General features: G+C 47.1%; 3 protein-coding genes across 4 annotated transcripts; 1 reads left to right on the top strand and 2 right to left on the bottom strand.

Moving 5' to 3' along the window:
- Positions 1–6413: 6413 nt before the first annotated feature.
- crispld2 (cysteine-rich secretory protein LCCL domain containing 2) lies at positions 6414–18024 on the bottom strand (the record flags this gene model as incomplete). Its single annotated transcript, XM_080526171.1, has 14 exons — positions 6414–6565; positions 7785–7915; positions 9567–9642; positions 10133–10205; positions 10320–10363; positions 10546–10676; positions 10769–10835; positions 10927–10987; positions 11098–11304; positions 11415–11515; positions 12545–12660; positions 14519–14651; positions 15399–15517; positions 17698–18024. The coding sequence occupies 14 exons, from the start codon at positions 18022–18024 to the stop codon at positions 6514–6516; spliced, it is 1638 nt and encodes a 545-aa protein (XP_080382297.1). The 3' UTR covers positions 6414–6513.
- A 12954-nt stretch (positions 18025–30978) lies between these two features.
- Positions 30979–60500, bottom strand: usp10 (ubiquitin specific peptidase 10). 2 transcript variants are annotated; one of them, XM_080540119.1, is made up of 15 exons: positions 60266–60500; positions 53342–53410; positions 52781–52826; positions 52265–52324; positions 49720–51162; positions 47004–47095; positions 46763–46872; positions 46462–46520; positions 46219–46322; positions 45487–45586; positions 45015–45198; positions 39337–39502; positions 37597–37741; positions 34048–34113; positions 30979–31569 (listed from the first exon to the last, which is right to left on the bottom strand). In XM_080540119.1, the coding sequence occupies exons 1-15, from the start codon at positions 60287–60289 to the stop codon at positions 31382–31384; spliced, it is 2856 nt and encodes a 951-aa protein (XP_080396245.1). In that variant the 5' UTR covers positions 60290–60500; the 3' UTR covers positions 30979–31381. The 2 variants fall into 2 exon arrangements, with proteins under 2 accessions (XP_080396245.1, XP_080396246.1); XM_080540120.1 differs by lacking the exon at positions 52265–52324.
- Positions 60501–61743: 1243 nt separating this feature from the next.
- marveld3 (MARVEL domain containing 3) lies at positions 61744–63453 on the top strand (the record flags this gene model as incomplete). Its single annotated transcript, XM_080526159.1, has 3 exons — positions 61744–62045; positions 62264–62361; positions 62846–63453. 3 exons carry the CDS (start codon positions 61744–61746, stop codon positions 63451–63453), a joined length of 1008 nt encoding a protein of 335 aa, XP_080382285.1.
- Positions 63454–70681: the final 7228 nt, after the last annotated feature.

Raw genomic sequence — 70681 nt, 5'->3', positions numbered from 1 at the left:
TAATATTACGTGGAAGAGGCTTCTCTGGCATCATGGTGTTGCCCAGAACAGGAGGATGGACTGTTTGAGAAGTTAATCCTGCAATAATATCACATGGCACTCTACTAAGCCCTTTCTCAGTACTCTACTGTGCGTCACACTTGAAGGAGATGAAGCGAGTATCTTCAACTTGGAGATCCTTTGAATGATACAGGACAGCTGTGAGTCCTTATTTCCAATCCGGGCCTCAGTTTGACTGATCATATTAAGAAAGGAATGAATGAGTGTGGAAAGACAAACCAAAACAGAAGAGTAAGATGGAAACTGGGATAAATGGGAATAATCTGCTGTCGTACGAATTAACACCGACGAGGTGCATGCTTGAATCCTTCAGTCACCGTGTCCTAGAAAGCGGGCAGCCCTATCAGCAGCATACCTCCAATGTGTTTCCTGAGGATACGCGGTTGTTTACACTTCGTTGGGAATCTGTTCCACCCCATTCCTGCATGTTTCTACCCACCAGGCAGACCAAGGCCAGTCCACACGGTGTCTGTGGTCAGTCGAGTTGATCCAAAGATAACGGGCCGAGTCTGGGTATCGCCTGGGTGGCCTGGGTCTCCATTTCATTCATGCATGCTGTTGGACCTCAGCTCAGCATAGCTCTCTAGTCATAATGACTACTCCACTCAGACCTGCCGTGGCACCATGTGCTCTGACAGAGTATGTGTTACTTTACTTAGTAATAGTAGTACTACTAGTAGTACTACTAGTAGTACTACTAGTAGTAGTAGTAGTAGTAGTAGTAGTAGTAGTAGTAGTAGTAGTAGTAGTAGTAGTAGTAGTAGTAGTAGTAGTAGTAGTAATAGTAGTAGTAGTAGTAACAGTCATTGTAGTTGTTGTTCAGTCGTATTTCCATCATGTGGGGAATCTAAATCTTGATCTAAGTAATGTGCCCCAGTGTAGAGGAACTCAGTAAGTAATCAGTGAAGCAATGTTTCTTCTTTTGGCTGTATACTCCAAAAGTTACTACGGTTAAGGCATGGATATATGATGGTATTTGTGTACAGGTTGGTTTCACTATTTAAAGACAACAACACTTTTTATACATAGTCCCCCTATTTCAGGGCACCAAAAGTAATGGGACTTGGCTTGACAGGTGTTTCTGGTAAGTTGGGTGTGTTCACATTATTTGTGCAGGCATAAGAGAGCTGTCATTTTTTAAAATTGATTCAAGGCTTTGAGTTTGCCTTGGGGGTATGCTAAAATGAGGACCAAAGAGAGGTCAATGAAAGTCAAGCAGCCATTATTGGGGAGAAACAATTGGTACAGTTTGGAACATCATTTAAAAAGACAGAAAAGCTTCTTTTTTTTTTAAAGCTTTTTTTTTTTAAAAGAAAAGCTTGGTGAGCTCAACAATCACAAACAGAAGAAGGAAGACTTCTACAGTGGATGAGTGAATAATTCTCATCAGAAACCCCCCAAAACAACTGTCCTACAGATGAGGAACACTCTCCAGAAGGTAGGCTTGAATGTATCAGAGACTACCATCCCCAGAACACAGTGCCCTCTAGGCTTTGCATTTGCCTTTGGAGTCTACTATTGGTGTCTGTCAACATGAAGTTTAACACTCTCCAGGAAGAAGGCATGAAAGTGACTATTATCCACAACATACATCACCAGCCACACTACAGAGGATTCACTGAATTAGACATTAGTCATTTAGCAGACGCTTTTAATCCTAAACGATTTACAGTTGAGGCCAAAATTATTAGCCCCCCAGGAATTATGGAACATTTTCCTAAAATTCTTCCCAATGTTTGCAGCATTGATAAAACTTTATATAATCAAACATTCACCAGTGCTATTTATTAGCTTTTGGTACATTTTGGAATATAAAATAAGTTTTTAGGCTTGCTTTATATCAAATATAGTGAAAAATGGGGTGGTCAAAAATATTAGCCATCATGTGAATATTTGCTTTAAAAACATACCTAAGCAACCAATCAGATTTCAAACCACACCTGTACAGTCAATTGGCTTCCTAACAACACCTGAGCATTCAATTATCATAAAAGGACTCCAAGAAACAGGGCACTTGAACACATTATTGAGAGGGACTATACTACTACTCTTACTCACCATGCCAAAGACAAAGGAAATCAGTCTTGAGCTCAGAAAGAATATAGTGGAGGCTCATGATAAGGCGGAAGGCTACACTGCCATTTCCAAGCGTCTCAGTGTCTAGAACCGCTGTACGTTGCATCACTGCTAAGTACAAGGAGACAAATTCTGTAAGAAACAAACCTGGGGCGTGGTCGAAAGCTCAAGATTTCAAGAACTCTGGAGAGGAAAATAGTCAGAGATGTCAGCAAGACACCAAGGACATCTGCCAAGATGATTGTTGCTGACCTGGCCTCTTCTGGAGTTGATGTTTCAAGGAACACAGTTGTGAGGGCTCTTCATCGTGGTGAGCTTCAGGGCCATCGTCCCAGAAGAACCCCTTTACTCAAAGAGCGGCACATCAGAGCCAGACTGAGGTTTGCCCGTGAACATTTGAAAGGTAAAGATGAGTTTTGGAAATCTGTGCTTTGGTCTGATGAGACTAAACTGGAACTGATTGGGCACATGGATGTTGCTTATGTCTGGCGAAGAAAGGGAGAGGCCTTCAACCCTAAGAACACAGCAACCACAGTTAAACATGGTGGTGGGAGCATCATGCTGTGGGGCTGTTTTGCAGCCTCAGGCACAGGAAGCCTTGTTCAGGTGCATGGCATCATGAAAAAAGAAAACTATGTTGACATTTTGAGGGATAATATGAAGAAACCTGCTCTTAGTCTAGGCTTAGGTCGTCACTGGGTCTTCCAACAAGACAATGACCCAAAGCATACATCAATACATTGGTCCAACAGTTCCTAAAGGACACCAAAAACAAGGTCCTGGAGCGGCCCGCACAGAGCCCAGATCTCAATCCTATTGAGAATCTGTGACGGGTGCTTAAAGTGAATGTCCATGCTCGGAAACCGACGCAGTTTGGACCAGCTGGAACCATTTGCAATGGAAGAATGGGCCAAAATCCCTTGAGAGACCTGTGCCAACCTAGTAAAGAACTACGCTAAAAGGTTTTTGTCAGTTGTGGCTCAGAAAGGGTACACTATTGACTATTAATGGCCAGGGGGCTAATAATTTTGGACGTGTCATTTTTGCTGTTTCTTGTTTTAACTCAGTGCATCAATAAAATATCCTAATCAAACTTAGTGGACATTTTGTCTTTATTATTTTGGAAACAAATACACTATAAACACGTGTTGTTAATGGTCATTTCCATGGAGAAATCATGGGTTTTGTCTGATTTCACAAGGGGGGCTAATAAGTTTGGCCTCAACTGTACAATTACAGATTACAGGGACATTCCCCCTGGAGTAATTGAGGGTTAAGTGCCTTACTCAAGGGCACACTAGTAGTGGTTTTTCAGGTGGGATTTGAACTCACAACCTTCCAATCACTGCAAGGTGCAAACCACTAGTTATACTCAAAAAAGTATATGGTTCAGAGGTCTGAAAAACAGTTCTGTGGACAGAAGAGAAAAATACACTGAACAAAAATATAAACGCACCAAAGAATTTCTGCACAAACTGAAACCATTTCAGGGAAGCTCATCTGCATGCTTGTCTTCCTCACCGGGGTTTTGACCTGACTGCAGTTCGTCATGTACATGTACTTGAACTGTACTGTACTTGTATTCACAAATAAGCAGCTTTCAACTTCACATTCGGACTTGCCAGCTTGTACTGACATTCATTGTATTTTCATGTTTGTTTATAAAGGGCTCATTATGACTTCCTGGCTGAAATGCGGACGAGAGGGAACCACGTAACGACGCTCCATTACTTTCAACTTGTGTATAAAAGTAGGTCCACTGGTATAAAACAGCTATGGCGTTTGTTATTGCTTTGGCCCGGACTGAATTGTTAGCGAGTGGTTGCTTAAATGCCATGTCTCAAATGATTGAGCAAGTTTGATGTATTGCCAGCAGGCAGCAGTATACCTGATCGCAGTTGAACATTGCCGGCATATAGCTTTGGTCTGATCCACCTGTCTTAATCCATCATCACATTGTAGGTAACTGAGTAAACCGTAATGTTCCCAAACAGATGTTCTTCAACTCCAAGCTCTAGTTTAACTTCGTTCGCCATAACGACTGGTGAAGAATTACTGACTAGCTCTCTGTGTGCGCATGCGTACTGGTCCCAGCGTGCGTTCGTAAATACGCAAAAAAAAATCTGTTCAGCGCTCATGGAATGCCTCTAATCAAATGACTTGCTCTATCTATGACGTTGAACCCAGTGTGTGCTCCGAGGCTCTCAGAGCAAATTTACGAACGCACCACCAGAGATTACTTCCAAAAGGTTTTGCACGTGCAGTACTACACTGCATTCGTTCGGTTCACACGCGCACAGCCATTGAAGAGGAGTGGACCAACATTCCACAGGCCACAGTCAACAACCTGATCAACTCTATGGGAAGGAGATGTGTTGCACTGCGTGAGGCAAATTAATGTAGAGATTGTATTGAATGTATTCTGAATTGTACAGAAATATTTGTTTGCCTGAGTACAAGCAAATGTCTCCAAATGAATTGGATACAGTAAGACAATGACCCCAAACATACTGTCATACATGGAAACTCAAATCTGTTATTTCATACTTTATTTATTTTCAAATTGTGCAAAAAATACAAAACCCATCCAGCCTGTATAAAAACCATACAAACAAGACAAACAAGCAAAACAAATAGAAACATCACACTTGATACTTTTACAACATACAGGACAATTCAGAAAAAAACAAATCAAAGTATTTACACACAATTGTCATAGCTGTACAAACCATTGATATATTTCCCTTAAGATTTCCCACAACCTAGCGCAGCGATAAGACTGAGGTAGCCTAAACATAAGAAAGGAAGATGAAACATAAACCCAGAGAGAGAGAGAGAGAAATAGATGAGAAAGAAGAGGTCTGCACTGATGAGGGCCGCGCTGCTGTCCTGCCTAGTGATTAAAGGACACGTAGCTCCTTTCTAAAACCAGAACATCTAGTATCTACGCGTTTGTATCCTCCTCGCACAGCTATCGAGTCAGAAACAAAAGCGTCAGCCGTTAAAAGGAGACTCCCCAGCTGAAGTCCACCTCTGCGTGCCTTCTGGATAAGTAACTTTTGATTACATCCCTGTGTATGAGTGGTTTAAACGGATCCGTGTTCTGCATGCACTGTGTATTTTACAAATCATTCCCAAGTGCATGAACTGTAACTGAGGCTAAGATGGGAACCCCTTGGCACAAACACTTCTCACACGGCACTACATATGACCCACGGGTCCATGCAGAACCAACTAAGGACATTTTACACATTCAACTGTCTTAGGTGGGGTTAACTTTAACCTAGAATAGATGATTTAGCTCATCCAATCAAACACATGATTTCACGAGAGGAAGAGGGCAGTCGAGCAGTGAGCACCAACATAGACAGACACATCATGGAAATCAAACAAAAATATTGTTCATCTGTGGTCCTTGGTTGGATCCAGATTCGCCGCCATTTTGAAGGCCCCGCCCACATATGCACCCATTTGCCTCTCAGCGTACAGAGGAGAGAACATTGTTAGAGTGTTTTTGCACCTTTACTAGATCGTCTGCACATTATTGACACTGGAAGGCGTACCAGCTTTATTCAGGAAAGGCTTCTTTTCTTTGGAGGTATGCCTTCCTCTCCTCCCCTCTTCCCTTTCCCTTCCCTTCCTACCCAACCCGTCTGTCTCTCTGTCTGTCTGCCTCTGTCTGTCTGTCCACTGTGAGCTCCAAAATGGTCTACACAGATCCTCTTCTAACTCAAGTACCATGGCCTATCCTCTACTTCAGCAAAGGTATGTAGCCAAGCATAGAATGGCCAGAGAAGCCGAGACAAGCAAAATACACATTATAAGAACAAATAGAAAACTGTCAATAAAAGCACATTTAGAAAAATTACAAAAGATTAAATCTGTACAGAATGATTAAATACAAATTAGATCAATATACATTCCTGTGTATGGAGACCAATGATTTGATTTGGTAATATGAACATGAAATATAAACATGAGAATTTTCTAGAAAATATGACATATTCTATTCGAAACTGTCAAGACGCATACATCCAGCACCAGCTGTTGTACTCGTCTGTGATATAACATTTTGCATTTATTGCTTGTATATCTTTACAAAAATATCCACATCTGGAGTTTAAAGGTGAGGGACACAGAAGAGTCCATTGTGATGATGTTTAGTAGCAGGCTACTGTTTATTAGCTAAGAGGGTGAAGTGTCTGTTGGTCCAATGGGAAGTCCTGCTTCCTCCCAGGGCGGAGGACAGAGACAGAGACAGATGTGTTGCCATGGCATCGAACCTGTGGGCACTTCCTGCCCTTGAAGAGCTGATGGGGGGGGACCCCGTTAGTCCCTGGACCAGTGGGTGGGAGGCCCTGCGATCCCGACGCTGATTCACTCTCTCACAGCGAAGAGGCGGAACGAGCCTCCTTCTGTATTGCTCTTACTGAAAGACAGAGATGAGAGAGACAGTTAGATAGGGGAGAAAAAAAACACAAACCATACTGCTGTCAAGTCAATGACATTATTCTGTGGACCAATTCTCTTCATTGTTAGGGTGAGTGGCTCCAATTCAAGGCAGCCCTGTGAGGGAGTGGATGCCAGTAACCACCAGTTGCCAGTAGTAATACTAGAGTATTGGTACAGTCAGAGTAGGGGAATCACAGTGGACGTATCTGGAAACATGAGCTCTGGCCACTGTGATTCCCCTACTCAAACACTGGCTCCTTGTTGCCCAATGCCGCAGTGATAGACCGACCTTTCCAGCGACCACTGTGGACTATTGTGCTGAGCTCGATGGCTTTGTTATTAATTCATTAGTGGAGAGAGGCCTTGAAGGCCTGCCATGCCCAGTAATGTCAGGATGAGGTCCAGTCCCATTGGCATCACATCGCTGGCTGTAATTATCTGCCTAGGGAACCACTGAGTCAGCCGCCGACAGCTTTTCCATCCACGGGTAACTAGATAGGCTGTGATTATTTCCTCCTTAATAAAGGCAGCCCGTGCTGCCCGCTGTCCGCTGCCCGCTTACCCCCAGCCCCCCCCCCCACCCCCCCCCCCCCCCCCCCACCCCCCCACCCCACACACACACGCGCGCCTCCCTCCCCCCTTACTTCCTGAGCATGTCATCGCTTTGACAGTGCCCAACGCTAAGGTCAGTGTGTCACACCAGAAGGCTGCAGCAGGGTTTTTAATTCCTGGTTGTCCTCTACTACAGCTCTCTTCTTGCTGTCTGTCTCCTTTTACTAGTTGGAAGCCTCCGATCCTCACTCATACTCAAGGTTAAGGCGAAGAGGGGCCTTGTGATTTCAGCATTAGATTTCCACAGTACTCCTCCTCAGCTCCCGGCTGATTTTGGCCACGCAGCACTTTGCACACTCCGTTGGACGGAGGGGCTAAAGTAAGCAAAGAGTCCATGTGTGGTCCGTCCGCACGCCGAAACCACACCATTACTCTTACACCCCGACACGGCAAAAAAAACTGACTTGGCCTTCAGGGGCCTTCCGTGCCTGAGCTTTCAGACTCACTCTGGGACCTGGCTACTGGCTGACAGGTGAGGAGGAGGGGGGGGTGAGGAGGAGATGGGGGGGGGGTGATGCAGGGGGAGGAGGTAGAGTAGGAGGAAAGAGGAGGGAGGGTAGAGCGCGCGTGGGGGGGAGGGTTACCTTTCTGACTGGATGCCGTTCTTCAGGACTCCCACATAGCTCTTCTTCTTGTCCAGCGGCAGCACGTCGACCCAGCCTCCGCCCGCCTTGATCACCCCGGCGTGGATGGCTGCTCTGCAGACACTGGAGCTCTGGGGGAACAGGAGACAGGAGGAGAGAGGAGGGCGAGCAGGGGTTATTACATGCTACTCAACTGTACACTATCAGTAATGTACTGTATGTATTGTGTTGCAGACTTTATAAGGCTTTACAGTATCCCAGTCTCATTTTACATGACTTCTTTGTCCCGTGTCCCAACAAAATACTGTACATACTGTATACATGACATCATCAAGGGGGGGACACAGGCAGATGACATCACCTATCAGGATGTAAAGGCCTGCCGCTCTCTGGATAAACACATGACAGGCAGCAGCTGGGTTGGGGCCGGGGCCTGGGAGCTGCCCCCCCAGTCTGAGGCCCTGAGCCTGGCTCCAGAGTGTGTCAGACCCTGGGTCCTTATCACCAGGCTGGAAGGCTCATTCATCTCTCTATGTCTCTAGGCCAACACAGTGACAGGCCACATTCCCTCTGCACACCACCCTCCTCAGAAACACTGGAGCTGTGCCTCCTCTGCTGCTTGGACCCCATCCAGCTTAGTACACGACAGGCTAGCTACGTCTGGTGGAGGTCTGGAGTCTGGGTACTTAGGGAATATCACTCCACTGAAGGTATCTTGCTGCCTGCTAATGCTAGTCTACAGTATAAGTGTGTGTGTGTGTGTGTGTGTGTGTGTGTGTGTGTGTGTGTGTGTGTGTGTGTGTGTGTGTGTGTGTGTGGGTGTGTGTGGGTGTGGGTGTGTGTGTGTGTGTGTGTGTGTGTGTGTGTTGCATCAGCTCTGAACAACATGGTTCTTTAGCTACAGTGTTGTGAGACTGGTTTATGGGCCAGTTGGACTACATCTAAGTGAAATGGCTCTTGAAAAAAGCCAAGTCAACAGGTTCATCCAAGGCAAGGCACTATTAAAACATCAGCTTCATGTCACTGCGCCAACAACTCCAAAAATGGGCTGCAAGGGACCGCAATTATTTCTTCACTGTTGCTTTTATCTGCTACACTCTCATGTCAACTGAAGTACATCCCTCGTGTTTTTCTATTAACCCTGAGGTGATTTTTAGAAGGACGTAGGTTAGGTAGAGAGAGACAGAGGTCTTTGACAATAGTTGTGAAGCGGGAGTGAGAGTGTTTAGTGTGTGGTGTCTCTGGGGCCGCTCCTGAGGCCTCCCTCCCTCCCCCTGCCTCAGTCCCAGGCCCCAGGGCCCTTGTCTCAGACCTCAGGCACGCCACCACTGGGCCAGTTCTGAGTCAGCCAAGGCCAAGCAGCCCCAGCATCTGTGTGTGGTGTGGTCAGGCCCCAGCGCGGGGAGACACATTACTGGCGACCGTGTTGCCTGCCTGCCTGCCTTTTTACCAGCACTCTCCATTCTTTAACCATGTTACCACTTTTGTTCGGAGGCCGCTCGCGGTCGTCTCCACACCGCAAAAACTGCAGGCTCTCTTAAAAAGTGCTCCACGGGGCTAAAACCGCACTCTCCTCCTGCTGTCCAACAGAAATCAGGTCAAAGTCCCAGATAGCCACAGTAGCACTCCGCAGGGAGGGAGATGATGCCACACTGAGGTCTGTCAGTCTGAACAGGGCCCGGCCCCACTAGGGGAGGGTCACTGAGGACGTCCATGGCGGGGTTGGGTTGTATGTCCAGTTGACCCAGTGAGGACTACTGTAAGTACAGCAACAGTACTAACCTCTGTGTAGATGTTGTTACCGACCACAGGCGCCCAGTAGGAAGGCTCGTTCTTGCAGTTGGCTGGACAGAACATTCTAGAAGAGGAATACATCGAGAATTCATTAGCACAGAGGGACACACAATGGAGATCCAGAAGTTGAACAGTCTTTGATTTTATAAAACAATGGACAATGTTGAGACATCCCTGCGATTCATTACTGTCCTCTTACGGGGGTATCGGCTGTCATCTAGGCAATCCATCATAATTCATGAGTGTAGTTAATACCATGTCATATTATGAACATGAGAACATTTCCGGTTTGACTGCTGTGTGTCAAAGGGAGGATTGGGGCGTGTCTTCCTTCCATTAGTCTCTGCATGTTTCCAGCGGTTGAGATTCCAGTGGTTTGGTTTACAGTAATTGAGGTTTACACATTTGGCTCAGAGCAAAGAAGCTGACTCTCATTTGACACACTGTTGTGCTTACAAAGCAAAGCCCTTCTTTTACAAGTCATTTGTGCCTGTGGAGCATGTGTGTGTGTGTGGGGTGGGGGTGGGGGGGGTGGGGGGGGGTAGGTTAGGCACCTTGGGCAGTTGGAGGAAGGTTTCTTGAAGGAGCAGATCTCAGCGACGGTGGCATAGCAGTCTACAGACAGTCCTAGGGTGGAGAGGAGACACACACGTCATAAACATCTGTCCAAGACATCAGGTGGAAAGACACCTCAAATACTGACATGCTCTGATTATTCGGAATAAACTCGGTTTGACTTACGTTCCACTTTGGCCACCACAAATGCATTGCCAGCTTTGAATTTGCTGTGAAGGGATCAACATGAAGAATTAGGAAATCGACATTGACATTGACATTCAGGAAAATCGGAAACTTTTCAGGATATGGCCAAATCAAGGCAATCAATAGAAAGTTGCATCATAGAACGTTTGAAGAAGTTGGGTAAACTGGGGAAGTGATGAGGAGGAACAGGAAATATCTCCAGTACCTGAATGACTCCACTCCGTTCTTTGTGGCCTTGATGAAGAACGGTAGCTTGTCTTTCCTTCCAGTGTCGACCAGACCGCCGGTGTTATCGATGACCCCGTAGTGCAAAGCAGCACGGCAGATACTAGATTGCTAAAAAAAAACAATAGCGAAAGGGCCATTCAAAACCATCACCGTCATCACCATCATTGTGTGAATGCAGCGCGTCAATATCAATAACTCACCACGTCATAAAAGAGTGTCCCCCACACTTTCCCCTTCTTGTTCTGGCAGTTGGCAGGACAGTTATATCTGTGGAGAGACATGGAGGCTGAGTGAGTGGGCGCTGGGCAGTAGGAACTGAATGGGACTTCAATAAGAGTGTCCAAAAACACACACTGACCTGTTGCAGGTGGATCCCTTGCACTTGTCTCGCATTCTAGTTTCACACTTGATGTTCTGAGCTGCAAGACAAACCAAAAATAAATCAAATCACCTCACAAGATCAGCCAGTGATCTTGGTGATATTTCACCCCAAATCAGTCCATTGTTCCCCATCCGTTCCTAAACCTACCCAGGAAGGTGCTGCCTGCGGGCTTGGGAGAGGCTGGCTTGGGGCCGGAAGGTTTGGGAGAGGAAGGCTTGGTGGCAGGCTTCTTGGGAGCAGCGGGCTTGGGTTTGGGTCTGGGGGCAGGTCTGGCGGTGGTGGTCCGGGGTGGCATGGGAATCTGGGGCTTCTCCACCTCGTTCATGTCCTCTGTCTCTGACCGCTGAGAGTCTCCTGGAGAGGGGGTGGAGGGCATGATAAGACTACAGTAAGGTCACACACACACACACACACACACACACACACACACCGTCACACCGACAAAACCATGCAGGTCTGCTCACCCTTGTAGCAGAGGTTGTCCCTGCAGCCTCCTCCATAGCTGGGCGGGCACTGGGAACAGGGGCGGCCATGTTGGTAAGGGGCCTCTCCGATCCAGTTTCCCCTGAAGGAGAGGAGCACAGTGGTCAGGATGACCTGCATTCCTGCCCCTTCAAAGGAATCCAGGTCACAGTAAACTGATTGGCCTCGTCAGGGACCGGCTTCCAGATGCCAGTGACTTGGTTTCAGTGTGAACGAAAAAGTGCCCAGTTCCCCCTTCTCTGTCCCCCTGCTTTCCTCTTTCCTCCTCTGTGGCGGCTGTGGCGCAGGAGGTAGAGCCGCCGTCTAATGATCGCAAGGTTGGCAGATCGGCGGTTCGAGCCCCGGCTGGCCACATGTCGAAGTGTCCTTGGGCAAGACACTGAACCCCAAATTGCTCCCAGTGAGCGGGCCGGCTCCTTGCATGGTAGCTTGCCGCCATTGGTGTGTGAGTGTGTGAGTGAATGGGTGAATGAGAGGCCGTTGTAAAGCGCTTTGGATAAAGGCGCTATATAAGTCAGTCCATTTACCATTTGACTCGGTGTGGAAACGAGTGTCTCACTGGGTACCTGCTGGCCTCGCAATTATTCCAGCACATTATCACACACACTCTTAAAAAAGTGGAGAGCCCAGCGAGCTAATGAAAACACTCCACTCTGTCCCTCTGGCAATTAAATCATTAGAGGCCGTCTGGAACACATGAGTCTGGTCAGGCCCTGTTTTTCTTTCCTTCAATTCTTTTTCTTTTTCAACCTCGGGTGGAATTTGTTCATGGCCTCGTGGTGTGTCATGACATACTTTCTTAGAGTGATACTTCAACTCAGTCACAGTACGCAGACAAATTAATACACTGTATTTCTATTCGCTATTTTTCTTCAGGTCTTATATTCTATGTTACTGTTGTTTGACCTAATAAACGTTTTTCTTTTGTTTTTTTTATTGTTGTAAGTCGCTTTGGACAAAGGCGTCTGCTAAATGCCATGAATGTAAATGTGTTCCCTCACTAGCATTAGGGGCGTTGGGGACACATCGTGAGCCATGTAGGGGGAAGGAGAGTCCATCCACAAAACCAGACACCAGAGACAAAAAAAGATGTTGAGAGTGTCGGTCTTACTTGGGGGAGTAGTTGCACACAAGGTAAATGGCATTCTCCCAGACCTCCCCCCAAACGTTCATCCTGGGACACACGTGCACGGCACAGCCCACTCGACTAGTGGTGGCCCAGACCAGCTGCAAGGAAGAGAATTCATCCATTAGAACTGGTACACAAACGCAAAGACACTGATATATACAACAAGCACAAAGACAGTCTAACATGTCTTAACTTCTCTATCATCCATCTCCAGCGGTTCAGCACCACAGCACTGTCTATGTAAAGCAGACAAGTTTTAGGCGCTGAATTGAACTGGAGCTCGGCAAGACTCATGGGTGGTTATGCAGGTCTGAGAGGTGAGTGCCTCACACACACACACACACACACACACACACACACACACACACACACACACACACACCGGTAGGAAGCACTAAAAGTGACTGTAGACCAGAACTCCCCCATCCCCACCCATCCCCCCACACCCTTCTTTCTTTCACACACTCTTTTTCTCTCCATCCCTCATAGATCTGTCATTCCTGCCCCAGGAAGTGTCTCTCCTGTGCTGGGATGTCGAGGACAGATTGATGGGGCCACGGGGGGCTGGGGGGGGGGGCCGGGGGGGGCTGCTCTTTCATTGGGTGCCAGTCAGAGGAAGGAGACGGCCCTGGAGTGTGACCGCCGTTGAGTTTCCTGTTCCCGTTCTGTGATCATTCTCATAATAATCCCGTTAAGAAATATAAATAAATTATTCTGCCGGTTCGTTCGGAGGAAACACAGAGCACTCTGGGATTGGAGCCGGCGTCCTCTGTCCGTAGGAAGAGCCATGACAGCGTCCTGAGAACCTGGAGGTGGTTCTACAGACATAGAGGTGAGGCTTACTTTCTCTTACGATAAAGAATGTTCTGTGAGTCTCCTCCTACCACTCTTTCTATCACTATTCATAACTCTGTCACTCAGATAGGAGAAAGTGTTCCAACCTCTGTGTCATCCCTAGAGACTGTGACGGACAGTGGGACTGGCCTATCAGAGAGAGGCAGGGAGCAGGGATGGGGATGAGGACGGGACCCCAACTATGCTAGCTAGCATTCAGAGGAAATGAAAGACCAAAACAACACTTGGCATTGTTTCCTGCATTCCTGCCCCTTCAAAGGAATCCAGGTCACAGTAAACTGATTGGCCTCGTCAGGGACCGGCTTCCAGATGCCAGTGACTTGGTTTCAGTGTGAACGAAAAAGTGCCCAGTTCCCCCTTTCTCTGTCCCCCTGCTTTCCTCTTTCCTCCTCTCCATCCCCTTCTCTCTCCCTCTGCCCCCCCCCCTCTGTCCCTCTCTCTGTGTGCATTTCCCCCTCCCTGTCCCCCTATCTCTCTTTCTGCGTTCCATCCATCCATCTCTCTCTCTCTCTCTCTCTCTCTCTCTCTCTCTCTCTCTCTCTCTCTCTCTCTCTCTCCCTCTGTTTTCATGGAGTAACGGTTCTAACAGAGCCTCTCCACCCCTCTCCTGTCTCAACATCCATGTGTGTCCATGTGGTCCTCTGATCACCACACCGCCCCAGAGACTCCCACTGTTAGATGATGGACACCAACCGAGAAAGCTGCGTGCCACATGTTGTTTTTTAAACCGGGTCTGCATAGACTGCAGCATCACTTACAGAGGTCACATGTGCTCTCTAACAGACGCCGAAGGTACAGCGAAGAGAAAACATCTGATCGTAAAAATCACACCCGGAGATAAAACGCTATTAGTTCAAAGGGAAATCTTTTTATTCTTTTTTTAAAGGGAAACCATCGAAGATAAAATGAGACCCGCAGAGAGCATGGGAAACACATGCATCCTGCTTTTTACCTGAGGAAGTGTTGAGGACGCTATTCATCCCATGAACTCAACAGGCTCAACATCAGGCTTGCTCCGATCCAGTGTTTGTGTACCAGCCTGTTCCGCGCCCCTCCCTCTGCCACCCCCCCCCCCCCCCCCCCCCCTTTGCTGTGACTCACCTGGGTGTAGTGGGTGCACATGGGGCCAGAGCAGCGGTCGGGACACCAAGGGTTGCACTCCTGGGGGTAGGGGTAGGTGTAGTCCTTCACCTCGTCATACCAGGCCTGGACGTGGTATGCAGGGGAGCGGTACCTGAGGGCAGAGCGGACAGACAGACAGACACAGCGGCGGCGTCAGCCTCAGCAGCCACAGAGAGCTCATACACTGGGTGAACCAGCTGGCAGCCCAGGAGGGGCACACAGGGAGCCTCTGAGGGGGTCGCCAGGTGCTTTGGCTGGGCTCGAGAAGCACTGCATCAGTCCCCCCCCTCCCCCCTGGACCTCCACTGATTAGCCTGGTTCTGACCCAGCACACAGACCCACAGTGTTCCCCTACCAACACTGGGGGAAACTCGAGCCACGATACAACATTTATTTGCTAAAATAAAACTAAACACGGCTCCGCTGGCCTGACGAATCAATTATGGCCCTTTATTGTAAACATCTCTTTTTACGGTAGTGAAAAAGTGCTGAGGCAGAAGAGAGGAGACAGAACAGGCCGCGTCAGTGCTGGCATCAGAAGAGAGGGAGGAGAGGGAGGGGCGGGGGGGGGGGGCTGTGAGAACGAGAGTGGATTCCTGGAATGGCACCTGCTGAGGGAGCCGTCCGCTGTCATACACAAAGAGCCCTACTGTCAGAACACACACACACACACGCACACACACACACACACAGTCTCAGCACGTACTCTCAAACTTGCACACAACACATAACACTGTTACTGCATACAGCACACTCTCACTCTCACAGACATAGACAAACACACATACTACACTCACGCATATCAAGTGTGTGTGTGTGTGTGTGTGTGTGTGTGTGTGTGTGTGTGACATTGTCTCACCTGCCCCAGTGGACAGCCAGGTTCTGACCGATGGACATGAGCAGGTCCTGAGGCCCGTGTTCCCACTGACACTGCTCAGCCCAGCGAGTGGAAGACCGCTCCAACTCATCATCCCACACCTGGAGAGAGAGAGAGAGAGACACACACACACACACACACACACACACACACACACAGAGAAAAACACACTCCTATCAACTCAACATCCATGACAACATAGGGACTACAATTCTGGAACATACATCTCAACACACCTTCATCACTGACAACATGTCGTCAACACAGCTAACATCAACACCGCTAGTAACAGCCCACTAGCGTAGCTACATTCTCCTCAGTCATAATACTAGCCCTGTCTCATCCCATACCTAACTCTCCGCTACCTTTTCAGCCCCCCACCCTCCCCCTCTCCCCCTCTCCTTTCCTAGGGAGCCGACATTGAGCTGGATACAAGTAAAACATTAACTTTAGCCCGGGACATCTGAGTGGACCAGCGCCTGGCCCGGATCCACTACAAATGCTCAGCAATCACAGATGAATTAGCCACATTTCCTGAGCGGGTTTCTCCTCTACCTGTGGAAACGAGGATGAACTCTCACCACCACCGAGGGATGGGGGGGCAGGCAGGGGGGAGGCAGGGGGGAGGCAGGGGGAGGCGGGGGGGAGGCGGGGGGCAGGCAGGGGGAGGCGGGGGGGAGGCGGGGGGCAGGCAGGGGGAGGCGGGGGGGAGGCAGGGGGAGGCAGGGGGAGGCAGGGGGGAGGCAGGGGGCAGGCAGGGGGAGGCGGGGGGAGGCAGGGGGGAGGCGGGGGGGAGGCAGGGGGGAGGCAGGGGGAGGCAGGGGGAGGCGGGGGAGGCAGGGGGAGGCAGGGGGCAGGCAGGGGGGAGGCAGGGGGGAGGCAGGGGGGAGGCAGGGGGAGGCAGGGGGAGGCAGGGGGCAGGCAGGGGGGAGGCAGGGGGGAGGCAGGGGGAGGCGGGGGGAGGCAGGGGGGCAGGCAGGGGGCAGGCAGGGGGAGGCGGGGGAGGACGAGGCCTGTACAGTGTGGCTCCTCACAGTGTGTCTGCTCAGTACATTTCCAGGCTTTCGGTGGTCACCGCACGCACGCACGCATGTACCCACACACACACATGCATGCACACGCGCACGCACGCACACACACACACACACACACACACACACACAGACAGGCATACACATATACACACACACACACACACACACACATATATAAATACAAACAAACACACACACACACACACACACACATATAGACACACAGACACACACACATACAGTATATATATAAATACAAACACACTCACACACACACACACACACACACACACACATATATATATATATATATATAAATACACACACACACACACACACACACACACACAAACACACTCCTCAGATGCCTCGCGGCCTGGCAGAGAGGAAGGCTGAAGGGGACTCCAAGCTCCTTCCTCTCTACTGACCACACAGACGGCCATAACATCAGCCCTACAGCCGCGCTACGTTAACCACCATCCCCTGAGCCGGTCCATCTAAACGCCATAAACCGCCGTCCACCCTCTTACTCAATCACAAACATTCCATAAACACAGTCCGTCTCAATAACGTCCAGGGCTCTCTGTAAACAAACGGCCATTCCCTCACTTTATTTCTCTCTTTCCTACTCAGTTCCATCTCCGTTTTCCATGGAACACACTATTTTCTCCTCTCTTGGTCTCGCTGGCCTCCTTCATTCGCTCTGTCCTCCCTGGCCCACCCTGACCTACACCCCCCCACCCCCCACCCCCCACCCCCCACCCCTCCTCTCTGTCTCTCTCTCTCTCTCTCTCTCTCTCTCTCTCTCTCTCTCCTGTCTGGTTCCCAGCAGGTAGTGCAGAGTCAGGGAGGCCTGCCCTGTAAAAAGACTGTCTCAGTAGACTGGCAGTAGCTCCACACCATGACTTCATCTTTTCCAGGAGGAGAGTGAGGGAGAGTGAGAGAGAGAGAGAGAAAGAGAGAGAGAGAGAGAGAGAGAGGAGGAGATTGTTGTGGTAAAAAAAACAACACCCTCTCATCATGGCGGAGCATCAAACAGTGGCCCATAAACCCCCCGTCACCTCCAGTTAAGACCCCGATGTTGCTGACACGTTGGAACAATAAACCCCAGGCCTTGTTTCTCACCCTGACGTGTGTTACAGAGATGGAGGTTTGCCTGGTTCTCTCAAAGCGGGTTGAATAGTTGTGAGAGCAGTCAGTGGTGATGGGGAGTGAGGGGGGGGAGGACAGGGGGGGGGGCGTCTCACCATGTACTCCATGTTGGACGATGTAGGATAGACTCCTCCCCTCAGCTTGTTGTGGAGGTGGAGGATCTCCTCCCGGTCCGCCCACTGGATGGCCCTCCGGGTCCTAGAGCCCGCGCCGTTGGTGCCGTTGCCGTTCTGGTCCGCCTCGTCCTGGTACCGGCTCAGCAGCTGCCGCAGCTCCTGGGAGTCAGGCAGCGTGAGGGCGACCCCGTCCCTGGCACACAGCAGCAGCAGCAGGAGGGTGAGGGAGAGGGCGAGGGAGAGGGTGAGGGTGGAGAGCCAGGGCCTGGGCCTGGGCATGATAGCAGAGGTGGTGGTGGTGGTCATCTTCCAGCCTCTTCTGGGTCTCTTCTGGGGTGTCTGGGGGTGTGTGTGTGTGTGTGTGTGTGTCGGGCGCTGGGGCGGGGCAGACTACAGTGGACAGCCTTGTGTGGAGCTGAGCTCTGGAGCGGCGCTGCAGACACGACCTGTGGGGAGGGAGAGAACACACTCTGTGTGAGCCTGGCAGCCCCGAGCCAACGAGGCAGAGTACAGACCAGAGCACATGGCCAGACAGTTTACTGAGTGAACACAGGAGGCGTACGCTCACACACACACACGCACGCACACACACACACACACGCACACACGCACACGCACGCACACACACACACACACACACACACACAAACACAGTTCTGGCAGCGGTGGACAGCAAACATCTCCCTGAATAACTGTCGCTCTCTCTTTCGTATTTCCAAGAGGAGTGAATGGAGACATATAAATAACACCACAGAGTACAGCGAAAGTGTTATTACCATGAAAACTATGGGAAGCGTTCATGCATTCGCCAAGACAAGAGCAAGGAAACCCATTGAGCAGGCAACATCGATATGAGGCAACGGCATCACCACAGGTTGCAAAACATCAGTCCGGGAAATGTGCAGATGTGCCAAAGCACCGCATATCTCACTGCATATCTCACTGCATATCTCACCGCATATCTCACTGCATATCTCACTGCATATCTCACTGCTTTGCGAAACAAGCAGTTTCCTAAATAAAAGCACAACATCTAATATGGGGAAAGATATTATAGAGATGCCATCCTTGCCAGGCCTGCTGTCTGCAGCAATTAACCACACCACTGCACCGTGCTGGAGCCTTCCACTGCTGAGGCAATTAAAGCAGCATGGTTTAACTCCACATCAAAGGATAGCCTGTGTCTCAGAGGATTTCAGCAATCAGACAACAGCTCATGAGTTTAAATCACCACATTGTACCTGATCATCTTCAGCTTAGCCCAAATCCTACAAAAGCCCCTTTCAGCACTTCAGTGATAATACAGCGATTGTCAAGGGGAGAGCCTGTTTGATCCATAACAATGACTAATTATAATCTTCTACAGATTGCTCAACTCGTGGGCACCGGATCACAGGGAAGTTCAAGTTTGTTAATTAGTTGCTTCTTTTGTCTTAGGAGTCTTACTCAGCCCCCTCTGGAATTGGGACCTATCAGTAAACACGACCGCAGATTACAGCACGTTATTAAACCTATTCATTCTCCTTTACTGCGATGAATTCTGAAGTGATGTATCATTGGACAAGAGACAACGCAGTCAAGTCACTCAGGTTCAACACTCCTCGGAGCCCTAATTTACTGAGACAATCCTACTCATTAGAGCCATCATCATCGTCATCATCATCATCATCATCTCCTCTCCTCTCCTGGTTGACCGACAAAATCACTGTCCCAAAATATTCCAGGAGTGAAAAGAGTCAGCGAATGAGAGAGAGAGAGAGAGAGAGAGAGAGAGAGAGAGAGAGAGAGAGAGAGAGAGAGAGAGAGAGGGGTGAAAGGTGAACAGAAAGACACTGAGAGAGAGGAGAGAGGATTCTAGAAGGACAGGGAGCAGTAACGTGTGACTGAGAGGTAGTCTGTGCCCTCTCTCAGCCTCACAGGGCAGTCAGGACACACAGGGCACAAGCCAGGCTCCCCGCCACAGCCAGGAGAAGACAAACAGCACCACTACTAAATCAGCCTGCATGAGAGGGCATGGCAGATGGAGAGAGAGAGAGAGAGGGAGAGAAGGAGAATGGATCCAGTCATAATACTGCTCCCTGCTCGCTCCATCCTTCCAACCCTCTCTCTCTCTCTCTCACTCTCCAGAGAGGCGGCTTGAGGTCTGACACCGGGTCTGTGTCAACACACTGTCACAGAGTCTGCCTGCCGCCTGGCCACCACCACATAGTGCTGTGCACTCTCCTCACACCAAACCTCCACCAGCCTTTATTCCACAGCCCTTTCTCATCACTCTCATGAATGTTATACTGGAGTGGCAGACAGGGCAGGCAGGCAGGCACACACACAGGACAGCCTGCCCACATCAACAGAAACCTCATTGGTGCAGGGAGTCTCACCTGGTGGCTCTGAAACTGCCCTCCACTGCCCCCAGCGTCAAACTCACTATGGACAACCACATGCTCTGGGGGTAAGCTGGACACAAACAGCTGTATAGTTGATACATGTGTTGTATACACACACACGTTTCATTATTGCTGCTTTGCTCTCTAGGAAATTGCCGCATGAAATTCACATTACAGCACAGAAGCAGGAAATGTAGGCTGTGTGATCATAGCTGGAGCATATCAACAGCTGCATATGTTGTGGCGTGAAAGTGGCGTGAAAGCCAGCAGTGAAACGTTTTAGTGTTTCATTATATGACCACATGAGGATTTACTAGCTTGTAGCTTGTGAATAAATCTAGATAGCACTCAACTCTCGTGCAAACTCCCCCCCTCTCTCTCCATCTCTCCATCTCTTACTCCCTCATTTCCTCTGCTTCATTTGGCTCACTCTATGTTCCCACCGCCAGCCAAAGATACCAAACTCATCCTGAGGTCAATCATTCATCCAATATCCACACTGTTTTTGAAGATAACACCATGTGCATGCATATACATATAATATGTATTATATTTTTATATTAACGGTTTGGAAGAAGGAAGAAGAATATTACATATCCAAGTAAACATTTACTTAGGCTTCAAAACGATGCATATTTAAATAATCAGCTAATTTGAAAACGAGTATTGATGAAGAGGTTCTCATCAGCATGAATTCATGCAACATAAATGTAAGAAAATAAAAATAAAAATATATATATTTTACCACGATCACTGGTTTATCCGGCAATTATCCAACAGCTTCTGTGATATTCGGGAAATATCAAGCGATGTCTTCTCTGTGACCGATACTTTCCCTGGTGAGAAGTTCTGAGCTGCTGTGAGAAGTTGGCAGTGTTCCTTGGCCGCAGTAACGTTCTGACTTGTGACTGACTTCTCCGCGGCTCCAGTGCTTATATAGAGAAGGAGACCCCAGTGAAGGAGAGAGGAGGAAGAATCTGAACTCATCCTTCTCACTCCCCCACCGGCCTCCCCTCCTCAAGAAGGAGATGTTCTTGGCAAGCATCCCTGCGGCTCTGACGAGTGATGTCGAAAGGAAAACGCAAAGTATGTAAATCACTACCAACCACAGTCATTCGACTGCGTCGTCGGATCGTCTCTGAATCATTCTCTTATTGTTCTTTTACAACTTCAAACACGCAACAATCTATCATGACTAGGGTTGGGTACCGTTTGGGTTTTATCCGGTACCGGTACCTAACCGATACTTTAAAAACGGTACCGGTACCAAAACGGTACTTAATTCGGTACTTTTGATTTTTTAAAATGACATATAATAACACGGTCGACAACATTAAACAGCTTTTCACTTTTTTATTGCTGAGGCACAATATATATTAGTTAAATATACACTCAAATTAAAATAAATGAAAATAAAACTCCTGAGCCTTGGGGACTCCATTAAGCTGGGGGTGCCTATCGTTGGTACTGATGTCGAATACGAGTACACACTTGTTCGGCAGCCCCTCAAGGACATCAGAATATTCTTAGAAAAGGGATCTAGTGAAGAGGCCTGCATAGCCCCCAGAACCAAGAAGACCAAGAGGAAATATAACTCTGATGAACTGGAGCCCTCCACCTCGTCAAAATCCAAACTATGTTGCCGCTCAGCTACTACAACTCCCCTCCCCCTCTCTGGTCCATGACACATGACGATTCATTTTTCAGACACAGTAGTAGGATAAGGACAGTACCCGAATATCAAGAGATCCCCGATCATGTTGCCCACCTCGCAGAGACGCAGCCACACATCCGCACTACGTCATCAACAGACGCGTCGAATCCTGGAGTGCACTGTCCAATCAAAGGCTTGCGTTCGTAAACTCGCTCTGAGAGCGTCGCAGCGGACACTGGGCCCGACGTCATAAGGGGAGCAAGTCATTTGATTGGACAGAAGGCATTCCACGAGTGGTGATCAGAATTCCAGAACGAGTTTACAAACGCACCCATAAGTCGAGCGTCGCGTTACGCCAACCCGCTAGCGGAAGTTGCTATTAGCAACCTTCTCGTTATCCTTCCGTACTCGCTGCTTTCACTGAGTGGAAATTTAACAGGCGATGTGACGTCGAGTCACCAGTTGACAGTGAAAAGTACCGAAATGAGGCACCGAAATCTCCTTTGCGATTCGGTACGGGTACATACCGAATGTAAAGTAACCGGTACCTACCGGTACCGATTTTCGGTACCCAACCCTAATCATGACCATGTTAATAATAATAATACATTAACAGTCATAACATTGTGATGATTCCCGGTCGGTAATAATGTATCATACTTAAACTCAGATAAACCAGACCAGAGATAAATAATTTAAATATACCCAGTCATGGTTATAATAATAATTTACAACTTTATTTTGCTGATCATTATGTTAATCTCAGTGGGCATACTTTATTATGTAACTGTTCAACCCATTACACTTGTTGCAGATCAAACTGATTTTGAATTTGTATGCATTCCTATGATACCATTCAAGGTATACCACCCCAAATCTAAGGGATACCCTTAGCTTTGACAATTTCCCAAAAAACCACAGAACTCTTGTAAATCAAACAGACAAAGAATAGGGATTTCTCCAGTCCTCTTCTCTCTTGTCTACCCAAGGCTGCATGTGCAAACAGCTCATCCACATCTGCACCAAATAGCCAATTGGTCAGAACACTATTTATTTTCTTCTTCTTTTGTTCTCTTTCTATCTATCTCTTGCACAGCACACTATTGTGTCTGAGGATGACAAAATCTGTGGGGAATTCGCACTAGTGTTTACACCCCAGGTATGGACACTCCCATCAGAGTGGGAATCCAAGATGGAATTTTACAGAAATACACACACACACACACACACAGCGCTGGCATACTATCTCCTGCACCGAGACGCTGCCAGACACATTGCCTGTGCAAAGATACACTGAATGACTCTGTACAGAATGGACGTACACTACGACTCACCACTCCTGTGTGTACAACCCAAGAACGCACGGCGATGGCCCACGACATGACGTGCAGCAGGAGAGAGAGCCCACTTTCTGTATTGACACAGTCTTGAGAAAGTAGAAGGCGAAGCAGTGGGTCAAGATCAGACTGTAACGTCAACACACAACCACAGGGGACCACAGAGGGAGCCATGTCAGGATTGTTTGTGAAAGACAGACATGACACAGTCAGCTTGGCCTCATTTGAGTCAACCATCACATGAAAGGCCAATAACAAATAGTGTACATTTAAAATACACTCCATAACAAGATATGACGCTTGGCACAGGGAGGATGGAGGGGGGAGGGGTTGAACCGCCAGACATGGATTAGACTTGGCAAGGTTACAGAGAACGCGAGAAATTCATGTGCTGAAAAGATGGTTCATCATGTTGTCACTATCATGTCCTCTTATTTATTTACTCTCTAGCAGAAAGCCAGCTGCAGGTTGACCTAAATAACTTACATTTCTACTCCTCATTCCTTCATAAAGCTTGATATTTTCTCTGAATCATTTATGTTATGTGCATTTTTTAGTAAGGAAACTTATTTTCTCACAGGGGGGATTTGAACAGGAATGTTTGAGTGTATACCTCCATCTAACTAGCCACTGCACCCCTACCACTGCCCAAAGACACATGGATATCTGTCAGGTCAACAAACAGAATGAGGAGATGAAAGTTGACAACACAGACCACACAGCCCCGCTGACAGAGGGAAAAAAGGCTCGGGTTGTTTCTTAACACCTTCACCACCATTTACAAATGGCCTCAATGATTGAGAAACGGTTGGTCCAAAAGGCTTGCACCTGCAACACCATGTTGTTTTATAGTGGACAGGTATACCAGTATGAGACATCACAAGACTCTTGCGGTCGCTTTGAATGATGGGCATCGGAGCTTGTCCGTCTTTGCACACACACACACACACACACACACACACACACACACACACACACACACACACACACACACACACACACACACACACACACACACACACACACACACACACACACACACACACACACACACACACACACACACACACACACACACACACACACACACACACACACACACACACACACACACACACACACACACACACACACACACACACACACACACACACACACACACACACACACACACACACACACACACACACACACACACACACACACACACACACACACACACACACACACACACACACACACACACACACACGTGAGAGTCTCAGTATTCGGCCATAACATTAACACGTCTCCGCCCCCAATCGTTATTCCTGAACGTGCTATAGCTCTGGGACGCTTGCCTAAATAAGTCTGGTCGTGGATTTCAGGTGTTGCATGTTTGATGTATGTGGAGTAATGTACTGTGTGGGGATGGACCCTGGTTTCATTTCCTCTTGATGGTTTGCTCGTAGGGACACAAAATCATTCCAAACCCAGTCCTAAAGGAAATCCCTAAAACGTATGCATGATCCACCACCCCCACCCCCGCCTCTCCCCCTCACAGTGCCCTTTTGAGGGAAGCCTTGACATCCAGCCTACCGTGTCAGGCCCTGGGTGATGTGTGAGGTGCTTCAAAGCTGGAAATATCTACATCCTCTACCACCCTCTCGCTAAGAACCCAGCACATATTTACGTTGCCCCTCAATCATTAAAAACATGAGCTTCAGAGCTTAGGTGACGCCAAGCATAACAACGCCACGGTCACCACAGTAATATTACCGGTCGGCAGTGAGGAAAGGGGGATCGCTTAATCCTGTGATTTACCTTGTTCGGTGTGAAACCCCTCTGTTGGGTTTTCAATGTGGGAGTTTAAAAAAAGGCCACTGTGTGTGTGTGTGTGTAGCCGGCGAAAGGATTCTTCTTTTTTACTCCAATCACCCGAGAAACCCTCAATGCAGTTTAAACACTCCGGCCCTATGCCCAGATGCCCAGGCCCCACAGACCGTGTGTCAACAGACAGCTAATGGACGGAGGATGAGAAAAACCTTTTTTCTCTCTCTCTCTCAGGTCCAAAGCTTGGTAAAGATAGGAAAACGCTGCAGGAAAATACTGTTAGGAATAAGATTAGGGTTTCTAACGTGTCATGTGTTGTGGAAGACCAAACAACCTTTTACAATCACAATCACTGTTGCTGAGTTCTTCTTTCTGTCATGAATAGTGGGATAAAAAAAAGAAAAGTTACAACCGGTTAAGCTTCATGAAATAATCTTTCAGCTTCATGGTAGTTTGTCCGGTGTCCACAAGAGGGTGCTGTTTCCTGAGACCTGCATACGGAGGAGAGAGGGAGAGAATGGTATGATTTTTCCAATCAGCATCAAACATGTCGATATAATTGAGTCCCTGATGATTTGATATAGAGGGATCACTCTCAACCTTTAGATGTACATCTGGGTTATAACAAAACAGGGGGAGAAAGATTAGACAACACAAACATCCTCCCCACTTTCAGTCCCGGCGGTGCCTTCCATTATGTAATGGTCCACCGTGGAGCCGCGGGGGAGATCCTCTGCGTTTCCTAAGCCTCTGGTCACAGGACGCCAACCGTGACCTTGACTGAGTGGAGCCCTTGTCCAAACGCCGCGCTCCAGTGAGCAGTGGGGTAGTGGGGGATGGTCACATTGAGCTCAGCACTATTTCAGAACCTGCCCGCCCCCTCTCCGCCCCTGCACCGGGGTTTATTTGGAGAGGGGATGCTGGGGAGAGCCCCGGTCACCTCCGTGTTTGTTGCCCTTAGCGACTGAGGGGGGTACTATGTGGAACCCCTCAACAGGAAGTAATGAGATGGCCAGAGGACGAGGGAGGGAGGAGAGCCGGTGGATGGGAAATATGGGGGCACACAACAGAGTGAGTCCTAACTGAATGAGACAGGGTGGGGGTGAGAGTTACCCTAACAGAGGACTTGGAAAAGGTTCCAAATTACATCAGGAGAGAGACCAATACTACAGGGTGGGGGGTGAAACATTGAAACAGAGACCAGAGAAACCCCAGACTGCATACAAGTGAATGGGAGGATGGATGGAGGGCTGAAGGGAGAGAGGGAGGGCCTCAGAGAGAATCTTGGGCCTCAGCCACGGTAAAGAGCCGAGGGAGGGAGAGGTGTACGTCGCCGGAGGACACCGGGACCGTCGACGGGCACAGAGGAGGGAGCGCATGCTTAGGATTCCAGCCTCGAGGCCTGCTGCTGGCGTCTTGTTTGACCGTTGAGCCGGAATGGTCGTCAGCCAACAGCGGAGGGGGTGGGAGTAACTGTAACTGCTCTGAGCCATTCAGACGCAAATGACTGAAACGTGTAGGCTAGAACCGCAGCGAAGTGTTGTTGGAGGGAAGTTCAACTTCTACTTCAACTATGTTCTGCATTTCCCGCCCTCCCCCCCCTCCCCTCCCCCTTGTTTTACTGACCTTGTTGCTGACTAAAACCCAGTTACTACAGACAGGAAATGGAAGGCTTACGTTGTGTTTCCTCGAGCCAAGAAAAATGATTGGGAGAATAAGGAACGAGTGGTTAGGGGACGAGTCTGGAGGGGAGATGATGTGGATGAGGTCGTACCTGTGGCGGCTGGTGGAGGTGGGTGTAATGAGGACGGGATCATTCAATGCATGGAATGGAATGATGTATGATGTATGATTGTCACTCCCATCCCCTGGGGTTGGAGTAGGTGGTTTCTGTCCTCCACTGCATCTCTCCGTCTGTCTGTCTGTCTGTCTGTGTCCTGTGAGACAAGGGGAGGCTCTCCTCCCTCATGTAGTTCAGAACATCATGTTCTCAGAAGTCCCCCGGAACGTTCTGGGTGATTCAGCCATCTTTCACCGGGCCATCCCTCTGATCACTGATGCTTCAAACCTCTGATCCTCACAACACCAAGGGCTCAGTATGGAGGAAGTGGCAGGTACAGCAGTAATGAAATAAAAATCACCTTACCGTATCTGATGAGCACTCCTACAGGTTCCTTGCAGAGAATTTCTAGTGCACCCTCCCCTCTCCACCCCGCAGTGTGAATCAACACCAGTCCCCACTGCAACATGCTCATTAGGAATGACCAGTTTATTTTTTAAATCTGCTCTGGCTATAAACATGCACTCAAGTCTTAAATGGGCAAGAGGTAAAAAAACAACAAAAAAACAAGCAGCCTTACAGGGTATCATTTTCTCTCTGAAAGAGACACTTCTGAGTATAGGTGGTCCGTCAGTGGGTGCCCAGCGCTGTAATTTTCCCCCCCAGGCCACGGGCCTATAAAGAGGTGATCTTGTGCTGTGCCGTGACATTAACAAGGAAAATACCGCGCTTAATTGCATGTTCTGAGTCTGAGAGCGAAACCGCGCCTCGCATCTCAGCACAAGGCCAAACTACGGGGAGAAAGCCAAACAGCAGGGGGAAAATCCTTCCCTGGCAGATTTTGAAATGATGGGCCTGCCTCTATAAAACCAAACCGAGGTGGGCTCACCGCCTGGGCCCCCCCGTCTGGGCCCCCCCGTCCACAGCAGCAGTCAGGACACAGAGGCAGCCAGCTAGGCCACAACCAGGGGGGTCGACAGCTACAGCATACTAGAAATACCCCACATACTGGAGGTCTCACACACTGCAGGTCAAGTGAAAGCTATATGAGGAATGTGGATGGAACTGTGGGTATTTCTAGAAAAGGCCACACTACATGCAAATATAGACTGTGAGGATCAGTTTCTCCTTTATTTCATGTTTTTGTTTTGGTTCACTGTTCACATTGTTTTGTAGGGCAGTCCCAAGATGGAGACGGCAGACGTTGGAATATCATAAGAAAAGCTAAGCAGTCCTCTTGACTACACTTCATTAGCAAACTGCCTTTTTTCCCACAATCTTTTATTTAAACAATAAACAAACAAAAAAGAGTAGAATGCTGGAGGCTTGAGATGAAGACAGCATATAGTTTGTTTTCAGGTGGATATCCCGACACACGCTCTCAGTGAACAATAGTGTTAGGAAGCACAAACTGAACAAAACGACATCATTGAAGCGCTTCGCCAGCAACATCTCCTGACCGTAGTCATAGAAAATACAGACTCGAGGGGATAGAACGCGTACAACAAAAAGCCTTTTCCCCACAGCTTTAGTGTCTTGTTTCAAAACCACCATCTCCTTCAAAACATTCGTCAGAGGGGAAAGAGAGAAAGAAAAGAAAAGAAAGAATCAAACCAACATTGTCACAATGAGTGGATCAGATATGACCGCATAGCCATCATCAGCACAATTGAACTAACACTTAGGTTTATAAGGAGTATCATAGTAATCTCAAAGGATCGGCTCAATTTCCTATATGAAATGAGTCACGCTGATTGAATCGGGGTGCAGAGGGTGAAACCAAAGTTAGACTCGGATGCATTGGCGCAAGAACGAAAGGCAACAGGGTCAATATGACGTATCCTTTGGTTTCACTTGGGGAAAGTTTTAAACTTTACATACCCAGAAAGTAATGCAAATGACTCGAGGGAACCCAGCCTGCACAGTTTAAGACTACAAAAATGGCAGTAGCTTTAACACAGTATACATTTTTCATGTTAAAACATCATACAACTCAAATTCATGGAAAGGAATAATCTGGGAAATTTCACTGATGCTACCCAAATTCAATTCAATTCAACACACAAAATGTAGATAAACTAATTCCATGGGTCAGCTTGAAGACGACCAAACTTTCCATTCACTTAAAATAAAAAGGGGAGACAAGTCTCTGCTACCATCAGTAAGTGAGCTACTAAGTGAGGGATGGGATAAAATAAAAGCTCTTCCCATTGGATCTAAAATGCATGCACTGCTATTCCAATGTGGGAAAATTATTTCACACTGCATCAACGCTCCAGTGAGCAGAAACAGGAAAGTGTGAGAGCCGCCTTATAAATGACCCGTTCCCACGTGTACCTCGCTTTACTTGATGGCTGTGTGTGTGCGTGTGTCTCTCAGAGAGCAAGTGGCTTCATGTGAGGGAGTGTGTGTGTGTGTGTCAGAGAGCAAGAGGAGTGTGTCTTCATGTGAGGGAGTGTGTGTGTGTGTGTGTGTGTGTGTATGAAAGATCTTTGGAAAATGGTCTGCTTTGGGGACACAGGGTATACAAGAGTAATCCACAACCCACCAGACCTTCTGCAGAGTAATGCAAGTTCTGTAAAAGGTTAAATACTGATTCTGACACTGTTGGAATGTCCCTTAAGAATATGGGTCTGAATAAAGAAAAAGAAAAATGATGAAAAAGAAATATGATCAAGCAAAGAACTTTTACAATTTTATTCATTGTTGTGCTTTACCTTGGGTAATTTATCTCATACCAATTCAGATGCAAGTATAATTCTGGGGAAAAGGTCATGGAAATATCGAACAAATGAAAAATAACATTACATTGTTTTCCTCTTTTTTACTGAAACTCAAATCAACACAATCAATGAATAATAAATGATGCGAAAGCATTGTCTTGAAAACAAAAGCAAACATGATTTCCTTTTGTGCGCATTTATTGTGGGGGGACAATTTCAGAGCCAAGCACAGATGTGATCCCACTACCCCCTCAACACGGACAGTCTCTCTCTCTCCTTCCCTCTTTCTCTCTCTCCCTCTCTGGAGAGGAACTGCTCTCGGCCACAAAGGAGGAAATGCAGAGGTCAGGTAACATTCCCGCTTTAACACTTGACAGACATTAGACTTACAGTTGTCACCCTGACTGGGCTGGACTCGTACATCCGAGTGGAGGTTTGGATTAGAAAGCCTCGTATAGTGAACCTAAGGCAGCCCCCTCTATCTGGTGAGTCTGGGGGGGGGGGGGGGGGGGTAACGGCTGATGTGGCTCTTGTTTGTAACTCTACACAGACAGACAAGGCCACCTATACACACAGGTGGAACCTTTAGACCAGTACAGGAAAAAGGAGAAATGAATGATGGATGGATGGGGAAGAAAGGAGAAGGAGAGGTAATTAAGTAAACAAGGGCAGATGTTTGCAATGGGATCTCATCTTCATTGGCAGCCATCTCTCCAGCACAAACACTCAGAAAGCCTCAGAAGTAGCACAGCCCCCCAGGGAGTCATGGTGACCGTCACCCAGACTCTTCAGAATTATCTTTTTTGTTCTTCTTCTTTTTTACATTTTAATCCTTAAATATCTGCAAAAATGTGCATTTGCACGTCCACATCTTTTATTGATCAGTTATATTTTTTTTACGTGCACAGAAGCTTAATTTTTAATTATCATTTAAATCCTAAAGCGCATTAAAATTGTTTTTAGACAGTCATTCTAATCCTACACCCAGAAACCACACCAGGTTCTCCTCAAACAAAGAAGCTGTTTAGTTTCAGCACACGGTAGCACCTCCGCTCCACTCCTTTTTTTCTCTTTTTTTTTTTTTTTTTTGGATGGCTCAAGTGTTACCTAGATTTAAAAGCATCAGGAAAGTGAGGAAGTTCGAGAAGGAGGGAGGAGAAGAAGAAGAAGAGGTGGTGGCGGTTAAGAGTATCTCGCCTTGGGAGTATAGAGACTGGTATGACAACGGTGTGTCATTTGCTGGTGCTGGGCCTTATTAGATGCACGAGGCAAATTTCAACAGCCTTTTAAAACTGCTGATTAGGCCAACAACTCCCTTTGCTAAAAGGCAAAACACAGATTTTTCTATGCCATTTTCTTAAAAAAAGAAAAAAAAAGTAGATAAACAAAACCAAAAAAACAACAACTTCTCTCCCGCAGTCCAACAGTTCACCTGCAGCGTCATGTGGTAGATCAAAGTTCGTCCAGTGGATGAATCCACGTGTCCCTGTCCCAACCAGGCTCTCGGTTCAGAGGTGAGTCCCAACCCCCAACCCCCATCCCCCACCCCCCATCCCCCACCCCCCGGCCCTCAGTCCAATCAACAGTCTCTCCTCTCAGCATCTCATAAAAACAGCAGTGGCGCACAGAGAAGAGGAAGCTATCACAGGGAAATTCTTTTAGAACGTGTCCTTTTTTTTCTTTTCTTCTCTTCTTCCAAAAAAAGATAAAAGGAAAAAAGGCGTTGTTGGAAAAGCTGGCTCTCTGGAAAAGCAGGGACAAGGGGGGGGGGGGGGGGGGGGGGTAGAGGAAAATCTTGCAAGAGAAGAAGTTGGGCAGTGTTCCTGTTCATTAGTTTATGTGCGGATGCGTTTGTTTGTATGCACGTCGTGTATGCATGTATGTATGCACGTGTGTGAGTGTATCTGGCGTGTGTACGCACTTGATGAATATGAATGTGTGTGTGTGTGTGTGTGTGTGTGTGTGTGTGGTGTCTACAGCAGGTCGACGCGGCGGTAGTACAGCAGGTAGGCAGTGCGCTCCTGGGTCTGCTTCACCACCTGGTACTGGGAGATGACCTTCACTGCCTGGTCGTCAATGCGCAGCCAGCCGTTCAGACCGATGTGGAAGACATCTGTGGTGTAATGGCCGCCCGTGGCGCTGTTCCCATGGTGATAGACCACTGTGGGGGAAGAAGGGGAAGAGGAACGTTAAGAGGAGCTCATAAACACAAAGGGCATTTCTGTTATCTGGCTTGCAGAACAAAGGCAGGGGAAGTCCCCCCCCAGATCTGGGCATCCCTAACACGTGAACCAGCAGCCTCCAGGGGTGAGGGATAGTAGGGGCCAGTAGGGGTTTCACAGGCGAGTCTAGTCCTGGACCTAAGCCACACTTTCAATGTAAAATCTCCATTGAAGATGCTGACACACACGCCCCTCCCCTAGTCATGAACAGTAGGTATGTCATCCAGGACACACGTCTCCCCCTCCCAGCCTTGAATAGAGAGGAACAGCAGGTATGTCAACCAGGACACACGGGCCCCCCTCCCCCTCAGCCTTGCCGTGGCGCCTCCAGAGCACTGTAGTGTTGATGTAGGCATTCAATATCACCATGTCAGCACATACTTAACATAAAAACTTCCTATACACTGTTTTCACATGTCCGATCAAATGTCACGAGAATTCCTCGCGATACATTAATCATGACCGAATGAGGGCGGGGGGGGGGGAGCAATGGCTAAAGAAGAATGTGGAGAAAATACGTTTTTTTTTTTACAAGCCGAGGTGAAACGCCACTGGCCTGGCCACATGTAGCCCACATCGCCTTGACGCTTTTAATCTGAAGTACTACCATTAGACGGAGACCACCTTCAGAACTTGGCTGGGGATTTAAACCACCGTGACAGTTGCTACCATGCAGCCATAAATCATTAGTTTGTGTAAACACGGGACTCCCTGGGAGAGACGTTTGACTTGGACAGAAGGCTTGCTTTGGAACTTTATTCCAGCTTTTTTATTTTTTATTAACTAACCTACTAAAGATGTTCTAAGGTCATTCCAGCTCCTCTGACCATGCAGCCCGCGGACCGGATGATTGGCTCAATTAGGAGGAACAAAGTAGGAGCGGTGTGTGCTGATTGGTGCTTGATTGCACCAGGTTCAACCTTTCCACTGGCCCAAGACTTCAAATGACATGACTGAAGTTTTCCAAAGAGGTCGACACGACATATCTATATTAACAATCCGGTGATGCTATTAGTTAGCGGCTGTGTGGTATGGAGACCTTTTCATAACGTCTTTCTAAGTTCCCTGGGCCAGGTGGTCAGAGAAGGTTAAACACACACACGACCTTACTGTACAAGTGTACCGCACTGCTATAGCAACGGTTGCCTGGGGTTACTCCACTAACACCTTTCTGACAAGCCAGAAGCGTCTTTTTTCCCCTCTGGAAGGAAAATAAACGTCGGGTGATAATTTACTCCCAAACGATGGCGGTGATGAACACAGAGACCCCCACAGTGGAGTTGTGTCTGTTTGCACTGGTCAGTGAGGCGTGAAGGGAAGAGAGAGAGAGAGAGGGGGGGGGGGGGCAGGATATCTGCATGCTGAACGAGCTTCTGGGAATAACAAGAGCTGGACACTAGCCACCCCTGATACCTCCAACAAGCAGCAGCACAGAGGAGAGGAGAGGAGGGGTGGGGCTTCCTAATGAGGCCCACATCTAACCCCTATGTCTCTGACAGGGCTTTGGGGGGGGAGTTCAGGTCTGGGTAAAGGCTTAAGCAAGTGCCCCCACCCCCATATATCACAGGGCTCTGGGGAAGGGAAGAGGTAGAGGCACAGAAGAGACAGTGTGGTCAGAGTGGTCTGACTGACGCAGAGTTACCGCAGAGTGAGAAACTCTTGCATCATTCTTCACAGCTGAGATCAGCACCTTCTGTCTCCGGGTTCATTCCACACCGACCGTGGCTGCTTCTTCACTGTACTTTTCCACTGTACTTTCCCCTTCAGTCCAACACTTTGAAGTACTGTACATCACACTACGACACGTTTGACGGGGCGTACTTTATCGTGTGCAGAAAACACTTCACGTGACCACAAAATAAAAATACTTTGGGTATTAATCTACAGGTTCAAATATGATTTTTGTGTCGGACCCCAGGAAGACTAGCTAATGTCATGGCATTAGCTAATGGGGATCCTAATAAACAAACAAACAAGAGCAGTGTACTCCCATGAAAAAGAATTAACATGAGGTGAACGCTATCGACCTTAAATCTTCCAAGTGATATGCTGTTTGTACAACATACAAACTGCTCGGAGAGCAAAAGGAATTGCTCCTTAAGAACCCCAAAAATATGAATGTGGCTCATGCATAGCCAGCCAACTCAGGTTGAATTATGTCCCCTAAATGCAAGATGCTTAAAATTGAATCCAGCGCTGGGACAAGCCAGACACCGAGTCAGACAGCGGCTTGAAGGTCATCACCTGCTGGTCCCTGGCAGCTACGTTGTTTGGACGGGCAGAATCACAGGAACACAGAGTACTGCTAATACCAACGCTGCTAGCATCAGCACTAAATAACTTTAAATAACGCATATCTATTTAAAAAATTTCTTTTAAATAGATGGTCATATAATATCATTATATACGGTACATACCTGCAAAGAGCCTGTAGGTTCTTTGGCCTTTGAAGATTTTGCTCCGCACCCCTTGAGAGAGGATATCTGAAAGGAGAGCAACATGAATACATAAAGAGAAACACGAGAGGTGTAAAATAGCACTCAATAGGCAACAAGTACTATTAATTGGGTCTGTATGCCACGAGCGTGAGCCCATCTAAATAGAGTGGGACAGTAATAATTAGGGGTGTAACGGATCACCTAACTCACGGATCGGATCGTGTCACGGTTTTTGAGTCACGGATCGGATCATTTTTCGGATCAACACAACATTTTTGTTTTTATAAAAACTGCTTTTTCCTTGAATTCTGTAAAAACACCACTTTTACTATGTGACAAAAACCAACAACATTCAAGATGTCAAAACTGGTAATATATATATATATATATATATATATATATATATATATATATATACATATATATATAATATATATATAACATATTCTACACTCAAACATTACATAATTACGGTATACTGAAATACACTCAATTTAAATGATAGGAGAGAGGGAGGAGGCGCCTGGTTGCAGCAGTGAATCACTGGGCTCTTTAAAGCAGATGAATAAACATGTTTTATGCCACTTTTAACTAAATAATAAAGTGAACCCTTATTTTGAACATGGTATGAAAAAAATGCCTACATTATCAGAAGTTGTCGAGCTACCTTTTTCGTGCCTCCCGTCATAGTTGACAGAGAAGCCAAAGTGCTCCCATACATGGGATTTAAATGACGAGGGAGCCATTTCGAGTTCTTCTCCGCCGAACAACGTAACATGATACACTTGGGCCGCGTTCGTAAATTCGCTTTGAGAGCGCCGGAGCGCACACAGGGTCCGACGTCATAAAGGGACCAAGTAATTTGATTGGACAAGAGCGCTCAGCGCTCAGATTCCAGAGCGGATTTACGAACGCGGATTTACGAACGCAGCCTTGTTGTTGTGGATTCCCAGTTCCACGTGTAGTGAGCAAACAACGGATTCTTTTTCTTTCGCATTATCAACCTATCATTGCGCTTTAGAGTAAAACAAAGCCCGCAATCGCGTCTATCTTTTCATGGCAACTCTACATTGTGATTTACAAGAGATATTAAGTAAGATATTAAGTAATATTATTACTTGGTTACATTTTGCAATTGATCCGCGGTACACATGCGTTCCGAACCGTGGAGGGCGATCCGAACGGATCACGGAATTTCCGTGATCCGTTACACCCCTAGTAATAATACATCACTGTTAGTGTTCAGGCATGAAAATGGGTCGGGTGAAAAAGGTGAGAAGGATACGAGACCCGGAACCTGCTAGGCGGTCCCGGCGGAAAGTTTTTTGGGTGGAAAAATTAGCTTCCATGTGCTCATATCTGATTTCTTTTAGATTTACTCTAGTGGTGGTCACATGCAGAATTACAAGATTAAAAAAATAAATAATAATAATACAAAATACAAAATAAATAAAAAAGTATGAATGTAGGTCACCTATTTTGGATTCAAAACGGCGAATTTCGCCGAAAGGTGAGCGATTATCATGCCTGAGTGTTTGGTAAATCACATCCAGATTACATGTTCAATTACGGTCAAATAGGCTAAAACGCTGGCCGTTTTTTAACCAAAATAAGATGTCGCCTACGTTTTATAATGACTCTACTGGAAACAGAACCAGCTGGGTCCAAATCCAGGGGGGGGGGGCGACGTGGAAGGTTTGGACTTCATCCTGATGGTTATTTTGTGACACGGTGTATTTGGAGGGTACCGGGAGTGGATGGGAGGGCTGGCCTTGAAATACTAGTTACAGATTCCGCACAGGTCCCTCGTCTAGGGGAGGACGGGTACAGAGACTCCCTTCTGATACGACTGACCGTGACCCACTTGGCACAGGGGATCAAAATGGCTTCAAAAACATTTTTTGTTTTTTCCAAGGAGGGAGGTGGGAGAGAGAGATGACAAGTCCTCTATAAATATTTCCTGTGTGAGGCTTCTGGTACTGGGCTTGTAGGGCAGCGCCTGGGATAGGGGGGGGGTAAACCCAGGCAGACCAGCCAAGGACTGATGAGGTGTGAGGCTGCCAGAGTGCTGCTGGGGCTGGAGGAGCAGGTAGGAGGTCTACCGTCAGCGGAGCGGCGAGACACACTAATCACCTCTCTCTGCAGTTCATCACTGACCCACATTCTACCAAACCCTCGTTGAGAGACGTGATGGAAGACAAGTGAGCTGTACCTGTGTGTGCGTACATGTGTGCGTACATGTGTGTGTGTGTGTGTGTGTGAAACTAGGACATAGCCTTTGGAAAGACCAGAGGATGCTGACAGCGTTCTTCTACGTGTTTCACTGGAAGGGGCTGACAGAAGGTTTGAAACGCGTCCACGCGGGGGGGAAGAGCGTCAACGACTAGGGGCTTCAAATGTGTGTGGAGTAGGGGTGCAACGGTTCTCGGTTTTTTTACGGACGGTACGGTTTGCGTTCCACGGCTCAATTCACTAGTGAACCGTGACGGTTTTCGGTTTTCTTTATTATTTTTTTATTTTATTTTTACCTTTATTTTACCAGGAAGTCACATTGAGATTAAAACCTCTTTTACAAGAGAGACCTGGCCAAGACAGGGTCAAAATAGTAGCTTAAAAAAACAGTTCAGATAACAAGACAGGACATAAGACAATGGCAACAATACAATAGACAAACAATGGTAGGGGTATTTACAAGGTGATTAAAACATTGAGAAGTCTAACCAAAGCAGGTACAGCGAGCGGTGACCACATCCTTTAATCTACGCTTGAAGATACTTATGGAAATAAGGGCCTCTAATTTAAAAGTAGTCTGTAGGTCATTCCAAGACCAAGGGCCATAATAAGACAAGCTTGCCCTTCCAACATTGTTCATGATAAGTGGCACCTTGTATTGTAGCCATCTACGAGACCTGAGACCCGAGCCACTCGGTATAGGGATGAACTTCAGGCCCAGATAATTCGGTAAGAAGCCAGAGATGATTTTAAACACAAGAGTGTACCAGTGTTGGAGCCTTCTGACAGAAAGAGATGGCCATCCAACCAGACTATACAGTGTACAGTGATGGGTCCTGAAGGCACTATTGGTGATGTATCTTAGAACCGAATGATACAGGGGGTCTAGCTTGGATAAAGTGGACAGAGAAGCAAACCTATATACTGTATCACCATAATCCAATTGTGAAAGGACAAGGGCGGAGACAAGACGTTTTCTGGAAGCCAAGGAAAAGCAAGATTTAAATCTATACAGGAAGCCCACTGTACGCTTAAGCTTTATGGCGAGAAGATAAATTTGGCCGCGTTCGTAAATTAGCTCTGAGAGCGCCGGAGCGTCCACGTGAATGCCTCGAACGCGGCCTTTGGTCAGAGGTCGAGTTGGTCTGGAACGTTTGTTTCTGAACCGAACCGTACCGAAAACCGTGACCCAAAATACCGAACCGTACCGAACCGTGGGCCAACTGAACCGTTGCACCCCTAGTGTGGAGTGACATTCCCAGTGTGTGTGTGAGGTCTCGGGAGACGCACACGTACCTTTGCTGATTTCCAGGTCCACGGGGTAGTCGATGTTCTTGATCAGCTTCTGGCAGCCTCCGGTCTTCTCAAACACAAACCTCTTGAGGTGGAGGACTAGGACCGGGGGAAGCTCCTCTAGGGTCACCCTCCGACTGATCTCAATCTGCAGACACACAGAGGAGGAGGAGGAGGAGGAGGAGAGAGACAGGCGTCAGGACAACCACACGACAACGGGACAAAACGTCGCCGACTGTGTGACATGCTAACCGCTAGCTACGTGGAGACGTAGAACAGAACAGAACATCTCCACGGTTCAGCCAGGGATTAGGGCTCTGAACACAAACAGCACAGACGCCGTCACAGAAACCCAAGAAAGCCGGCTTTGATCAAAAAATTACTAATGAATCGCTGGGGCGTAGAAAAACTCCAAGACTGTCAGTGAGAAGAAGCCAGGCTGTGTGCCCAGAACTGCACTGTCAGCTGCTTCTAACATGGCAGGAGGCAGCGGGGCGCAGACCTGGGAGACCAAACCACAGATGATGGCTGACCTACAGAGCCAGACGGCCCGTCTCTGTCTCACCCTCCCGCCAACACAGTCAACTTAGCTCCATGTTGGACATGATATGGATCTCCATTTACTGCTCATCTTATAGTAAAAAGTATATATACCTGCATACATATGTGTGCAAAGTGACTGATTTGGACAGAGAGATAGTCTGGAGTGTGTCTGCCGTTTGCTCAGGTGAGTCTGAGGAGGTCATCCTGCAGGTGAGGATGCTTGGCTTCCCCCAGATTAAAACACATTCACCAAAGGTTATCCTGAAAGACCAGAGCTAAGGTCACCCTCTAATACCGGCGGGGGAAGACAAGGGAGGTGGAAGGGCTAGGAGGGCAGAGGGGGGGCTGTGGAACTGATGACGCGCTAAGCTTGCAAGGGAATGGAAGAAATGGAATTGTCAGGAAGAGAGCTCCCAACTAGGAACGCAGATCTCCACTCAATCTAATCAATTAACTAGGACATATTTGGAACCCTATCAAGAGCCGCATTCTGGAGTACCACTGATATAGTACCACTGATATAGGGTAACATCTTCCTGGTGAAAACAAACAAACCATGATGGACAATTTTCTTTTCTGTTGAACTAAAACAATACAGTCCATGACCAGCTGCCCAGCAGACACTCCTCTCGCCAGTACTCAGTCAATACAGTGGAAGCACATTGTTTTAAAGCCACAATCTGAGAAAACAATGTGTTTGGGCCAGTGAGGACGCGCGGCATAATCAATGCTCTATTGTCACCGTGCACCAGAGAAAAGGCCTCTGGGACTTTGGTGAAGGGTGGCCGTGGAAAGGAGAGGAGTTTTGTATCAAAGTGTGCTGCACATACCAAATACTTCAGTTACGGAAATTAGACACCACAATCTATTGTCTAAACACCCTCAATTTAAAACTAAACTGGCAACATTTCCATATCCTTGTTTGGGGATTTTTTTTAAACTAGAGACAAAAGGCAATTTAGATTTTTCAAGACCACCATATCCAACTGTGAATCAACAAATGCAAAAATAATTGCATCTGAGGGGGAAAACAGAAAACAATAGTGAAATCAATACAATACAAAACAGTAGAACCCTTGTGCTCAAATACAGGCTAGTGGTTACTTATACTGGGGGGGGGGGTCTCAACTGACATCAACTTTCAACCCGAGGGGGGGGGGTGCACAATCTTGGGGTCTCAGTGTTTGTGTGAGGCCTTACCTCCTGCTTGGTTTTAGTGGTGTAGCCCTGGACAGACTCTCGCGCCACCAGGGTCTCCAGGGCCTCCTGGACAGTGCGGATCTTCTCTGACTGGATGTCCAGCTGCAGGGTGAAGAAGGGCTGCAGGGTGGCCGACTCCTTAGAGTTCTGCTGGTACACCACCGACCTGCAACACACACACACAGGCCAGGTCAGACTGGGTTGAATCACTGAGTTGATTGGATCATTAACAGTAGTCACATCTGCTCCAGGAGACATCGGTACTGTACTGTACATGCATGACGCCATGAGGACATAATGATATTACGGATGCACCGAAATGAAAATTCTTGGCCGAGGCCGAAGCCGAATTTAAGGAAACACTTGGCCGAATACCGAATGTGTTTTTAATTTGATCATTGCATAAACTAAATACATTTTGCTTTTTATTCATGCTTCTCAAAGAAAGAAATTGAGATTGAAAAAAAATAACTTTTATTGAACATTCCAGCAGACATCAGTCTATACCAACAAAGCACAATAAATAAAATAAATCAGTCAAATTAAATGTTTTTGTTTTCCCTGAATAGCTGCTGAAAGAAAATCTTTGTAGGCCTACAACAAAAAAGTGCATTGGGATAAAAGTGCTTTGAGCCTACTTTTTACTAGGCTACTTCTTTTCGTAAAAGACCATATTTAACATTTTAACAAAATGTTTTAAACTTTTTTCATTTTAACAAAACATTAGAAAACAAACAAACAACATTATGCCTATACTTGACTGACTGCTCAAATTAAATCTGTCTGTATAACGTATGTATATAACTTATGTATGTGTAGCTTGTCAGCTATGGCATGTCAGTTACACAATATATAACAAAAATGTGCATAGGGATAAATAAAACAAATGAATAACTGGCTGCCCTTTAAAACAATATAAGCCTACTTATTCAGGAAAAGTGGCAGGTTCATCGATGCCCAAACTGCTGAAGGCTCTGGCGAAGGAACGGGCTGCAAATCTAACGTTGGTATTAACTCAAACAATCCAGACAAAAAAATCTAAATATTTAAGTCCATATGTAAATAAAGTTATGTGTAATAAGGTGGAATGAAACAGGGAAAAAGTATTGAACACTAGATGAAAAAAGGGCGCTTGTGACTTTAAGAAGTAATGGCGATTAGCGATGTTTAGCTTAGCCAGTTGAACAGAAGTAACTTCACTTTTAACATCACTTCCCGGGGTCGAAGAGGGCTGGTTGACGGCTTAAAATGACCGTGATGACCTAAGGACCTTATCCAGCATAGTCTTGTGTTTCTACCCCGGGCATAGCCGGTGTTATTCACGGACAAACAACTCGTTATACGTTCGATTTGGGCTCTTCGTCTCATTCGCTGAGCAGCATGGGATGCTTACACTGTTTGATTGCGTCATCAAAACACGCCCACTATTCGGTGGTAAACATTCGGTGTTTTCACACATTCGGCCGAATACCGAATGTGCTTTATTTTGCGATATTCGGCCGAATACATTCGGTGGCCGAATGTTCGGTGCATCCCTAACTGATATCACACTGTTACACTGCCATTCACTGTTACACTGCCATTCACTGTTACGCTGCCATTCACTGTCACGCTGTCATTCACTGTCACGCTTAGGGATGTCCCGATCCGATATTGATATTGGATATCTGTGCGATATTGGTCCTGAATGCTGGATGGCAGATCGGACGGGAAATAAAAATAGGCACTGATCTGCGCACCTGATCTGGCGTGTCACTCACGTGATGACAACAGTAGTAGTCAGTGGTCACGTGCATGAGAGTTGGCTAGTATCTACCTGTGTGTAATGAGCCTGAATGTCATGATGCCAGCTGGTGAAACCATCAACCATTTCTTATCCATTGTATTTTTCAGGTTTTCTGCCCGAAATGACATGCCCACAGTGAATATAGAATATCTCCACAATTACAAGGGCCTTCATAATGATCTTGGTATCAAATGATAGCTAACACCTGTGGGGTGACTGTAGAAGTGTCAGAATCAAAATATATGTTACTGTGTCAGAGTAAATAGACCTAGAACATTGTGAAAAATCTCAAATTCACTCTCCGCCTAAAGAAAAAACAGCTTTTCGAGTGAATATCAGCTTGGAAACCTGATGAATAAGCCCAAATCATCTAGGAATCAGTACTCCAGGGTCTTATTAGTACTTCTGCCAAAGTAGATGGTAGTAATGTAAACCAGTGCAACTTTGTACCTGTTTTAGTACAGGTATGTTTAGGCGGAAAACCAAATTGTGCCATTTGGACACATCAGTGTATCAGACTTTCTCATGTATCAAGACTGTAAAATTGATTATATTTCATTGACATATCACTATAGGGATGAATTTAATCGAAATCCGACAGTCTTGACTCAATTTCCCAGAAGCAGGGCCTTCCTCCGTGCTTGGCTGCACGCGCGTATGGCGCAGCCGCCTCTTTTTCACACCAGGTCAGATTACACAGAGAATTTTCTCCCGGAACCATTGTTCAGAATGTCATGATTGACACCTCATTTGAAGCGTTAGAGCCAATAGAGTCGAGCAGAGGCAAAAAAAAATACTTTCGAGGACCAATGATATGGAAATTCGGCGGTGAAACCAAGCAGGCTCGGTTTTGCTATGTGACGTATTTGTAAACAAGAGCGTGTGACTCGCAGTGTATTTTCCGGCAATGCGACCGCGTAGCAGAGGATTTAATGAGTCGTTTGCGACATCGATGAACATTATTGATAAAGGTAAGCTCTTTATATCAGTTATATTGTTATATATGTGTTATAAACGGGGGTCTTGATCCACCAGTGTGCCCGTTCGGAAGAACAGGTAATTTTTCAGTTGTTTACATAGTTGGAGACTACAGATGGTAAGCTTTCAAATGATGCGTCATACATTGAAATCGGAAAAGAAATCAAGAAGACACAAGTATTTGAATGTTGGTGCACCTCAAGAATAGGAATGTGACAGGAGAAAAGTGGCTGATCAAACCACAACAACAAACGCTGCTAATAACTAGCGGCTAACAGTGGTAGATCACTAGGAACGTCTAACTGCGTTTTTATAACATCACAACATGCTGAGAGAACATGGACATGCTAAAAACACATAACTACGCATAATTAGATGAACACAGTCCTTGCTTTTGAACACGTCCTAAAACGAAAGTATGTTTACAAGTAGTGTTGTTCCGATACCATTTTTTGATCCCGATACCGATACCGATACCGATACCTGACCGTGCAGTACTTGCCGATACCGAGTACCGATCCGATACCACGGCGTTTGAAAAAACAAAACAAAAAAACATGTTTTTTGAGCCGCATACTCACCTCGATGTAAAATTATTGCTATTACTTAGTCTGGCACTGCTCAAAACCTTTGTAAAACTCGTAAAGTTTTAGTAAAACTTAAGTAAAAAATAATAAAAAAATAAAAAAAAACTTTTTTTTGCGTTTTTGTAAAGTACTCGCCGATACCGATACCAGCATTTTTGTGCGTATCGGTGGCCATGCCGATACTATTATCGGTATCGGAACAACACTATTTACAAGTCACTATCACTTACCGGTAGCCTGCGGCAAACGAGAACAATGAATCCAATCCACAGATTATACGTATTTAGTGATTGTTAAACTGTTATATCATATATATATATATATCATATTGAGTACTTTAAAACTTCAAGTTGCCTGTTACGAAAAAAAGCAAAAACCAGATATTGTTGACACCCCTTCGATTCTGCGACTGGTTTATGGTCTCACCAGCGGGCGTCACTAAGCTACACTTTTAAAAAAGGTCCTGTAATTGATTTGCCATTTGTAAGAGAAGATAAATAGAATAAAAACCTGAAGGCACTAAAACTAGAAATCAGACAGTAACTCTTTTTTTTTTTCTACAATGCTGAATGCTGCAGTTTAAATTGTTTTAACTTTAAACCAGTTGGTCACTGAGTACTGCAGAGTACTGTTTTTGTTGCTTGAATAAAGGCTGGCAGTCTTTAATAACCAACTGTTGTTGTGGACTATATACTGGGGAAGTATTTGTTATTATTCAGGAGTAAAACAATAAATACAAATATCAGATTGATATCGGTATCACAGATACCTGAAGCCCAGGTATCGGTAGTGAAAAAATGGGATCGGGACATCCCTAGTCACGCTGTCATTCACTGTCACACTGTCATTCACTATTACACTGTCATTCACTGTTACATTGTCATTCACTGTCACACTGTTACACTGTCACACGCTGTCATTCACTGTTACGCTGTCATTCACTGTTACACTGTCATTCACTGTCAGTGGTGAGTTTCCCCCAAAAGTTTCACAGCACAAAAGATCTTCTTAAGTCTGTTGTAGGTTGATGATGTTGGATGACGTTAGCGGGGGAACCTCACCCCTGAACGACAGCCTAGTGTGACAGTGAATGACAGTGTGACAGTGACATTGAACGACAGTGTGACAGTGAACGACAGTGTGACAGTGAATGAGTGAATGGGTTAAAGTGTAAAATCTCCTCTGAGCTCCGTGTCAATGAATCACCCCCCTCCCCCTCCCTCCCTCTACAACTAGTCCTTCCCCCGTGGCAGAAACTGCTCAGAAATGTGAGCAAACTCCAGAATCATGCATAATACCCTGGCAGCGCCGAGAGTGAAAAGGTCATACTAATCTCTTCACAAATTGTGAAAATCATTTCAAGAATCGCTCCCAATGATTCCCCCTCGGCCAAAACCAATTACCCTGCTCTCCAGTGGCCGCGGACGTGAAGTGAATGTAGCTGAGCTCGGTGGGTGGAGGGGCCTGGGCTAAAACCACCGCGGCTCGGAAACGTAACACCCAGACCTTCCTGAAGAGAAGGTCTGCCCTTGTACTGCATTTACCTCTACACGCTCGCTTCAGAGAAAAATAATCCTCCCTCAGGCGATCTGTAACCCAGTCCTTCCGGGCGCGTGCCAGAACCCAGGCCCAAACCTTGGTCAAAAGAGCATGTCACGTCGCCCCGGTAACAAACCCACACACACACACTCTCTCTCTCTCTCAACAGATTTCCTGACTTTCAGACTTGTTTTGGGGATTCGGGACGCTTTATTTGTGTGAGCGAGCCGTCGCGCTCGAGCTAGCGGCTGTTATTCTGAAGAGCCGAGCGCTTGTGCAGAGAAAGGCCAGAGACAGCTGGTTGGCGGGCCCTGTTTGTCATGGCACCATTAACGGGGGTGCCATGACAAACAGGGGGGGGTGGGAGAGCCAGAGGGCGGTGGCAGAGGGCGGTGCCAGAGGGCGGTGCCAGGGGCAGCCGGCCCAGGGGGGCACCCTGGATAAAGATGGCACTATGCTCTCTCTGCTCTCGTGTCATACCACACGCCGCGGTGCCGCGGCCAATGAAAAGAAGGGCAAGGCACTTTGGTGCCACAGTTCTGCTGCTCGGCTTTTAAGAAAAATAAGCTTTGGGGCGGGGAGAAAAGAAAAGAAACACTCAGTGGCTGACCATCACTCTGGCTGAGGCTGGGTGAGTCAGGTCAGGGGGCTGCTCGCCTGGCGCTTCTGTAGCAGGGTAACGTGAGGACCGAAAACACTCCCTTCATCAGCATATTATTATTAAGTTAAGTTTCCATCAGGAGCGGTCGCATCTGACGCCGCCGGTCCTCCACCCCCGTCCCTCTCACCTGATGTGCCCTCCGAAGATGTCGGTGATGGGCGTGCGGACGAAGTCGGCCTGGCGGGTGATGGAGGTCTTGTTCCGGGGCCCCACTTGCTCCCACTCGTCCTCGCTCCCTCCCTCCTCCTCGTCGGCGGCTGCGTTCTCCTCCACGCCCGGCTTGGACTCGGGCCCGTTGGGTGTGGGGGCTTCTGTTGTCAGGGGAGACGGGAGAGATAAACACACACACACACACACACACACACACACACACACCGTCAACGCAAGTCCCTCTGCGGACACGCCACACCCCAGACAGAGTAGAGAGAGAACACAGATCTGTCAACTACGATATGGAACACTTGCTTTTGACAAAAGCAGCAGCTAGTTAGCAGCTGTTAACTCATGCAGAGAGAGGGGGGGGGCAGGAAAGTCATTTTGTTTCCCCCCCTCAGATAACATGCGTCCCTGTGATGCCTGCTGGTTTAGAGAGTACTCACTCTCTTCCTGAGGGGAGATGAGCTTCCTCAGAGCCAGCATCTCCTCGTGCAGTCCGTTGAGGGTGAAGCCCAGGTACTCCTCTGCGTCCTCCTGGCGACCCTGGGAGGACGAGTCAGCACAGCTAATTAGGCTACCGCAACACCACTGAGTCAGCATCACACAGACACACACACACAACTCTCACTGATGAGGGCTTATAGGACAGGACAGGGCATCAGAGTGGGCATACACAGTAGGTTGCATCACACAGGTGTGATAAGACCAGTAAAACCACATCAGGAATGCCTGTGGTCAGGCAACAGGAATCTACTTCCTTTTCTTTTTTTTTATTAACTTTTCAACCGTCTGTTTCTGAAACAGGAGTTGACTCAGCATGCCTCAGACATGAATAGACCCACTTGACACACACACACTGGACATAAAAGCCCACCTCGGTACAGACTGAATGTTTCAGGTGCATAGACTCCTCGTTTGTGCTGATGAAGGAAGGCGGGGAAATTGGGGAATGCTGTCCAAAACCCACAGACAGGAAGGACACCGAGGTGAAGGTGTGTACAAGGCGTTTCATTTACTCCGTGTTCCAGAACACACCTGAGCGAACGGAACGTCTGAACGGCTCGACATTCTACTCAAAGCTAACTTCGTTCAGCTCATTGGCATTCCGACACCTTGTAAGAATGAGTTAAGTTGCGCAACCCCTAGAATGTGGGCCAGAAGTCACCGGGGCTCACCTTCTCTGAGAGGCTGGACTTGATGAGGGTGAGGAGTCTGTACACGTAGGTGGGCTCGAAGGCCGCACCTGGCCGAATGTCTTTCACCATCTTCTCACCTGCAGCTGTGGGGAAAACAACACACAGACGATATTCATTAGACGATATCCAATTATGGACGGCGTCTTAACTCGCATGCCGCGGCGTAAACAAACTCAGTGCACTGTGATGACGGCGTGACAACAGTAGAGGCAGAGAGCTTACCTTGCTGTTTGGCTTTCGATGGCACAGGCATGTTGCTGAACTCATTCACGAGCCTTACGCTGGAGGGGGACAAAGATATAGAGACGGGAAACGCTGTTAACAAAGCGAATAGACACCGAACACTAACTGTGACACCTACCCTCGATACTCTTAACACTGCCGCACAAATTAAATAAGGCAAGAGGGAATGTGTCACGGCGGCTTATTTAACAAAGAAAACAATGTGTTGATTGGGTCGTTTTTGGACTCTCACACACATCCGGCGTAGCTGTGTGGCGGGTAGGGGGGAAGGGCTACTTACAAGTTGTCCATCATGGGTGTGGAGGTGCACGGTCTCTGTGTCTCGTTGAAGAGGGGAATGGACTTCATCAGGTGATACATGGGGGGGCATGCGATCAGGGCTTGCAGGGTCTGGGAGGGCTCTGGGTCAAGGGGGGGAACCACCTCATTGGAACAACAACAAAACACATCTAGGCCTACGTGGGAGAAACAGCGCCCGTCAGCAGCAGAAGGCATTTGGCGTCCGGGTGAGGAAAGGATACAGCGTTGATGTAGCACCAGTTTCCCTTGTTGATCAGTCCTCGGGGTTGCAAAGACACTGGCTTGTGTATCAACTTCACATTCTCAATTAGTTCTGGAGGATTTAAATACACAACATTTTTTTTGAACACACATTCCACACACAAAAATAAAGGCTGAATGATGGGAACACCACAACAATAGTCCCGTTTGTAAAACTCAAGTCAAAACTAAGCCGATATACTTTCACTCCACAGACACTGCCTCCCGTTAGACACACCGGCTTAGGGACAGTAAATGCATCAGTAAAGACATCTGGCACCAGCTAAATCCAGGTACTTCAATGACAAGTGGTGTACTTAAAGTGAGTGCACTTTATGTGGAGTTTGCACTTATCCTATGTGCACTTATTGTGACAGCAGCTGGTGAAAGCGGGAACCAAGTCGGCAACCAATCAAAATGTTCTGACATTTATTCCGAAACTTTGTCGAAAATCAATGACACACTCGCTAGTCAAGCCAAAACATTGCAATGGATTCAGTAAGTGATCCCCTCTACTACTTAGTTATCTATAACATTACTTTACATTGTTAGCAAAAGCCTGAATCCATTGGATTGCAATATTTTGACTTGACTAGTAGCGACTGTGTAATAATTTTTCAGAAGTCCGAACATTTGGTCGGTTGCCGACTTTCACCAGCTGCTGTCACAGGGGTGGAGCGTATGGGTAAGATCTTGAATTGTCCCTTGTCCTGTTCCAGCGCCACGTGACTGAGACACGGGCGGAGAGAAGAGACAGAACAAGGAGAGGCTGTGCCACGCCTAGGAAGGGAGGTCGGCACGGGCGAAGCCGCTCCCATGGTAACGTGGACATTCCAGCAAAAAAAAAAAAAAGGAGGTCAGCATCATCATCACAAAAACAAATTCCACAGAACATCACATGACGGTTAAACAGTGGGATCCAGAAGCCCAGGGCATTTAGATAAGGCCCGGCTACACAGCATCACGTATGGACAAACCCCCAATTACAGAAGTGTGGCTTACTAGATAACAGGTTTGGCTAAAACAGTGAAACACACATTCCGTGGAGAACACGTTTCATCTGGGAGGAGGGCAGTAGAACATAGGATACTGTAGTTGTAGACTGTAAATGCACACTTCAGCCACGATCAGATCACACGTATAGGGTGATAGAAATCAAAATGAGCCGTGGGAGCAGACACTAGTTGGGGGGGGGTCTATAAATAACTTCCTGTTCATCCTCAGGGGGTCTTTCCTGATACAAGCGCCCAGGTTTGCGAGGCACACTGGGTACGCACATCTAGCCCCTCTGTGAGGAGCGTTAAGGAAACACACGGGACTGGAGATTAATCATTTACAGCCGTGGTGCACGGTGGGTTTTATCTGGACGGGGGAATATTCATCCAGTGAAAACACCCTCTCGCTCATAAATACTGCATAAGGGGGCGATGGGGGTAGACGGAAAATCCCAGTTGCTAATAGGATGAAAACACATGGAATGACGACCATGATTCATAGGAGGCTTTAGTAACACGGTGAGATAAGACCGTGTCTGTATATCACCTCCCCCTAGTTGGAGCATGCTGGTACTCCATCTCAAAGGGGGATTTCGGTAGTAGCATGTGGAGGGAGAACCAGAGAAAAAAAACTGTGAATAACAAAATAACCTCCCCTGAAAGCCAAAACCCAGACAACAAAATCCTGCCTGTCACAGTGGGCTTAGCTTCCCTCCAGAGTTGGACATCTGAGGGTCGTTTTGGCTGGAATGAGTGTCGTCATAAATCAGGACGGGAGGATCTTTCGAAACTAATTAAGCATCTTGCAAAGACCATCCCATTGTGCAACCCCTTTCTCTTGATACTGTAGAGTGTGTGTGTGTGTTTCCACTAGACTGCTCTAGTGTAGTGCATCTGAAAATCGTCGTCGTTGCCGTGGCAATGGACTTAATTAGTGCTTCTGTTTTATGTGCAGGGCCTGTTCAGCCCGCCCCCCTACCCATAATCTCATGACTGCACCGCAGAGGGGCCTGGCCTTCAGGCTCTAACAGTATTACTGCCTCCAGACAATGGCTTTCTTTTAGGCCGGCGTGGACAAATGGGCGCGTCCTGGTGTGGTGTGCTCACATGGCATGACCCTCACATCACCAGCTCCATCCATCTGGGCATTACTGAGGGAAATGGGTAAAAGCATGTCCGAGATCTGCACAATTCTGGGTTTTACAACACCATCTGTGTGTGTGTGTGCGTGTGAGTGTGTGTGTGTCAGAGAGAGTGAGTGTGTGAGTGTGTGTTAGCACCACCTGGTGTTCATATGCATCTGATCACATCTTCTCCTCTGAAGTCCCCAACTTCCAATTAATTGGGCGGCAAAAACACGACTGGGCAAGTCCACTGTGTAAGATTCAATAGGGTGAAAGAGTTTCACCAATTATCTTTTTACACATCTGTCATTGGGCTTCATATTAGAGCTCTCAAGATCCTGCGGTGTGAAGACCAATACATGCCTCAGCACTGCCATCAAGTGGACTCTGGGCTGAACTTCACAGCAACAAGTAAAAACCATGAGATGCATTTTGACCACCATATAAAACTTTGCACACGACAAAAGGACATTAATGAGTGTTGTCGTCTCCCAGACACAAAATGGACATTGCAGGGAAACTGAACTGGTCTCGGACCACCTTGGACCATCTTGTCGAGGGGGGGGGGGGTACACTACCTGCAAGTTTAGGGGCCATGGGGTCCTCTGACACGTGGACAGGGCTCTCTCTGACCTCCCCAGCCTTCTCAGGCTGCTCCGCGGCGGCGGGGGGGGTAGCCACCACCTCCGCCACGTTCTTCACCTCCACGTAGGCCTGAGGGCCTCCCGGCAGAGGCTTGGAGTTTTTGAAGAGGCTAGCCCAGGATTTGGGGGGGTTGGTCGGGGCGGGGGTGGGGGCAGAGGAGGAGGCGGCCGGAGGGGGGGGGGCGGCAGGCGACTGAGCCTGCTCTGCCGCCACCGCCGCCACCGGCCGGGCCTCGGAGTCTGGGGGGGCGGCGGGCGCCGCTGAGCCTGAGGGGGCCGCGGGGGGCGGCTGCTGCCCCCCCTCAGAGTCGTCCTTGTGTTTGTCTGCGCCGACGGCGGCGGCTGCATTGGGCTCGGCCAGCCCGTTGGCCACCCCACTGTCCCCGGGCTCAGCCACCGCCCCGGCCGCCGCCTCTCCCTCCCCCTCCCTCTCCTCTTCAGTAGTAGCAGTAGCGGTAGTGGCGGGAGGAGGGCTGGCCACAGCAGCCGAGGAGGAGGGGGGAGGAGGGGAGGGGGGGCAGGGGCTGTGCCCGCCGCTGCCCAGCAGTTCGGGGCTCTCTGGAGCGAGGCGCTCCGGCGGCTGCTCTGCAGTCCTGCCCCCCTCCGCCGCCCCGCCACTCTGAGAGGAGGAGGAAGAGGAGGAGGAGGAGGAGGAGGAAGCCGCGTTGTTGCCGTCTGATAAAGAGGCGGCTCCGCTCGTGAAGTCCAAAGAGGATTCGTCGGGGCTGTCGCAAGTCCTCTGATTGACGCCGGCGGGGGCCGAATCCGCCGCGGACGCCGCCGCCTTGGCGACAGGGGAGGAAAGTTTGGCCCCCGACAACGATGACAACGCCTTACCGACCGTGTCCTCAGAGCCGCGGGGCGGGGCGCTGAGCGAGTGTCCGTTCACCAGCCCCGCCCCAGGCGTCCCGTCAGCGGCCACGCCACCGCCGCTGTTGTTGTTGCCGGCGCCCTCCAGGTAGTTGTAGTATCCCGGCGGTCGCTTTTTCTTTTTCTTCCTCTCCCGCTGGCCCAGGCCGCCCGGCCCCCCCTCCGCGTCCGCGCCCGCCTGGTTGCCGTCGGCGTCCAGGGCACAGGGCTCCGAGTCGGGGCCGTCGGGGCCATCAGGGCCATCGGGGCCATCGGGGCCATCAAAGCCGTCCGGGCCGTCCACGCTGTCCAGACCGTCGAGGGAGTTGGCGTGGGCTCCGTCTGGGACGTCTGCCACTGGGGAGTCTGCCGCCTGCGGGGCCTTCTGGGACGGCTGGCAGCCCAGGATGAACTCCGGAGCCTGGGGGTTCAGGGTGCTGGACACCTTGAAGAGGGGGTCCTTCACCCCCACCGGCTCCGACTCCATCACCTCATCCACACCGAACTCAATGCGCTGGTAGTCTTCTCCTGTGGAAGAGGTCATAGCAGTGAGCTTGGCCGTCACAGGACACACGCAAGCACACACGCACACACACACACACACACACACACACACACACAAACACAATGCCCACAAAGCCAGCTTCAGATAGAGAATGAAAAGTATGCAATTTTCATTCGATGCTTCACATAAGGCTCATAAGGCTCACACAACACAATGAGGACTGTTGTTGGAACTTGTTCATACTTACTACACTGGCATCATGAAATAGAATATCCATCACTACTAACTGATATCAAACCTGGATGTTGGGTACTCCACAAACCAACTTGTATCAAGCAATGAACATCACAGGCCTCAACAAGGTCATATTTTTGCGAACCAATTCGGCTGACATGTGACACGAGTATCGATTAGATTGAACACGTTGCTAACAGGACTGCTTTCATTAGAAGATTTTAGGCAGTGAGAAAAAAAAAAACAGCTGCAGGTGAACATGAAGAAAACGTTAGTAAAATGCAGGTCAGATCATTCCAACACTGAACCAGACAGAGATGCTGGCCACCCACACAGCCCAGCCACCGGAGGCCAGCCCTGGGAGGAGGCGGAAGGCTTTGTTAGACAGGACGGTGGCATGATTCGCTCGTCTCCACGGATTAGAGTGTCCTCTGTTAGTGTTTTATCAAGGGGATTTCAGTTCATTCCACAGAGAGTAAAAATGCATTCAGTGATAAACCCCCTAGCAGAACAATAGGAGACTTCAGAAATCAGTGTTAGCTTCCCTAGAAAACCATCACTATGCCCTGATATGTCCCATATCAAGAGGGGGGGGGGGGTCTCAGTCCATCCAGTTAAGTGAGAGAGGGTTGGGTAACACAAAAATCAATCACAAGTCAACTTAAAGCACTGCTGTGGTGCAAATGCGTTTGTTTTATGCAAGAGAGAGAAAATACTTCAGGGCACCTAAGCATGCAAAGCATTTTACAAGTTGTAACGAACAGCAAGAATGAGAGGGGACAGGGGGAAGGAAAGCCACCAGTATTTAAAGACCTGGGTTTGAGTTCTTCAGCAAAAAAAATAAAACAAGAAACAGGTGTAAAGGCATGGAGTGTCGGAGCCCAAACTCACCGCAAACCTGCCGTCTCATTGACTCCGTAATGTAAGGCACAGCAGGAGTGCAGTAACTTCCTGAATTAATACAAATCAGGGTAAAAAAAATCATGAGAAAGGGGGAAGAGGGGGTACTGTCTTAAACAGAGAGGGGTGACTGACATTACACTTCTTTTGTAACTCATGGAATAGGTGGCGCCAATATCCCTAGCACTGGAGGTGTAGTGTGTTGCTGGGCAGATTTTTTATATGTTTTATTTAACCAATTATTATTGAAATCAGACTTCCCAAAAAAACTAATAGGGGAGGGGCCTCTCAGCCGTGGAGGTCAGGTGAGCCTGGACTGTATCCAACTTGTACAGAGGGGAGGGTGTTTGGGGGGGGGGGCATGACTATGACATCAAGTGGGAGTATGGGTGACGTCGACCCCGGCTGGTCGTCTGGTCTGAAGCTGATGACGTATGAAATGGGTCTACTATGCGACAGAACAACAAATGACTAATCTGGAAGGTCAAGGTAGGACGCCCCTCTTACCTGAAGACTGACTGACGCAGGAGACTTTGTCATTGAACGGGGGAAGCTGTCAAGAGGAGAGAGATTAGAACATAAAAGTCACTTTCAAGTTTAAAGTAAACAATCTGAATATACATTATCTCATATACCATGACTGTTATCTGTCCGCCTCTTCCTTCTTATCTTTGAATTTTGTGCAACATGCACTTTGGAGCGGAGAGAGGCCGATACCGCTCATATAAACGGTGTGTTTCTGTACAGGGCTTCAGGATTCACACCGACTGGGGTGAGCGCACAGGCCATAAAACCACCAAAAGGCCATTCTTAAAAGTGACCATGTTGAGAGATTAAGAGGTCACTGGAGCACCAACACCAACACCATCAATACCATGGACATCGTGCTGTCAAAACAGTCACGCTGCAAACTGGTTTAACCGAAACATGGTGAATCAATTGTCTATTTGACATTAAGTTGGCCTTAAACCTGGTGCAGTAGCTCTGTAATTAACATTGACATTAACATTGTATTAACATGCAGAGTTTGTTCCCAATTGCAGGTGTGTTCGTAAGTCTCCCTCTTACCTCGACATAACATCGTGGAGTCACGAAGAACTGATTAATCTCGTCAGGGCTGAACTCCCCGAAGATGTACTGTGGAGAGACATCAAACACCGAAAGTCATTAAACAGGCAGAGGCTACAACCCGGGCAAAACGTCAGTAAAATCAGTACATTAGTGCAAGACTTCATTGTACACAAAAAACATTCAGCTCTGATAACCAATCACACATTTCATTAAATTATCCACCAACAAGGCTTCACTTTTATCAGATGAGCCGGTTGGTGTGAACAGTACAGTGACTCTCCGTTTGGCCCCAGAGAGAATGTTCTAGACAGGGCCGTCAGAAGGCCTGTCCGCCTCTTATCGACAAACTGACACAGTTTGAGGACGAGCACCAGCCGGCGACACCAGCGTGGCCTCCTGCAAGAGCACCGGCCCGGATCGCGACATTGGTTTGGGTAAAAGTAAAGGACACCGTGGAAAAGTGATGAGTCATGCAGCATTAGCATGGCAAAATGGCTGCCGGCGTCCCACGCCACAGAGGACTGAGCCAAACGGAGAGACCTGACTGGCTCCAGCCAGCTTGTAACACATTCTGCAAAGGAGGCAATGAACTAGTAGGGTGGAGGTCAATTTTACAAGTTGATGACTGTTTCCATCATCACAAAGGAGTGCCTACAAATTAAACCAGCGGAGGAACACAATTGGCCGATGGCTTTTGGATGACAATCACCACCACCAGTGTTTATGTTGCCGAAATTACTAATCAACTAGGCTAGTCATCATAGCTCATGAGTTATGATGGGCTTGTTCAAGGTTTATTCAAAGTGTGGAACAGTTGCATTTAGCTTTTCAAAGCTCAGGCAGTGACATTCAAGATACACTGAATCATTTCATCCATGGCTTGGGAACGGCTTGATCTATTGCGCAACACAGTTTGCCACAATGTGGCAACAACCCCCGACATATTTCACACAGTGTTCTGGGGGGCAGTGATAGTGGACGGACGTCGTCGGAATGGCCTTGAGGACCGTGGAACGGCAGTCCTTGGGGATGCTGGAATTGTGACCCTCAAATCCCATGGGTTCAACCAGGGATTAACCCATGCTAGCTGGGCCTTGAACACAAGGCTCCTCCCAGTGTCAGAACCTCAACACAAACAGGACAGTAGTGTGGTTAGAACAGAGCAGGGGGGGTATTCCATCAACGTTGCTAAAGGAAAATCCAGGCTTACCTTTCACAAGTTCACAAGATTTAATCAAAATAAGCCTGGATTTTTTTGGATAAGTCTCACGAGACTTGTCAGAATAAGCCTGGATTTTCCTTCAGCAACGTTGACGGAATACCCCCCAGTGGTACCAGGCAGTGGAATACTCCCATAGTGGGCTGTATTCACTGGAGGAGTTGGGTGGTCCACCAACCTTATTATTGGAGGATCAGTTGGAGACATACAGTTCCATTTCCCAAGTGTCTTCATGACAGCCCGCAATCAGAGGTCTCAGTTGTTGATAAATCTACGTGTCTCAGCGACATTCCCCTCACACGCACCCCCCCCCCCCACCCACACACACACACCCCCCTCACAACCACACACACTCCCTTCGCTATCATAAATCATGCTGTCGTCGCTCTGGCGCGGGACCAATACACGTTACATCTAAAGAAATCTGTGGGTTTATGGAAGGCGTTAAATAGTGTTGTTCCGATACCGATACTAGTATCGGCATGGCCACCGATACGCACAAAAATGCTGGTATCGGTATCGGCGAGTACTAACAAATAACACCCGATACCAAACTTGTGATGCGCGTTTTGCACAGGCTGCATTCGTAATTCGCTCTTAGAACGCTGGAGCGCACAGTGGTATCAACGTCATAAAGGGACCAAGCAATTTGATTGGACAAGAGGCATTCCTTGAGTGGTGATCAGATCTCCAGAGCGAATTTAAGAACGCACCCACAGCGTCCCGCAACTCGGTGAATGAATTGTCTCCGGTGACGGTGACGGTGTGAAGACACGAGAAACATTCAATTTTTAAAGTTGAGCAAAGTAAATAGGATTTTACAAGTCCCGTTAACAAGTCACATCACCTGTGATCGGCAAGCATGGCCCCTAAGGATTATGTGGCAGAGAAAGGTACGTTTTGTTTTACCGGCGTTACTCATACAGACAGTGTGTGGTTGAGTTGCTGCTACTGTTCAATGAACAGAACATGCAAAGCGACAGGCACTGCTGGGGATGAAGAGCTATGTAATGTTATACGCGTAACTAATAACTAGCTATCGTTCTTGACTTTTGATTTCAACAATGGTGCCACGTTTGCCCACTTTTCACCAGGGTAACTAATTCTGTTGGCCAATGCATGGTAGCTAAAAAACCAACCCCGTTTCATGAAGCACACACCGGACTGTCAAAGTTATAAAAACCAGTGTCTAGAACTTTTAAGTCTACTTGCGTTTAGCTAGAAACTTTGCTAGGAGTCTCCGACTAGAAGGTTTAAACCCTAGCAGCATTCTTTGCTTGTCAGGCTTCAAAACTACCCGGATGGAATAACTCGGAAGAAGTCCGGGCCAGTCTCCGTGTCAAACCTAGTCGAATATGGAAGTGATTTCACAAATTCATTGAACTGCACTTTGACAAATCGTGTGCCTTCACATATATTAGTACCTGGCCACATTCTTCTTTTGATGGGCGACACCGCCTTCACTCCCCAGTCCCACAGGCCGGCCCTGCTGTTATGATTAGTTACAGAACCAAATGGTACCTTGATTGAGTTGGTTAATAGATTTTTGTTGATACTTTTCACGATACCAAACACCCGATGCCAGACTAAGTGTTAGCAATAATTTTACATCGAGGTGAGTATGCGGCTCAAAAAACATGTTTTTTTGTTTTGTTTTTTCAAACGCCGTGGTATCGGATCGGTACTCGGTATCGGCAAGTACTGCACGGTCAGGTATCGGTATCGGGATCAAAAAATGGTATCGGAACAACACTAGCGTTAAATGACAACGGGCACAGACCTGGCCAGACCAGCCCTCCGGTCCCTACCTACCCCTGGGACACGTCTGCGGACGTGTTGGCCACACGCTGTCTTGGAAAGATAACCTGCTTTCCCCCTGCGGCCTATAATTAACTTAATCTCAGTCGCACTAACTGTGTGTAATTGAATGTCCTCGTGCACTTGCTGCACACTTGACAGCCCCATGCATTCCATGGAAAATTGGTCCTTCTCTATCGCACTGGTGCCATTACCGGGTTTCGCTCGTTATGGAGCGGGGCATGGGTGTCTGCAATACAAAAAACGACTCCACTGTAAATGACTAGATAACCATGACACAGGATCACAGGTGGATGTCGCACGTTCAAGGTCCGATATGTGTTGCACACCAAATGTCAAAATCACTTCTAAACGAAAAATACTACTATCTAACCTAATAGGCCTACTAAAAATGAAGTTGGTGTCCATGCATGGTGACGGGTGGAGTAGGGAAGAGGAAAAGGTTAAACAACCTCGCTAACCCATGCAGATAATCCTCCCAGCGAATTAAACAGTGGGACATGAAAAGGCAGGCGCAGAGAAAAGAAAGTGCAGCTCAAGCATATGTAACTCTTTTGCAAACGAACGGCCCAACACTGCTGAAATGGCACTACAAGCGACAAACAGGCAGCTGTAATCCGACGGCCTCAGGATGGCTAATACAATCACAACAGAAAGAATGTCCCTTTGCCTCTTTCTGCAGGCATGCCGCACGTACCACACTAAGCTCCCCCTCACTGTTCGTTCGGACTGAGGATTACCACAAATTAGCCATCTGTATTATTTCAACATGCCCCGGTGACACTCACAGACACACTTTTTACTGAATGGGGGGGGGGGGGGGTTACAGATCAGGGGAGCAGGGGTGGGGCTTGCAGGATAATGGGAGTCGTATGAAATATAAAGCTCACAATGATATTGTCACTCACTGATATCAAAAGGAACTCAACCAGAAAACATATAGCCTAATAATATTATGTATGAAATCTTAGAAGTAGACACAGAGGTGGTGTATTAGTCAAAGCTAGGGTAGTGTCCGTTCTTGAAGATTGTCTCACGGCTCAATAAACGACACTGAAAGTTTGCTGAAGGGGGCGGTTTATGGAAGTGGGTGGCTGGATAGCTTGGGGCGCGGGGGGGTGTAACAACAGAAAATTATGTAAAACAACCAACAACCGATAAAAGCCAGTCGCAGGAGCTGCTTCACTGGAATTTCAAGTTACCACACATTGCTGCTCCCACTTGATAAGGTTACAACCGAGTAGTACCATTCAACAACTGAAAGGACTGTCTCTCTCTCTCTCCCCCACCCTCCCTCTCGTTCTCTCTCTTTCTCCCTCTGTGTGTCATCACAAATTGGAATGCAAAGAATCACTATTAGCCAATCTTGGCAGACCACGAAAACGCACCACTACAAATAAGGTCAAACAAGTTTTGAATAAACCCCTGGGAGCATGTCTGAGCCTGAGCATGATACATTCTCTATAGAGACAGATGAGGTATGACAATCTAGGCACAGTGACGCTCGACAACTTAAAATAAAACTTTTAACACAGCGCAGGACTTACACTATGGCTGAGGGAGAAGAGCAGCCCCTCTGTCATTTCTCCAGTCAGGAGACACTAACACAGGGGGAGATTTCCATTCATCACATCTCCAACGCTTTACAAACAGCTGAGGGGGATTCTCTCTGAGCTCATGCTGTTGTAGCACTGTTCAAGGCTACAGGGAGGGAGGGGGGACAGCTCAGCTCACTGCACCCCTGCTGTCCAGGAACATACCTAACTAACCAGACAACTCTCCAAGGCTCGGGTGCCATTTCCACCATGTTGACTCAGAAGCTGGCCATTCAGAAACTATGGCCACCAGCATACTTGGAAATTGCCCATCAGCCTCTCCCTGTTCCATTTTTTGACAATAACAGGAGGGGTGAAGGGTGATAATAACCACTTAATGCATCTGATTCAACCCCCCCTGTGACAACAGGTTCCCATCTTCCCTTTTCTGTTACAATCCTGGTGATTCTAGAGGGGTTTCTCCACAGCCTAACCCACACCTACCACTGCGTCATGTGACATTGAGACCATCCGGCTTTGCTTCACCAACTGACAAACTCAGTCAAACACTTGAATTACCATCAGAGGGGCTTCAAAATCAACCATGGCAAAACATCAAAGGCTCACGGGAGATAAAACTTAGCATGCATTTGTTAGCTGGGAAAATGTTGTTTGGTTACTTTGGTATGCAACTGTCATACAGGCCATGATGTGTGACATTCCAAGGCTTTTTCCAAAAAACATAATTCAATTAGTCACAAATCAAGAGGTGTCTTCTGCACATTGCTCTTACTCACATCCAAACTTCATTCATAACAGGTACTTAACGTCCCTGCCTTCAATTCACTCCTACAGATTAAAATGCTATGTGAAACTCATACTGACTTTTATTGTATAAACAAATAATAATTTCAACTATGCATAAACCTCAAAGCTATTTTAATACCATTGCACTGCCAGTCATGACACACAATAATAGAAAAGTAACCACAGGTACCAAGTGTGCAAAAGAGCCCTGTCAGAATGACTCGTAAAAAAACCCTCACTTCGATCAATGACGGTTTAATGTTTAGCCCCCCAGGTGACATGCAAGGTTTCACACAGGCACCAAATGTTACAGCCCTGGTCGCCCGGCCCCGGGGAAACCCTGTGGAGGCAGATGTTGTCACTCACTTCAGGTATGAAACACCAAGCATCTGAGCTTTTTCAAAGTAGGAATTTGACAACAAACCAAAAAATATGTTCCCAGAAGAAATGTTGGTACAGCTTTAGCTCGATGCTAAAGCAGAACTAGCTGTTGATGACAATTGCAGCAACGGTGCATGCTTTACATTTCAATGTATTATAATAATACATCTAACTGATATTGGAGGATCACTTGCCAGCTAGCTACACTTCAGGCCGTGAAGACACCACCATTGGCTATAAACAGTTCATGGAGGTCTGCCCACATGATAGCCAGCTTCCTTTCATAAAGCTACATGTAGCCGCGTACGCCTGCCTGCTCCACCGCAGTGCCAGGACCAGCACCACTGCTCGAGCTCCGAGTCAGAACCGTTTGGACCATTTCTGAATAAGTGAACAGTTCAGATCCACATCCAGACCGCCCTGTGCAGCGACAGGCCCTGCATGTCATTAGCCACACACCACCTGCTAGCGTGCTATGCTAGGCAGCTAAGCGGATGCAGTTAGCTACCCGAACCTAAATGAATTAAAAGTTTGCTAATTCGCCAAAGAGTTTCGATTTATACGCATCAAATGAGATATTCGACTTCATCCAGATGCTCATAACCGGTCGGCACTTTTCTGACAGATCCTTCCTGCTGGTTGGAGATGTGTTAGCTAGCTGTCTGGCTAGCCCCTGGTGGGCTCGGCAGGCCTGGCGCAGCGGAGCAGGTGGGCCGTGCACAGACACGCAGCAGTTTTACAACAGCACCTCAAAAACCCGACAAAGTAGAGCAAATGACACCTGTGGGGGGGTTTCAGGAGGTGTTATTGTTGCCACGCGACAACACGTGCACGCGTGATTGTTGCCCATTGTGCTATTTTACAGGTAAATTGGGTGAACGGAGGCTGGTCGGGCTGACGGGCCTGTAACCATGCTGCTGTCTCAACAGGGAAACAGGCTGTCCTGCTCAGGGAAGCATTAGCAAGCAATTTCAGGCAGCACACTCTTCAATGACACGACTATACTTCCGATAACAAACACATACATTCATCCGGGTGTGTCAAAAGTGTACAGTTTAACACGACTTCTCGACCGATGTATTGTTCTGATACGAAACCGCCTCCCAACGCTACACGCTATCAGCAGCGTGCAGAGTGTTCTCTTTCGAGCTAGCGAGCTACCTGGTTACTGTGAGAAGAAGCCATGCTCCCGGTGAGGTTTTCTCTTTTCCAATCAGAAGAAGGACGCTCCCCGGGGGAAGGTGGTGGCTTTTTTTTTTTTTTTGTAATTAAGAATTACAAAATACCGTCCTACTTCGACATCTTTTTCATTTTTCTCAACAACGGACTCGGCAGTTGTATGTTTAGAGTTGTTCTGTCATCACGCTGCTTCCCTCCGCCGTCGTCGCCATTGCTGTCTCTCCTCCTCGCTGCTGCTAGCGGGCTGCGCGCGGTGGGCAGGGTGGCGCGGGGATGTGAACGCGTGTGTCTCCGTCCGGGCGGGAGGAGGGTGGAGCAGCCTGTCTGACAGCCTGGGTACAGTGGCTCTGAGAAGAAGGCCTGTCAGCTGGGCATTTAGGAGAAACAAGCCTTGACGTTTGATATTTCAGATCAATAAAAATCCCAAAAGACGTTGCTTTATTTGGAATGTCATTGTTCAAATGTTTTAAGCACGTAGCTACGCCTATGACTCTTGACGTTCCTGAACTTCATCCAAGCTATTAGGCCGCCTGTTGATGTCAAAATAATGAATGAATGAATGAATGAATGGTCTTTATTGTCATTTATACAGTACAGGTACCATACAACGAAATTTGGGAGGGGGGGGGGGCTCCCCTGGTGCTAGGAAAAAAATACTAAAAACAAGAAGGGAAAGGAGCTGGTTTACATAAATAAAGGCTATATACACTATCCATTATACTATACAAATAAAACACTGTGCTGTACTCTATGCTATGCTATAAATATCCTAACATTTCCTATCTCTGAACCTTATGTACCCGAGGGTTGTCATATTGCACATAGTATTATTGCACAATAATAATTTCATTGTCATTTGTAAAATGGCATGAGACAATATGCTGCATTTGAATTTAACATGACTATACAGTTGTTGTTGTTGTTGTTGTTGTTGTTGTTGTTGTTTAGGAGACAATAATAGTCGTGGCCTGCCAGTCGGAGGGTGGAGTCATACCGGCCGTACAGGTGTGAGAGAGGGAGGAGCTCAGGAGAAGGAAACTGGGCCAAACTCAGGAAAAGGAAAAACCGTAACGACATAAATCGCACAAATGAACCCAAAATAAGTAGCCTACAGGATCAAGAGGTATGGTTAAAGATGTATTCTTTAAGATTAGTCTTAATCAGTACTGCGTGGTTATCGTTGACCTTTTTTCTGATGTTGAGGCCCTCGATCATGTCTCGCTGTATTCGCTACAGCAACACGAGAGCCTAGAACATAGTGAAGGGGAATGTTGACGTCATGTACAGTTTTATTATTATTAACGTACGAATACAACTGCAATGGACTGCTGTATTTTCTTCAATGATTGTCTAAGTTCATGTTTATTCATTCGAGTCCACATTCACAGCATTCAGGGGCATCTCTCTAGTCTAAAGTATTACATTTGTGTTCTGAATCTAATCGGTATCGTTTTCAGAGGATGCCAGAGAGGAGCCGATACCTGGAGAGAGATGAGTACAACAGCAGGGACAATGGGGAGAGGGACACCTCACCAGACAGAGGTCGCTCCTCACATGAAGGGAGAGACCGGGAGAAGGACACGAATAGAGACCGGAGTGAGAGGTACAATGGGGATGAGCGATACAGGGAGGAGAGGAGCTCTGGTGATGACAGGTGGAAGAGAGAGAAGGACTACTCAAACAGACAGAGGGATGTGACACCCCACTCTCACAAGGACCCACCTGACCACAGAGACAGCCATCATCCAGGAAACCAGAGAGTGTAAGAGACAGTCTACCAAAGACATCCCACAATGACTGGCTAGGGCATGTTCTGTATGGAGAGGCTCCAGTTCCAATTGTTTAAGATTGTCTCCTTGTAATTAGTGAAGTAACACTCTATTTGGTATTTGTTTGTGGTGTGTTTTTAATTTAAGAGATTGAAAACCATTAAAACCTGAAGCTTTTCTGCGACGTCAACTTCTGATCTTGTCTTTACAGGTACGTGGATGCCTCCGAGTCTCCCACCGAGGTAGAATACTATGAGCCAGAACACAGACAAGCGATATACAACCTCAAATACATCTTGACATCCAGAGGCAAGTCCTGTTTATGTTACAAAATAAACAGCAACACAAACCACACACACAAAGGTTGTAGTTTGGGGGGGGTGGTCGGAGAAGATTGTCTGCTCTTTTATTACTACTCTTACTACTTACTACTACTATAAGAATGTGGCTAAGCAGGTTACTAAGAAGCTAATTTAGGATTACAGTCTTTCTTCTCACCTTGGAGGTATGGCTAATGCAAGATTACTAAAGACTAGTAGTCACATGACCTCTCAGAGTGCAGAGGTTCCATGTTGATATTCTCTGTAGGGTTAAAATATGATGTTCTCATAAAGCTTACATGTAGGGGTGATTTTCTTTTGTGCCAATGTTAGTTGTATTTAAATCAACTCTTAAATTTAGAAGTACTGTTGCATCACTTAGTTTCTCTCTCTCTGCTACTCAGACTGGTATGATAAGTAATGTCTCTCTCTCCTTCTCCCTCTCTCTCTCTCTCTTGATCTGTTCTTTTCAGGCCTGTGCCAGCTGATGGAGGTCTTTGTGAACCTGCTGATTGTCATCTGTGCCGGGGTGCCGTACAGCAACTCAGGAGGTTACCGTGACCTAGCCAGCCTTGGAGGGCTCTACCATTACTACTACGGAGGAGCCAATGCTTTCACTGGGGCTGACGCAGACAGGGTGAAGGAGCTGGATAAGCTGTTCCACCAAATCAAGCTGCCCCCTTACATCTTCAGCATGGCCTGCGGGGGGGCGCTGATGTTCTATGCCTGTGTCGCGCTGGGTTTGGGGGTTCTGCGCGTCCCCTATCGCTGGCCCCCCGTGCTGCTGGGAGAAGCCCTGCTGAACTTCCTGATTGGCCTGGGCTACATCCCCGCCCTGGCCTTCTACTTCATCAAGCTGCAGGAGACCTACGACAACCCTGTCTGCAAAGAGAGGGAACAGCTTTACGCCAGCAAAAACCACCAGGGCTTTAAGTGTGAATACAACGGCGCGGACATCGCAGGAGGCCTCTTTGCGGTTCTCGGAGTCTTTGTTTTCGTCTTCGGCGCGGTGTTGGCCGTCCGAGCTTTCAGGGAAGTGCGGGAGAGAAAGAAGCAGAGAGCAATGGAACTCAACTCCTAACTGTGATGAATAGAGTAGGTCTGAGCACTGAGGATGTTAAGCTGAGTAGTAAGGTCAAGCAACTGTACCCCTTACATGTGAATTTACAGGTTCTCTTTTTAGTCAATTTTATAAATGTATGTTTTTTTAAATGTTGCATTTCTTTTGTAATGATAATTTTTATGCATTTTCATGTTGCCATATTGGATATTTTTAAGCTCATGTCTAGCCTAATGCTCTCTAGACTGTATCTATATTTGTATCTAATAAAAATCCTGGAGACAGATTGTTTTGCTCAAACGTCACACACACTCTTAATGTCTCCATCTTACCTGGTAGTTCTGAAGGGTTTGTGGTCTCTATTGAATGTGACTGTTACAGTCTTCATGTGCATCTGTGGGAAACTTCAGTGCCATTGGTTTAGCCACTCATTACACAACCTCTCAAACCTGATTGTCCTCTTTGAACAGCCCCAGAGAATGAGAGTGAAATGTCTTAACTTGTTTGTTCGCAACTGAGTCACAGACAACTAACTCAGATTCATGAAATGTTTTTCACAGTATAAATTTTTATTGCTACTTGGCTGAAAGTTAATTAAAAATACAGCTTTTCTGCTCAAAACTAGTCATAGCAGCATCTCAAATGAAATAATGAACCATCGCCCACTCTCAAAATTCAAAGGAGTACAATTCTGGCTGACAAACAGCAAAAGTGCTCATGGTTAGTCCTTTTCCTAAATGATAAAACACAAGGAATTCTCTATAACTAATTACATCAAATATTTAACATAATCGAAATATTGTTAGCAGTATTCTGCATGCTAAAATATAAACATAAAAATAGTAGATATGCTCCAAATATTCAAAACAATGCCTTATAAACATAAAATGTTAACATTTTGTACAAAGTAATCACATTTTATATGTACTGTATATATTTATATTTATATGTATTTATATAGGGCATGCTTCAGACATTAAATACATTAATAATGTGTATCTTAAATAAAAGTACCATAATGGGTGACAGTGTACTATAGAATCCCCAAATTCTAGATTCTGTAGTGGAGAAGGACCTATAAATTTGCATGAAATAATGAAGTACAAAAATAAACCTCAGCTTCTTGGCATTGAGAGAAAATATTCAAGCATCTCTAGAAAATAATGTACAGAAAGAAAGGTGAGCTCAATAAATGTTTTACTTTGGTCACACGTTAAACAATTGGAACATCTCTTGAACATTTTCTTTCCAGGATTCACCAGAATATTTCAGAATGATGCTCATTCCCATTGAATAGAAAAGCAACACATGCATGCATACATATGTTTACTTTCATACTCACAGACTGTACATCTCTTGTACCGACCGCAATGACATACAGGCAGCCTGTTCTCCTCTTTAGAAGAGAAATAAAACCTTTACAATGAGCGGATGAAACATAATCAGAATGGATCAACTCTGAAGTTGCTCTGGAAACCATTCTGACACCATAACCTACTCCAATATGCATACCCTCACACAGACACATGACATTTACAGACTGTAGGGTTATGGTACACTTGTTTCATGAACAGTAGTTCTAGATCTCCACTACCACAGAATTAAAGGGAATACTTGACCATCCATGGAGATGGTTTTGACTTGATCTGTACCCTGTGCTCCCTCCTGCTGTGTCCATACATGTATGCATATGTACAGGCACATATATTCCTCAATTAATAACTAGGTTATTCGCCTTCTCCGTGTTAAATGTATATCGTATCTAGCTCTTGTTAGCGTGAGTAAACTGTTTGGTTCTGTACAAAAAGGAGAGAGAGAGCGAGAGATCGACTGTAAACACAAAAGCAAAACTTGGCTAAGGATCTGCAGATGCAATGTTCTGACATACGTAATGCATTTTTGGCTGCTAGAGCGCGTAGCGTGGCTGCATATGGGACGCGCAGAGCAGAGCAGTGCTGCGCCGGTCCTGACTTGGCAACCTAGAACCTAGGGCCCAGCTGGGGAGCCTCTATAACCCTACAGGGACCGCCGCGCGGAAAGAGTTGACAAAAGGTCAAAACACAAACCATGGCAGAACACTGCACTTCACGATTCACACGCATACGCACGCACACACGCACAGGCACACGCACAGGCACACGCACAGACAAGAATGCTCAGTTACTATTCATTTTCATAGAGTTAAGAAAAAAGGATCGTACCTATTTTCAGGTCACACAGTGTGAGACTTCTTCGTAATATATACAGATGACACTTTGCATAATTATGTGTGAGGGCATTCATGTTAATAATAATCGTCCACATACCATAGTGTGTTTGAACTCTAACTACCTGTTTACATTGTAACCTCTGACCCTTACGATGATTATGATTAAGTCTATTTCTCACGTCCTGCTAGCTATATCACACTCTGTCTGAGGATACTGTTCCCACGTTGCCAACTTAAATGCTGTATGATAATGATAGATGTGTGCAATTGAAGCTCTTGAACCTCAAAATCAGACTCCTGTCACCTAAAGTGCTCCTTCTCTGCTCAAACTGTGGTTTCCGACTGCCTGGCGTGTACAGTACCAGTCAAAAGTTTGGACACACTTTGAAGGGGAAAGTGTGTCCAAACCGGTACTGTACATGTACCTATTACCGTGCCGATCATGTGAGGTGCCTGAGGCACAGCAGGTGGCGTCCATTAGCAAACAAAGCCACATTTAAACGCTCTGGCTCCTGCCACTTATGGCCACTAAAAAGAGCCAGCACCTTAGACCTCACCGGCAGCTGCTGTCCCTCTCAGGGAAGCATGACTCTGGTCTGTACAAACACAAACTGCCTGAAGGCTCCAATGATAAGATGTATATGATGCCTTTCTATGTGTTGAAAGACAAACTTGGATCCACCAGAAAAGTATTTTTTGTTGTTGTAATTGTCTCACTTATATTGTCACTTTATGATTTCTTTTGGCTACTTTCTCTTAGAGAAGACATGATGCGTTCGGCTAAGAGAAGCCTCAACAATCACAACTCAAGTCCTATGAGTTAATGTGCATTTCGATAAATATTTCATACATAAAAATCAAATATAATCAGTCTTTGAATATATTCATTTTGCTATGTACAAAGTGCTTTAAACAGTGTTTGATCCTTTCAAAGGTTTGGACAAATAAAAAAAATAAAAAAATGTTTGACTTATGTTACGGTATATACTTTACCTCAGATTACAGATAAGCAGGCTTTAGAAGAATAGGCTAATTTATCAATCCTTCCAGCCTGGCAAGTTAAGGAGGTAAATAACCGTTTCTGCCAAAGCTGCGGTGAGGTTTGTGATTATCTTAAATACTGACAAATCAAGGTAAACTCTATTCCTCAGGTACTAAGCCTTGTTCTCCTGGAATTAAACCTGACCTTTCCCTCTCTCCCTCTCTCTCTCTCTCTCCCTCTCTCTCTCTCTCTCCCTCTCTCTCTCTCCCTCTCTCTCTCTCTCTCCCTCTCTCTCTCTCTGCAAAAATGCCAACCTGAAGTGCCGCCTGAAAAAACAATGGAAATGATTGTTCTCAGGTGCTTCTCTGCTACCAACTTCGCCACATTAACATCGGAGGACAAAACGTCCTCCACTAAACTACTCATGCAAACCAGGACACAAATCAAGAGAATGAAAGATGGCGGAAATATAGAAAAAAAAAGAGGGGGCTCCTCAATCGACGTTAGCATACGCACTGAGCACGGCGCTGCTTTAAGGCTATGAGAAAGCTCTGAGAGGGCTGTAGCCACGCAGCCATGGCGGAGAGCTACGACCAGGCCACTAGCCTCGGTTCACAGTGGCATCCAGGAGCACATTATGACTAATACTGTAGTCACAACACAGTCAGTCTGTTGTCCTCTCTCTCAACACCCACGGTCCTCATGGACTCATATACTCTCTTTTGGCACAAGGCGGGGGGGGGAGGGCAGATTTTGGTCTGCAGCTATGCGTCATACAACTATCTCAGACCAACCAATTAGCACGGTCCTCGACCACCGCCAGGACATGACAGGCAACTTCACCCAACACCTATGTTAATGTTTACCATGTCACTTCACTGTCACGGTCGAACGACCCTCGAGAAGATGATGCCTTTACTCAAATCAACTTATAGGCAGACAGGTTTGATTCATATTCCATTTCTACAGTTGGATATGAACATGTATGCTATGGCACAGAGGGCAGGGAACTGCAATTCACCATATCTGTGCTAGACTCTGGCCTACTGTACAGTATACCCAAACACCAAAACCTTTAGCAAATGCCCACAATACAGTAATGTCTAAACTCAACTCCTGATACAAAATGAATGGCATAAACAAGCGAAAATAGATTTCATCCTTCCCCTTAACACAAAACTGTTAAAAGAAAATGTAATTTCATCACTTCTGTGACTCCAGTGTGGTGGTTTAGTAATGTCTATGTCAAGGTTGCCATCATCAGAATCTATTAGACGCTTAACAAACACTGATTCCTCTGCAAAGCATCAGTGTTCGAATGATTGTGTGTTCAAATGATTGACCCTACTCACAGACCAGGCCATGTCCCCATGTCCCACTTCTTTATAGTTCCTTCCTATTCAGCAGAACACATGGTGTGACCTTTCTTTGATGTGTCGTCATTCAGCTCATACATCAGTACACACACGCCATGTCATCATCCCAAGGCACTTATCTGAGATGTATGACATCATCATCTTCAGCCATGTGCTTTGTGGACCTTAGTAGTGAACAGTGTATGACTCGTGTTATAAAACCACTCCAGGTTCTCTTACGATAAGGAGCAAAATATCATCATCATGTGCCAGAATCCCACAGAAAAGTATCCCGATCAAACTATTTAATGTAATCTGAACACATAAAGGCCACCATATCGTGAGAAAACGATGTCTGATAACATCCACATCATCAGGTCAGGTGTCCCACACTCCCCGGAAGACTATTGTTCACTCACAATATCCCCCCCCCCCCCCCCCCCCCTTGAAATGGTTTGGCACCCGTCCTGTGAGTTCCACAACACCACACCTCTCTCTCTGATTATTGTCAGGAAGACAACAATGGAGGTTCTGTTCTCTCGACAAAGGCCTCTACCCACTACGCCTGCTGTTCTGGGTCTGTTAAAGGACTACACATGGGAGTCCGCTGGAAAACCCCATGGAAATAGAAGGGAATGAAACCATGGCGATACCTAGTGATCGCCACCAGATGTCCCACAAACCACAATTGAAATTGTCTGTAAACCTCTACTAGTGTAAAAAGTATTATTAAATCTTTCTTTTTTTATGAGTTGCAGATACGTTTGAGGTGCAATGTTAGTTTATAGTCTATCAGTTGTATATTAGCTTGACTCAAAGGAAATATGCAAACTGCATGGCTAAAATATAACATCTTGGTACCTTACAGTACACACACACATCACCACATACATATATTTTCTTATATATGTAAAAAATAAAAATAAACTCATTTTGTACACTACACTACTTATGCTTGTCTTGTTCAGAATGATTGTTCTAGAATGTTCTAGTATGGAATGAAATGATTCCAAAATCTCGTAAGATTTCAATATCTCCACACAAATAATGGATTTTGCAGGCGAGTTGATTTCACTGGAGAGATTTTGCACAATTGCCTGAGTCCAAGAGTCCAAGCACAAAGGTGGTAAACCTAAAGAAAACAAAGTCTATGCAGACTGAAATCCTCCTTCCCCACCTTATCTAGACTGTGCTCTGAGTCCTTATCTAGACTGTGCTGAGTCCTTGGGTAAATGGCACAACTCGTGACATGAAGGTCTCTGCTGCTGAGTCTAGTCTGCCCACTACTAGCAGTAACGCCTGACACACAGCCAAAAGACTCACGCCGCTGTTTCTTCCACTCCACCGAGAGTTGTCATGACAATCTACTGTGCGTCTTGAGATATGTACAATAACAGTAAAAAGGATTGTTTTCCCTTCATTCTCCCCCCTCATGTTGACCATAAAACATACTTCATATAATACACCCCTTTTTCTAGTATAATTTATGCGAACTGACCATGCACTGTCACCGATGTGTTACAATAATGCATTTGAAGCACTACTACGCCATATTGGTTCTGTACAGTTGAGAAAAGCATTTTGCTTATTTTTTTTAATGATTTGAACAGCATTTAAAATGCACCCCCCCCCCCCTCCGCAGAAAGGCTCCAAAGGTGTCCAAATGGAGAGGCATCCTAACGCCAGGATTAGGTCAAGCAGGCTGTGTGATATGACCACTAGCTGTGGTTCTGCCCTATACTGCTCAGATACATGTATATAGAGATATATATGTCCCATGTAGGGGACGATGGTGCACATAGAAAGGGTTATTCAACAACACTGTCTTAATAAATAATTATTCTAGTAAATGAAAAAATGCAGTTTGTTTTATTATATCTTATGCTATTGTGTGTGTTCCTATTTTGTCTGTTTAAAACTAGAATAACACTTTCTCTGATTCCTTTCAACACAGAATAAGGCCAGTCAGGCAGCCCTGGTCCCAGCCCTGCCAGAGGTTCGACTGGTCCCAGCCCTGCCAGAGGTTAGACTGGTCCCAGCCCTGCCAGAGGTTAGACTGGCCCCAGTCCTGCCAGAGGTTAGACTGGCCCCAGTCCTGCCAGAGGTTAGACTGGCCCTAGTTCTGCCAGAGGTTAGACTGGTCCCAGCCCTGCCAGAGGTTAGACTGGCCCCAGTTCTGCCAGAGGTTAGACTGGCCCCAGTGCAGTCAGCTGTACAAGAGAGTAAGAGGAGAGAGATGCTGTCACACAGCGATGTCCTCCCCCAGGGTTAGATACTGATGCCCCCCCGTCGCCTCTCACCCCTCCCCTGCTCTCATCCCCACAAACAAACACACACACACACACACACACACACACACACACACACACACAGCCAGGCTGCCAGGGAGCTCGAGGGCTGAGTCATCTGCAGTAGGCACTTTTATCATCACCTTTTGGTCTCAGGACTTCTCCCTGGGACCTGAGAGCCTGTGGCGCCCCCTGGAGGGGAGGAGGCTGTAGACAGGATGAATGAACTATGACCTTCCAAGTAAAGGGACATGTTGCAAATGAGTTCTGCTGTGTTAGACACATGAGGTATTCCAGTTCAGGTCTTTTCACCACCTCTTCTCATGGGTCGGGATTTCAGTGTCACCCACTCAGCTCTGATACTCAAGACAGTTCAACCAGGTCCGCCAGACAGCCAGGTCGCGAAGCACCTCTC

The sequence above is a fragment of the Nansenia antarctica genome, assembly GCF_963989245.1.
Source record: "Nansenia antarctica genome assembly, chromosome: 1".
In the NCBI taxonomy this organism is placed as follows: domain Eukaryota; kingdom Metazoa; phylum Chordata; class Actinopteri; order Argentiniformes; family Microstomatidae; genus Nansenia; species Nansenia antarctica.
Note: the sequence above shows the minus strand (reverse complement) of the source record. Positions and strands in the feature narration are given on the sequence as shown.

What these genes read in the sequence shown, in the direction of transcription:
- usp10 (XM_080540119.1), bottom strand. Translation starts at nt 60,289, where the DNA reads ATGGCTTCTTCTCACAGTAACCAG. An exon ending in ATCGAAAGCCAAACAGCAAG is followed by an intron (nt 46,323 to 46,461) that starts GTAAGCTCTCTG and finishes TTTTCCCCACAG; the next exon opens with CTGCAGGTGAGAAGATGGTG. An exon ending in AGTCCAGCCTCTCAGAGAAG is followed by an intron (nt 45,587 to 46,218) that starts GTGAGCCCCGGT and finishes TCGTCCTCCCAG; the next exon opens with GGTCGCCAGGAGGACGCAGA.